General features: G+C 47.3%; 3 protein-coding genes and 1 pseudogene across 6 annotated transcripts; 2 read left to right on the top strand and 2 right to left on the bottom strand.

Moving 5' to 3' along the window:
- Window positions 1-14,251: 14,251 nt before the first annotated feature.
- LOC123050205 (BTB/POZ and MATH domain-containing protein 2-like) lies at window positions 14,252-15,470 on the bottom strand. The gene has a single exon (XM_044473030.1). The coding sequence runs from the start codon at window positions 15,465-15,467 to the stop codon at window positions 14,319-14,321; it is 1,149 nt and encodes a 382-aa protein (XP_044328965.1). The 5' UTR covers window positions 15,468-15,470; the 3' UTR covers window positions 14,252-14,318.
- Window positions 15,471-23,542: 8,072 nt separating this feature from the next.
- On the top strand, window positions 23,543-28,891 carry LOC123050204 (G-type lectin S-receptor-like serine/threonine-protein kinase At4g27290). The gene is made up of 8 exons (XM_044473029.1): window positions 23,543-24,869; window positions 26,698-26,829; window positions 26,987-27,111; window positions 27,373-27,589; window positions 27,811-27,914; window positions 27,975-28,048; window positions 28,134-28,266; window positions 28,481-28,891. The coding sequence occupies exons 1-8, from the start codon at window positions 23,543-23,545 to the stop codon at window positions 28,889-28,891; spliced, it is 2,523 nt and encodes an 840-aa protein (XP_044328964.1).
- Window positions 28,892-29,816: 925 nt separating this feature from the next.
- On the top strand, window positions 29,817-34,917 carry LOC123054756 (uncharacterized mitochondrial protein AtMg00810). Of its 4 annotated transcripts, none has more exons than XM_044478598.1 (2): window positions 29,817-31,338; window positions 31,695-34,917. In XM_044478598.1, the coding sequence occupies exon 2, from the start codon at window positions 33,533-33,535 to the stop codon at window positions 34,802-34,804; it is 1,272 nt and encodes a 423-aa protein (XP_044334533.1). In that variant the 5' UTR covers window positions 29,817-31,338; window positions 31,695-33,532; the 3' UTR covers window positions 34,805-34,917. The 4 variants fall into 4 exon arrangements, with proteins under 4 accessions (XP_044334533.1, XP_044334532.1, XP_044334535.1 ...); XM_044478597.1 differs by having other exon boundaries at window positions 29,817-31,371; XM_044478600.1 differs by having other exon boundaries at window positions 31,695-32,007.
- Window positions 34,918-38,954: 4,037 nt separating this feature from the next.
- On the bottom strand, window positions 38,955-39,416 carry LOC123050203 (60S ribosomal protein L28-1-like; annotated as a pseudogene).
- Between the last annotated feature and the right edge of the window lie 24,441 nt (window positions 39,417-63,857).

The raw sequence follows: 63,857 nt of genomic DNA, 5'->3' as shown, positions 1-63,857 counted from the left end.
TTTCTTGATCATATTTGAATCATAGCTCAACCCCCTTTGGGAACCGACGTGGATCGTATTCGAATCAGCGTCGTTAAACAACTCTCAAGGTCATTTGGGGGCTTCCTGTTCAAACATAGGTCGTATTCGAACCAAAGAGAACATAGTTGTCGATACCCTCTTGATCGGCAACGCCAAAGCCACTAGGGGCTATGATCGCATTCGAATCTTAGCGTAACCCCTTTGGGACGGTTCTCTGGTCGTATCCGAATCAGAAGCCCCTAAATTTTTGAGATCTCTTGGTTTGCAAACAAATTCTCTTGATCGTATCAAAGATGTTCAAGGGTGGTTCTTATTCCACCGACTTAACCTTGATTAATAATGTTGGTAGCACATAATAAGCATTATATGTGTTGGTGAACCGGATTTGAGTTCTCACCCTCATTATTCAGGTTACATAAACCGGAAGTGTACTTGAAGGTTTGCAGGTATACTGTTATGGTTATCTCAAAGGTATAATTGAGAGCCGGTTTATTATGACTTTGGTTCATATTCCGGGTTATATGTAAAATATATGACTCTCCATGCGGTAAGCCGCCTAGGGACTTGTGATTTGTTTTCTATGCAGGACAATTAAAGACAACTCTTTAAACTTAAGGAAAGCAGAGGATCTAACATAACCCGGAAGAATATAAAAGGGCGGTTTAAACAAGAGTTAAGCACTACACACGTGCACGATGGCACGACAAAATTAAGTGTTTGTCCTACTCTATTACAGGACTCCCCGAGTCCAAAAGGTGAGGCATTATTTTTAAGACATCGCCATGAGCCGCCTAAGAAATCAAAGGTGATGTCGGGCTGAAGCTTCCGGCTCATCCCTCTCCGCTCCTCCGGCTGTTTCCATGTCCTAGAAGGTTGATGATTTCCAGTCAATGCCACTCAAGGCTTCAAATTGAGCTTCATCATCAATTAACCCGGCTGGGTCAACTTCAGGGGCAAAGGTATGCTTACGAGTCGGAGGAATCAGGCTGACTGCTTCATAACGCGGTGTTGGGATCCTCTGATTCTTCGCATCATAGCCCGGTTGATATTTGGTAAGGTCTGTGTCATTACCAATCAAAGTGGCCACAGGGCGTACGCTCTTCACACAAGCGGCGAAGTCTTTCTGGTCGAAGGGAGTGCCATCTTCCTTCAAGCTAGGATACCCAAGGGCGATGTCGGCCGGGTCTAGCTCCGGTAGAAATGCCTTGGCCCGGCTTAGAGCGGCTATGGCTCTGGCTCTTGCAGAAGCTCGTCTTAGCTCTTGGAAGCGTTGAGGAAGCACGGCAAGCCGCCTGAGTACATCCGCCAGATGAGTCGGAACTTCGTTTAACAGAGCCACAACGGCTAAGGCACGTTGTGACCCGGTGTATAGTTGCTCTACCAAGGTATAAACCGCCTTCAGTTTGGTCAGCACGTTCTGGTTAAGATTGGCACTCCTGGGACCTGCATTACAAAGTCAAGTGCGCTGACAGTAATTAAGATACTTATGGGAAATAAATGATGTAAACTAGCAAGAAGCTTACAGAGTAACTTACCAAAGATTGCGGAGACCATCCGCGATACATGGCGTTTTAAGCCGGATAGCTCGGCGGTTCTTTCAGTAAGAGTGGCCTCTGCTTGTTCGGCCCGGCTGAGCAAGGCAGTTTTTTCATCCGCCCAGGCTTTTCTTTCTGCTTCAAACTTCTTCTTCAGTTTCTCTTGTGCAGATACACTGAATTCAAATTTGGAGTTGGCCTTTTGGGTTTCACTTTCCTGAGTCTTCAGGCGGTTCTTTAAGTCAGAGATTTCCGATTCAAATTTCTTACAGGCGGCCTGTACAAATTCCGGGTTACAGTTAGGGTGGTTATAATGCAACATTAAGTCCCAAGCACTTTGCAAGTAAAGACACTTGGCACTTGGGGGCTAATGTATGTTGAAGAGCTCTGTTTACAGTGCCGGGTCATGAAAATAAGTCCCAAGCACTTTGCAGGCAAAGGTACTTGGCACTTGGGGGCTAATGCGTAAAGTTGCTCAACTACTTGATTAACGTAAGTAATTATTAAGCCGGAATTAAGTCTACAACATATTTCATCATAAGTAATAGACTTGGGGGCTGGTATGATAAGGATAACTATGGAGTAAGCAAGAGAGTCATACCTCAGATTTTGGCTGTATTTGCTTCACCATATCAATTTCCAGGTCCCGGCTATTGTGCACTTGATTAAGATAGCCAGAGACAATATCTTCAATGCTTAGATGAGCATAATCAGCGGTGACCAGCTTGGCCTTGCGGCGTTCCAAAAGTTCTTCCTTGGCAGAGCATTTGGCCAATACGGTAGGTCTTCCCGGCTCGACAAACTCGGTCCGGGTGATTACCACGTCCGGATCATCTGGATGAGCCGGGCTGGGGATCTCCGGGTTATCAGAGCCTTCCATAATTTGCTCATCAGATGGAGCAGTGGTGGCATCAGGAGCTGGTGCAAACGACGGCTCATGAGCAGAAGCATCAGGCTCAGTCAGGACCGGCTCTTCGGCCGGCTTATTTTTCTTCGCCCTCTTGCTGGGCTTTACTTGAACGCTGAAAGTTAAAGGGTTAGTGCAGAAACATGAGTAAGATAAGTACAAGAAATAAGCTGATCATTATTACCCGGGTGCGGTTTTGAAAACCGGCAGGCTGGACTGCATGGAGTCGCCGGAGGAAGGTGAAGTTCCCTGGTAGTTTGAGTCAGAAGAATTGAGTGGTTGACGAGTGACACCCGCCAAAGGATGAAAAGGATATAAGTCGGAGATAACCTCAGTCCGGCGCTTCCTTGATGCTTCAGGTAAGCCGGAGGAGAGGTCTGCATCCTTGCTGGTCCGGGTCTGCCTCCGACTCTCATAAATCTATCGCTTCAAAAGAAATTGAGGATCTTGATAAGCTAAAGGATGTGAAAATCTTACTTTCCGGGTTACTCTTCGGACTTTTTGTCTCGGCAAAGCCTCGGAGTCGGAGGAAATTATAGTTACCTCTTCAACTGGTTCATGACTCGCTCCGGTGTCCTCGTGCTGATAATCTATGTCAATAAGATGGTTAAAAAGGAGCCTAAAGAGTCAAGGGCTACCTCTGGCTCAGAGGTGTCTTCCAGGTGAAGCAGGTCCGAGGCGCTAGGTTTACTCCCCTTCTTACGAGGAGCGGCTTTCCTGGCGGCTTTCTTAGCCTTTCTGGCTTTTTTGGCAGCTTCATGGTCATACCTGACCTTCCAGAATTTATCATTAGCCTGTAAAATACAAAAAAGATTTTTGAAGTTAAGACGAAATCGTTAAAATGGAAGGTAAGGGGTTCAGGTCAATGATTTACCGCTGGTGCCGGGTTAGCCTTGCAGAAAGGACTTAAGCCTGTTCTCCCGCAATTTGCCAGGCTCTCATTCAGAAGAGACTTGGTCATTTCATCAATGACGTCCTCAGGTAAGTCGTCGGGGCTGTGCCAAAGAGGATCATCCTTCCGGCCCGTGTAATCTCACATCAAGCCGGGGCAGCAGCTTAACGGAATCACCCGCCAGGCAATCCAGACCCGGACCAGATCAATGCCATTCAGGCCGTTCCCCAGAAGAGCTCTGATCTTGTTAATGGTGGGAGTAAGAGGTTGACGTTCAGCCTGAGATAGTTTATCTGGCAAGGGGTGATTTGATTCCAGACGCCGGGCGCGAAAGCCGGGCAGAGGATTCTCATCAGCCGGAGAAGTGTCTTGGCAGTAGAACCATGTCTGGTTCCAGTCTTTCGGGTGGCTTGGCGGCTCAGCGTAAGGAAAGAGACAATCCCTCCGCCGTTGGATGGAGATTCCACCGAGCTCCAGGCTGGGCCCATTGGCACACTCATTTTGGCGGTTCAGATAGAATAGCTCTCTAAAGAGCAGCAAGCTGGGTTCTTCTCCAAGGTACACCTCACAGAACACTTGGAAGTTGCAAATGTTTGACACGGAATTGGGTCCAATGTCTTGAGGTCGCAGGTCGAAAAAGTGCAAGACATCCCTGAAGAATTTTGAGCCGGGAGGAGCAAAGCCCCGGCTCATGTGATCAGCAAAAATGACAACCTCTCCGTCCTTAGGTTGAGGTCTCTCTTCAGACGGGTCAGGAGCACGATAGGACATGACTTCCTTCTTGGGCGGATAGCCCGTTTTCACGAAGTCAGCTAAGGTGCTATCAGTGACGTTGGATCTAACCCAGTTGCATGTAATGGGCGCCTTGGGAGCTTTGGGCGGCATGGTGAAGAATGGAAGCCTATGACAAAATAAAATTTCCGGTTCAAATTTAAGCCGGAGGAAAATTTCGGTTCATTATTTAAGGTGGCGGCTTATGAAGGGGCCTAATGACATATGGCTAATTGTGTCAGGTTATTTAAGCCGTTATGGATATCATGAGCAATTAAGTTATTTGAATCTATTATGAATGAGCCGGAATATTCATGAAGCATTGCCTCTTTGAGCCGGAGATATGAGCCGCTATGGCTAACAGATGCAGTTTTCTGTTTAAGTGTCGCACAAACAAGTTTCACAGATTGTGGGGATTATTTTGGATCAAACGGTCGTCCAGAAAAGAAAAATGTCTAGACCTAAAAACTGATACAGAGAAGTTCGTGAGCTCTAAGGAGGTCTTTGTACAAAGAGAAGGGATCCGCTAGCATAAAAAATGGATGCGAAACAACTACCGCAGGAGCTCTACTTTTGGATCAAACATAACCGCAGTGGAAGAACTACAAGGAAATCGTGATGAACTGCGAAGAACAGGGAAGAACTTGGAAACCCTAATGCAGATCTGACGTTGGAGAAGGATGAGACTTACGGATGCAGGTTCGCTGCGGAGAGTCGCCGCCGTTCTCTGGACTAGCTCAGGTTGATGCAGCGGCCGAGGTTGAGGAAGACGAGATGCGCGGCGGCGGCGGAGCTCGAGCGGCAGTACAGTAGCGAGAGGAGGAAGATGACGAAGACATAAGGGTCGGGCCTAGTTATAAGGGAAGATTGATGAGTGGGCGCGGAAAATGAGGAGGCCGAAAACATGATTATCCCGCTGCAAAGACGCCTCGATTCTCGGGACGGTCATTAAGATAAAGATCCGTTGGGATATGACAGAATAAAAAATGAATTTAATGTAAGATGACGTCATGGCAGGTTACCAAGAATCCAGAAGATGACGTCACGGCGGGTTATAGCCTTTACACAAACAGAAGCCAGAAGTTTTTTCCTTAAGGTATTGAAGATTGACATGAACCGGTTCAAATCAATCTGGGGCCTAATGTTGAGGATATAGCTACTGGTGTAACCCGCCCAGGATGGGCCGAGTTACGTTGCGACAGCTCTTCATCAGAAGCCCAAGGACAGATTAAAGATGGCAGCTTAGTAATGAGCCCAAGGCCCAGAGACGACTTAAGGCCTGTAGTGTTAAACCGCCGTTATGGCGTGACTTGTAGTGTAAGGCAAGAATAGTTAAGAGTCTGAGCCGGACATTGTTTATGAGCCGGCCAGGACTCTGAGAGCCGCTGGGCGTTAACCTCTCTATATAAAGGGACGACCAGGCGGCGGTTCAGAACAGGCAACATCAGATCGATAACCAGGCATAGCGGTTTAGCTCCCTGGTCATCGAAACCCTAAGTAATTCCACCTCAACTGGAGTAGGTTTTTACCTTCACCATAAGGGGCCGAACCAGTATAACCCTCGTGTCCTTTTTGTCCCGTTTAACCCCTTTAAGCTTCCTAGCTGCGATGGCTCCACGACTAAGTCCTTGCACAAGGACATCTGCCGTGACAATTCCACGACACTAGCAATTTGTTCATCAAGAAATTCACCAAGTGGCACAGTAGTATCAAGCATAGAAGTAGTTTCATCATAAGTATCATGCAAAGCAGAAGTGGCATCATCAATAACAAGCGACATATCAGAACGAATAGCAGAAGCAGGTTTAGGTGTCGCAAGCTTACTCAAAACAGAAGGTGAATCAAGTGCAGAGCTAGATGGCAGTTCCTTACCTCCCCTCGTAGTTGAGGGATAAATTGTTGTCTTAGCGTCTTTCAAGTTCTTCATAGTGACCAGCAGATATAAATCCCAAGTGACTCAAAGAATAGAGCTATGCTCCCCGGCAACGGCGCCAGAAAATAGTCTTGATAACCCACAAGTATAGGGATCGCAACAGTTTTCGAGGATAGAGTATTCAACCCAAATTTATTGATTCGACACAAGGGGAGCCAAAGAATATTCTCAAGTATTAGCAGTTGAGTTGTCAATTCAACCACACCTGGATAACTTAGTATCTGCAGCAAAGTAATATGATAGTAGTGGTAACGGAAAAGTAAATAAGCGAAGAACAATATGTGAAAGCTCGTAGGCATTGGATCGATGATGGAGAATTATGCCGGATGCGGTTCATCATGTAACAATCATAACATAGGGTGACACAGAACTAGCTCCAATTCATCAATGTAATGTAGGCATGTATTCCGAATATAGTCATACGTGCTTATGGAAAAGAACTTGCATGACATCTTTTGTCCTACCCTCCCGTGGCAGCGGGGTCCTAATGGAAACTAAGGGATATTAAGGCCTCCTTTTAATAGAGTACCGGAACAAAGCATTAACACATAGTGAATACATGAACTCCTCAAACTATGGTCATCACCCGGAGTGGTCCCGATTATTGTCACTTCGGGGTTGCCGGATCATAACACATAGTAGGTGACTATAGACTTGCAAGATAGGATCAAGAACTCACATATATTCATGAAAACATAATAGGTTCAGATCTGAAATCATGGCACTCGGGCCCTAGTGACAAGCATTAAGCATAGCAAAGTCACAGCAACATCAATCTCAGAACATAGTGGATACTAGGGATCAAACCCTAACAAACCTAACTCGATTACATGATAGATCTCATCCAACCCATCACCGTCCAGCAAGACTATGATGGAATTACTCACGCACGGCGGTGAGCATCATGAAATTGGCGATGGAGGATGGTTGATGATGACGACGGCGACGGATTCCCCTCTCCGGAGCCCCGAACGGACTCCAGATCAGCCCTCCCGAGAGGTTTTAGGGCTTGGCGGCGGCTCCGTATCGTAAAACGCGATGAATCCTTCTCCCTTATTTTTTTTCTCCCCGAAAGTGAATATATGGAGTTGGAGTTGAGGTTGGTGGAGCGTCAGGGGGCCCACGAGGTAGGGGGCGTACCCTAGGGGGGCAGGCGCGCCCTCCACCCTCGTGGACAGGGTGTGGGCCCCCTGACGTGAATTTTTCTTCCGGTATTTTTCTTATTTTCCAAATAGATGTTCCGTGGAGTTTCAGGTCATTCCGAGAACTTTTGTTTCTGCACATAAATAACACCATGGAAAGTCTGCTGAAAACAGCGTCAGTCCGGGTTAGTTCCATTCAAATCATGCAAGTTAGAGTCCAAAACTAGGGCAAAAGTGTTTGGAAAAGTAGATACGACAGAGACGTATCATCAACCATTGAATCTATCTTACTAATGACCACATTTGTTCTTTATTCGTACCTAGTCGCCGCCTCCACTTTGTAAGTACTTCACATGGATAGATCAAGATGTGCCAGAAGATGTTAAGAAAGATCAACATCGAGATTGTCTAAGGAGGCAGCGGTTGTTTGAAGAAGCATTTCAGAGAGGCTTGGATGAAGAGCGTCGTGAAAAGGAGAGAATGGAGCGCAAGAAGCGTGAAGAGGAGAGGGCACGCAAGGAGAAGATTGCTCGTCAAGAGGAGAGAGCAAGAAAGCTTGCAAGGGCTCGTGAAGCCCAAGAGGAGGACGAGGCACGCGACAAAAAAGGAAAATGGCCTCGTGTGACCCAATAAGGCCTTCGTTTCGAAAAACTAGTCATGAACTATGCCTTCGATTCGAGAAACATGTGATGAACTATGTCTTTGATTTGTGATACCTATCATGAACTATGTACTTTATTTGTGAAACCTGTCATGAACTACATCTTCGATTTGTGAAACTTGTGATGAACTACGTCTTCGATTTGATGAAACTATGTCATGAACTATGTTTGTTTTGCTGTTGCTGTGACTTGATTTGTCTTGAAGTGATGAAGAAGAAAAACAGAGCAAACTCTGCTCTGCTTTGCACCCTACCGTCAGACCTCATGGCGGTAGGATATGAAACCTTACTGCCAGAGGGTATGGCGGTAGGTTGGCGAAATGTTCTGTGACCAAAACAATCCCCTGTTCTGCGGTAGGGTTGGCCACCCTACCGCCAGCCTGCTCGGCGGTAAGCTCCTACCGCCAGGGATCATGGAGGTAGGGTTGGCCATCCTAACAGCCATTTTTCTGTGACCAAGTCGGCCACTGATTTTACGGTAGGGTTGGGCACCCTACCGCCGGAGCCTATGGCGGTAGGTTGGCCATTTGTCTGTGACCAAGCCGGCCACTAATTTTCTGGTAGGGTTGGTCAACCTACCGCCGGTGCCTATGGCGGTAGGGTTGGTCAACCTACCGCCGGTGCCTATGGCGGTAGGGTTGGCCATTTTTCTGTGACCAAGTCTGCCATTATTTTGCCGGTAGGGTTGGTCACCCTACCGCCGGAGCCTATGGCGGTAGGTGCTGATCTATGTCCCCCTGCCTTTATTTTTTAGCCCTTTGCCTTTCCATTTCTTACAAATTTCTATGAACTAAGCATCCACAAATGATCGAGTAGCAAAGACATCAATAACTGAGCATAGTTCATTACATCTACAAATGACACTTTTCTAACGATTCATGTCCCCCTTCTAATGATTCAAATGACATAAGTTCAAACCACAAATGATCAAGTAGCAAAGACATACATAACTGATCCATGTCCATGTCCCCCTTCTAGCGATTCGAATGACATAACTTCAAACTACAAAGCTCAAGCTCGGAGCATACCTTTTCTACTTCGGAAAGAAAGATCTAAAACGCATAAGACGTTCAATTTGTGCGTCACGATCAGGATTAGGCTTCAGTTGATAATCCGACGATCCCGCCCAATTCTCCAACAACCTTTCGTTTCGCCGAACCAGGCCCATCGAGCACGGCGTTCCAGAATCTTTGACTTGCCTTGTGTGATTGCCCATCCAATGACCTGTCCGGGTTTTCTCAAGTCCAGCTCGCGGAATTCTTCTATGTTCACAGAGAAAAAGATCTCTGTTGCCACAGAATGTCTGCAAGCATATGCCTTCTCATGCAGCTCATTAAGTATCTTCTGTTTTTCTTTCACAAGCCTACGGAAAACTTTTCTCTCCTTAAGATCAGAAGGTTCCTCCATGAATGGATACTTGTTGAAATCCATCATCGCAGCAAACTCCTCATCATTGCTCTTGAACCATGCTTCAAGCTCCCTCTTGATATCAAGTTGTCGCTCCGGTATAATCTTCTCAGACGCTGCCGCCAAACTCTTAGATGCAATGCCACAACACTTCTCATATACTTTCTTCAACTGCTCCGGGGTCATGTTTTCCATGCTACATGAAATGGAACAAACCATAACTCAAATCAAATGATACAATACAAACACAAAGCATAACTTATTTATAAAGTTCTCACTGGTTCAAATGACATAGGTTGCATAAATGATAAGGGTACATGCCATTACAGTCCAAATGACACTACAACATCATTTGTTTCAACCCCCTCTACTACTCCATCAACAAGACATATTTGTCGTACGGCCCGGGGTTGCAACAAATGACATCATTTCTTTCACGGACCCAAGCCCAACGAGTTGCCCGACTAAGTATCGCCGATGATGGTTGCCTAACTAGCCAATCAATGATCTGGCCAGGGTTGTTAAAGTCCATCTCATTCACTTCATCCCTTGTTCCACACAATGCAATTTGCCTTGCAAAAGCGCATCTATGATTTTTCTCTTCATTCTTGAGGTTGCTTATGTTTTTCTCTTTAGCTCGTATAACTTAACTCTGGCATCGTCGCACTTCGACACATAATACTTTGAAAAATCTCTAGAAGCCGCATTCGATGCATCAACGGCTTTGACCCACAACTCCATCTTTTCCTCAATGACTGCACGTTCATGCTTCGCCGCCGCCTCCACGGAAGTCTCAACAAAGATGATCGATCCCATCCTACAAGTCGAGGGATTACTATAACGGTCATCCAAGGCAAAAATCCTAACCGTCTCTTGACAAAAACTAGAACCCTAGGAGTAGATCGAGCTATAATTCGAGAGGTAACTACTCTAACAAAACCCTAATTAAACTATAACCATAACATTCGTCATATAGGCATTTACTTAAGAATAACCATAACCACAACCTTAACCCTAACCATGTCATTAACCCTAACAAAACCCTAAATGATATTTCTTACTACCCAAACAATGCTAGTGACACAATACATTGTCAAAGCACAAACATTACCCTAAATGCATCATATACATTGATTTCACCACAACAAAACCATGAACTAGTGATTCCAACAAAATGAGCAAAATGCATGATTTGAACCAACCAAATGAAGGGGGATGGGGAAGGTACCTTGGGTGATGTAAATGGCCTCGATCCACCGGCCAAATCTCAAGCAATGGAGGGGGATCTTGTGGGTGATTTGGTGGGGGAGAAGAGGGGGAGAGAGTGAGAGCTTGAAAGAAGAGTGGGGTGAATGAGTGGGTGGGGGAGTAGCACAGCCCCCTCCTTCAAAACCTTATCCAGGATCCTACCGCCAGAGAGCCTCGCGGTAGGTTGCAACGGCCTACCGCCGTAGCCGGCGGCGGTAGGTCCCTTTGCCACGTGTACACGACCGTTAACGACCAGACGGCGACAGGGAACCTATCGCCATGAGGGGCGGCGGTAGCCTGTACATATCTACCGCCGGGGTCTCCGGCGGTAGCAAAAGGGTCAAGTCTCGAAATTTTTCCATAACGGGGTCAGATCTCGATTTTAGATGTGAAAAGGGTCAAAACACGAAATTTTGCCACCGCATGTTCTGTTTGGAACTGGGCTAATAACGTAGATATGTGATTACCGCGAGTAGGCCACTGCTATGGTGCAGCCCTCCATTTGTTTTTTGTTTTTTTGTTAGGAATTGGTACTACTCGGATATACTTCTATAGAGAATGCATTTCCGGTTTTTCTTTCACTCATGGATCATTTCGTGGTTCACTTCTTGATGGAAGTAGGCATCCCCGCGAGCACTCCAATTATGCCGAGAACGATGTTTCTGATGGGATCAAAGAGGATTCTACATGAGATGCACTTGGACAGGTGGGAGATGTTGGCAAAGGAAAGGTGGCGCGTCGTATCATGGTAGAATCCAAGCAAATATTCGTAGTAATTTGGTGAGAGAGGGGTCATCATAGGAGGGAAGACTATATGTAGTTCCAACATAACAATTATGTAGTCACCAGGTTGTAGTTATCAACATGGTTATTTTTATAGTTACCAAGTTGTATATGTTATAGAAACATGATTATTGTAGACCGACTTCCCATTATTTTGTTACAAAAAATGTTGAAAACATACCTCGGCAACTATTTGTGAAAATAGCATGATAATATAGACTTTTGGACCTGATAATTTAGATGCAAACACCACGATAATTTTGACCCGTAAGAAAAAGTTGTTGAAAACATACCACCGGTAACTTCTAAGTAATAGAATGGTAAGATACTTCCCCTGACCTAATAATTTAGCAACAAACACCACGATAACTTTGACCCATGGAAAAAAGTTGTTGAAATTAAAACATACCACCGATAACTTCTAAGTAATAGCATGATAATATACGCCCTCGGACCTGATAACTCAGGTACAAACACCAAGATAATTTTGACCCGGAGAAAAAGATATTAAAACATACAACCAATAGATTTTTGTGTAAATATCATGATAATATAGTCTCCCGGACCTGATAACTTAGATACAAACACCACAATAACTTTGACCCGTGGAAAAAAGTTGTTGAAAACATACCACTGATAAATTCTATGCAAAAGCATGATAATATACGCTTTCCGGACCTAATAACTTAGGTACAAACACCACGATAACTTTTGACCCATGGAAAAAAGTTATTGAAAACATACTCTATAAATAACATGGTAACACAGGCTCCCAGACCTGATAACTTATGTACAAACACCACGATAACTTTTGACCCATGGAAAAAAGTTATTGAAAACATACTCTATAAATAACATGGTAACACTGGCTCCCGGACCTGATAACTTATGTACAAACACGACGATAATTTTGACCATGAAAAAAGTTGTTGAAAATATACGCACAACTAAGTTGATAACTTACTTAGTCCAGGTGTGATAACTTTTGATCGGGAGGGGGAGGGACTTGTTGAAAAACACCCTTCGATAATTCGTGTGTGAATATCATGGTAATATACACACAACAGAGTTGATAAACTTAGTTAGTTTAGGCTTGATAACCTTTTGACCGAAAGAAATTGTCGAAACATACGAACATTAGATCTAGTTTCGAAGGCCCTGTCGCAACAATTTTATGTGAAAATGGTTTTTGTACCAGAGCAGCTATTTGAGTTACAAAATTATTTAATTTTTTAAATTTTTGGTGGAATCCTCCTTGATATTAGCATTTTTTCGTTCTCTAGGGCGCGTGCATGTGCATGTGAGGAGAAGGTCAAAGAAACCATTTTTTATGCCTCGGTAATTTCTGTGTAAACAACACGATAACTTACGCTCAACTAACATGATAACTTGCGTAGCACATGCGTGGTAATTTTTTATCTGAAAAAAGTCGTCGGAACATACTAACATGGAATCTAATTTTGAAGATCTCGTCTTGATGAATCTTTTATGTGAAAACAGTTTTTCGATCAAAGCGACAGTTTGAGCTATAAAACATTTTGAAGTTTCGAAATAGGAAGAACCTATGATGACATCATAGTTTTGTCATCTAGTACATATATGCATGTGCACATGAGAAGAAAAGTTGGAAGACCATCTTTTTATGCTCGGTATTTCCTATGAAAACATCTTGGTAACTGTGTGTCACAGTCGTGATAACTTACGCAGCACATGCGTGGTAACTTTTTACCTGAAAAAAGTCATCAAAACATACCAACATGGGATCTAGTTTCGGAGGCTTCGTCGCGGCGAATCTTTTATGTGAAGACAGGTTTTTAATACGGCCGATGGTTTGAGCTACAAAACATTTTAAATTTTCAGTCTCCAAAAAGAATTTGCTAACAACATCAGTTTCTTTCTTTCTGCATCCATGTAATTAGGAGATTCCAATTAAATAAGGATTGGTGGAAACACATATAGAAAAGCATGCATGCATGCATGGGAGGTCGCCGGAGGAAGATAAAAATGATCTTTGAAATCGTGCGGATACGTTGCTTAACGTCCAGTCGACTGGACATTAGCACAATCCTAAAACAAAACTAGCTATATCGATCAGATCAGCACTATACAGTCGCTACTAAGTACTGTACTGTATATATACGTACCATAATGTATGTAGTCTGACCGGTTACCCTAATAAGTATACGTACGTACCATATGCATGCATGCATGTACACATACATCGGTGGTGAGGGGGGTCGCCGGATCCATGCATGTGGATTGTTTTAGGCATTAGTTTCTTAGAATTTTGGGTTGTTCATCGTCATGGCTTCGGCGATTGCGATGGCGGCGCCGACTAATAAATCTTCAGATCCTTCCCAACAAGACGATCCGCTTTAGGGGTGGATTTGAAAACCAGACTGTTCAAGCAAGGATGGTGCGGCGGCATCCTCGTGGTGAACCTGTGTCCTCGGGCTTCGCTGTTGCGACGGCGTTTGCTCCAGCGCCGGCGTGGAGCTTGGGAGGTAGTCCAGGAGCGGATGCAGATTGTGGTCTGCGTCGACGGCATCTGGAAGATGGTGGATCTGGGTTCGTGGTTCGTGGCATGCAGGTATGGTTTCCTCCTCCAACGTCTTAGTTGGGCGGGGGTGCCAGATCTGGAGTTCGATGACGTGTCGAGGGTGTTGCCCCGGTCTGATTCATTCAACGGCAATGTCTTCGCCTTTATTGGCGAGCCACCTTGGAGGTCCGCAAAGCTGCATATCAGCGATGGAGCCGCGTCGAGCTCGGGTGTGGAGGTGATCCGTCATTTCCTCCTTTGATGGCTGCTATGGTGTTGCCCGAGGCAGGTGACGGGCGTTGGTGTCAAGCTCAGAGGATTCTTCAGTCTTATTTGTAATTTTACTTCTTGACTGATGTTCCTGTGTGCAAAGGCTAGCGTTCTGCTGTCTTTTCAGTTTTGTTAGGTCGTTATGTACGTGACTTATATTATGGTCGTTATGATATAAATGAGACACGTATTACCATGAAAAAAAAACTTCACTCAGTGTCAGCGCCACTCGTGGACGCCATGTCCATGATCCTCCTCGTCGCCGGAGCAGCGGCGCCGCTGGACGTTAACCTCTTCCTTATCGCGCTCTGTATGTTTCCTAGGTTAGGCAGCAATCTCAACCCCCTGCACGCCGCGAAGTTCCGGCACGCCTCCTGGAGGTCCTTGCACGAGTAGGCCTCCGCGATCTCCATGAGCGTATCCACGGTGGAGTCCTTGATGAAGTCGCCCAGCCTGCACGCGCACATCAGCTTCAGCCTGTCGATCAGGTAGTAGTCGGCGGCCTCGAACAGCCGCAGCGTCACATCGTACGACCCCCGCCCCTTGGTCGCATCGCCGGGGAGCTCGTCGGTGTAGATGAAGTGGAGCACGCCCCTGAACGCCTCCGCGGTGACAATGCCGCCGCCTACTTCGAGCAGTAGATCTTTCCCCGCCTCGCGGCCGTGGCCGTAGAGGAGGCCCTCCAACCACGACGACTGCGCGGCCACCACCATCCGGTGCGCCTCGAACACCTCGCCGTCCACCTCGAACCGCACGTCGAAGGGGGCCTTCCTGCCGGCGAGGAACCGGATGGCGTTCTCCCCGTGGTTCGACGGCGGCGGCGGTGGCATCTTGACGAGGCCCGGGCGGTTGACGGCGAGGCTCCTCCTCCGCGCCTTGTGGATCGTCACGGTGCAGCGCACGGTGATGGAGTCGGCGTGGATGGCGCCCAGCGCCGCGCTCTCGAGGTGCGCCCGGGTGATGTAGCGCCGGATGCCCCAGCTGCTGCACAAGGTGTCGTACTTGCAGGCCCGGTCGGACCGCCGCGTGTGGCGGACGTCGCCGTCGGGGCCGAGGAGCTGGAAGGTGAACTCGGCGCTCACGGGCCGGAACTGCGGCTTGTGGAGCGTCTGCGCGTACAAGGCGATCCACCCGCCATCCGCCGTGCTGTAGCCGTCCGGGTAGAAGCGGATGTGCCACCGGCGGCCATCGACGGAGAAGTGCTGCGACAGGATCGACTTGCCGACGCCCATGCCCTTGGTACGGCTGTACTCGCGAATCGTGAACTCATGCGTGCCCGTCACCATCGGCACCTCGCTCACCGCCCCCGTCACCGCCGTGACATTGCGGCCGTCGGCAACAGAGGGGACGGCTGCCATATCGATCCGGGCTGTTTAGGTACGTCGGTCGTGGTCAGGGTTGAATATATAGTATACCCGCGAACGTCACGATCGCACGTTGATCAAACTCTAATCCCAGCAATCGTCGTCCGGCCGTCGGTCTCCGTTGATTCAGTGTTTCAAACTCCATGTCATAAAAAAAACGCGTTTCAAATTGATCTAATCCTATCTCTTTTTCCTTTGAGGGAAACGTTGCCATTTTATTCAAAGTTCATAGCCTCCTCTGCGGTAATCTCCGAGCTAATACACTCTAGAGCCACATGAAACCAAGTTTTACATAATGACTTACAGCAACCCTTTCTAGCTAGGATATGCGCGACTTTGTTCTTAAATCGACGCACCCAGGAAACTCTAGCATCTTGGAACGTAGACAGCAAAGCCTTAATTTCCTCTACTAATTGCCCACTAACTGATAGATCCCTCTGTTCACTTGGCCACAGCTGCGAACCGCCGACGCCTAGCTGTACCGGCAAAGGCGGTGCTGCAACCAGCAAGATGGCGAGCACGACCCCAGCCGAGTGCAACAACTGCGGCAGCAAGATACTAGGACCATAGCTTAAAAAACCGAACCTGTGATAGAACCGGCAAGGCCGCCGGTACAGGTTTTTACCAGTCGGATTGCCGGTTTCGCCGGTTACATTTCTGTTTTCTTATATCATATTTTTTCCGTGTACTAGTGTCGTACTAAATAGATGTAAAATACAATCATTTACTTAAATTTGATACGAAAGTTGGATAGCCAATATGGTTATAGTGCCAAAGCTACAACTTACACACATATATCTAGCATCTTGGATTCAAATCCACTTTGACACAGGTTACTTTTCTATATTTGTGCATGCCACTGGTTCAACTGCCGGTTTTATACCTCTGGTTCATGCGAAAACCGACCGGTTCACTCGGTTTTTTCTGGTCCAATTGCATGGCGGTCTTTTTAGCTAAAAAAATCGATAGCGGTGCCTGTTCCGGGTTTAGCGGACCATGATTTAGCGTGTTTGCAATCAACAGTAAAGTAGCAATTCTGGTATAGTTTAAGCAGCAACATAAGAAACTGATCATAAACGGTAGAAAAGAAATTATAGTATAATTAATCAGCTTCATAAGAAATCGAGCAGAACTATTGGCTTTGACGACCCATATATTACACAGATCTGATGTGCACACTAGTCGGGCCATGGCGCGCCTGTCGTTCACTACGACGTCGCGGCTTTACAATGATCTTTGAACCACACACGTAGCGAGACACGTAGTCGATGACGTTGCATGGCCGGGCATCGCCAATGTAGGCTCGGTTGTGGTGGCCATATGAGAGACCAGTGGCCCCAATGGCGCTTGATGACCGGGCATCGCCATAAAGGAGGCGGCAGGCCTCAATTCTCGGCGGGTCAGCAATGGTGGCGTTGCACAAGTAAACGGTGTCACCAAGCACATGAGAGAACAGCCCGGCGGGCAACAAAAGAGCACGCCCTGGCCCCAGGTGGCTTGGCGTGCCGACGAACAAGGCACGTCCACCGAACCCTTGTTGCATGGGCAAGGTGATTCCCGCTTCCAAATCCACCCGGTGCACCTCGTAGCCACCCCGAAGAGGGTTTTTACGGTCAAGCGGGATCCGACGCGCCAAAACCAGTTCCCCGTCATTGTCCACTAGTTTCATGGTCCGATCGTACCGCACATTAGTGGAATCAAAATCACCCAGTCCGGCGGCTGCCGCTGGCTGGTGTCCAGCACCATGATGGCCTTCTCGGTGACGCAGTAGAAGCGGCCTGCGAACGGCAAGGTTGCAATGATCATGTTGTCCCATATGTGGTGCAACCGTGTCCACTGCTTATCGCCGGGCTTGGCGGTGGCCAGCCAGGTCCCGCCAAAGTGGAGGGCCACGGTCGAGTCGTCGGCGAGACCAGCTCCAAACACTTGGAGGAACTTCAGTGTGTACCCGCTGGTACGCTGTTGGCTGCTCGCCGTGTACTGCAGCGTGGTCGCGTCTGGGAGGCTGGTGAGCTGCCGGGTGAGCGGGTTGATGAGGCGGATGACGTAGGTACGCCTGTCGCACAGCACCATGAGGCCGTCGGAGCTGGTCCCGAACACGTGCTGGTAGCAGAGCTCCGGGAGGCTCACCTGGAGGCGCTCCCCTGTCGAGACGTTCATGAAGGTGCGGCGCTTCCGAACGTCGCCCATGGTTTGCGGGAGCATGATCCACCGCCGAGGGTGGAACCGGCGGTCTAGGCTGCCGTACGCGTGCGGGGACGCCGTGCACTGCCGCCACGTCCGGCACACCCCGCGGAAGCGGAGGTAGTCGGCAACATCGTCCGCGAGGACACGCTCGGTGATCAGGCCTGCCGGCCCGGCGATCAGGTCCGCCCAATCCCTCCTGCAAGCCGCATGGCGTGATAGAATTCCATCAGGTGAGAAGACATATCCCTGTCATTGATCGGGGTAACAGGAACTACACTTTACCAGTTAGGGTCCATGGTGATCCCGGCGATGCGTGTCTTGCCGGCAATACGTTGCCACGACTTGGTTGGGCAGCCCAGTGCTCGATGCCATGTTGTTCCGGCAAGACTGGATCTCTGCCGCCGTAGTGCGCCTCAGATCGGAAGCCGGTTTGGTAGGCGGTGGAGCAAGATTGCGGTCTTTTATGGGCCACCTATGTGAATGAGTCCGTAAGAACTCTGACTCCCGAACAGGCATACCTATATGTTGGCGTGCGTCCGCCGTCTCTATCGCCCGTTGGATCTGATTTTAATCAGATGGCTAGGAGCAACTATTTACCTAGACTAGGTTTAACAACTAAGTTGTTGATGCAATTTCCTTCAGCACAACATCTGATGTGTTACGGGATCTAGATCTGGATCCCCACAAGAGCAGTGGACACCCATGCTCCTCCCGAGCTCCCCGTCAAGGCCACGCCTCCTCACGCTGCTTCGAACGCCGCCACCGACGCTCGTCGCCGGCAGCACGCTGACGAGGTTGCTGGCGTGGGCGCCGCCGCTCCTGCCCGCCTCTCAACCGCCGCCACATGTCGCGCTCTTGGCGCTCCCTTCGAATTTTTTTACGCGTTTTGGGCTATTAGATTTTTTTTGTTTTCCTGCTTTCCGGTATTTCCTTGGTTTATCTTCGGTTTTGGAACCAAAAATTTTGAATTTCTTTTTGCGTGAAAAGCATGTTTATATTTTTACTTCTCGCGGAGGCACATGTTTACTTCTCGCGGAGGCACGGATTCGCTTCCGTGAGAGGCACGGCCGTGCCTCTTGAGAACATGTTTTTTCCTTCTGCGAGAGGTACAGATTTACTTCTCGTGTAGGAACGGATTCGTGCCTCTCCGGAAAAGGGAAAAAACATCTTTGTTTCGCGAGGGGCATATATTTACTTGCTTTGCTTCCACGAGAGTGCCTCTTCGTAGAGGAATCCGGTTTTTTTTTATGAAATAAAAGGTTTGTCAGAACGTATCAACATGAGATCTAGTATTAAAGATCTCGACGCAAGGAATCGAATAGTGAAAATGGTTCGAGATTTGGACGCACTGTTTAAAAGATAAAACATTTTGAATGAACGAATCTATGGAAAAAAAGAAAAACTTCCAGATTGCGACAAGTAGTGTATATGGAGTGTGTCATTTATCGCAACCTGAAAAGATGTGAATAATCTTTGCAAAAAGTACTCCGTAATTAGCGATTTCGGCTACGGCCAATCGCCATATTATGCCTCAGCCAGCACTCAGCTGCTCGGCCTGCTCCTGGTACACACAACCGTAAAAAAAACCTTCGCTAGCAGCTTTGAACCAATGACTTAATGTCATCTCTAACGTAGACTCTCAAACTAGCCGCAATCATCCGGATCGTGTGGTCCGGACGTATTTTACATCTAACACAGTCCTGTATCGATCCGCTCGGTAGTCCGGTCGCTATTTTTCTCGCAAACCGAAAGCGAATGGGGTTTTGCGGTCGTTCGAACTGCTGCCAAGTAAGCGTCCGACAACCCTGGCGCACCCAAGCCCTCTCCCTCGCCCGTGCCCTTTCCTGCCCGAAGTCATTTTACCACATTCATGCAATTCTAGAGCAGACACTCCATATTGACACTGGCCCAGAGTGGACGTGAGCTCTCACTCGCGTCGAAACGACTCACCGGCCGAGGGCACTGTTGAGTATATTGTGTACGTGTATATTTGTGTGTAGGGCCCACCTTCTGTTTCCTTTGTATAGTTGAGGTTGTGGCCCACCTCTGCACTTATATATATGTGCCTGGTGCACCGACCAATACATCGCGATTGCAGAGCCCGCATCTTGTCCTTCTACATGGTATCTATCGCAGCACGATCCTAAAACCCTAAGCCGCCGCCGCTCCTCCCCGCCGCCACTCCTCCCCGCCGCCGCCATCAGCCGCCGCCGCGGCCACCGTCTTCTCGGTCGCCGCCGCCGCCGCTGGTTTCCGCCGCCCCTTCCCCACCACCCCGCCTTCCGCCGCCGCCGCCTCTCCCGAGGCCGCTGCCGCCGATCGCCCCCGCTTCCGCCACTGCCTCCCTCCCGACACGTTTACTTTGATGAGATGGTGTTTCCGTTTCAGCAGCAGGTACCTCTTGTCGGCTCGTCACCGCCGGCCACCGCGGCCCTCTGGCGACTCCGTCAGGTGGACGGCCCCGTTCGACCCGTGGACCGCCTCCGGGCTTTGGCGGTCCTCGCGCTCCCACGCCGGCGCCTGCATCCTCGGCCTCCTCGGCCGACCCCGACGGCGCGGCTGGCGCCCCTCCTTCACCCGCCGCCCCCGACTCGGGCGCCACTTCGGCTGCCTCGACGATGGCCGCCTCGCCGGCCCCGACGCCGGCCGCCTCGCCGGCCCCGACGCTGGCCCCCTGGCTGGCTACGACGCCGGCCGCCTCGCCCGTGTCGCCGGCCGCCTCGCCGGTGGCTCCGATGGCGCCGACTGGCCCTGTTACACGGGCCCGCACCGGTGTTCATCGTCCGAGCCTCCGGTACTCGCACGATGAGTATGTCCTCGCCGCCTCCACCGTGGAGCCGTCTCCTCTTCCCGCGTCCGCTCGCGCAGCCCTTCGTGATCCACACTGGCTTGCGGCGATGCAGGAAGAGTTCGACACTCTTCAGCGGAACCGTACCTGGACACTGGTTCCCCGGCCTCCTCGCGCCAACGTCATCACCGGCAAGTGGGTTTTCCGCCATAAGACCCGCTCAGATGGTACTCTTGAGCGCTACAAGGCTCGCTGGGTGGTTCGTGGTTTCCGCCAGCGTGCTGGAGTGGACTTCACTGAGACGTTTGCCCCAGTTGTTAAACCGGGCACGATCTGCACCGTCCTCCAGCTTGCGGTGTCCCGAAGCTGGCATGTTCATCAGATGGATGTCTCCAACGCTTTTCTCTACCGCCATCTTGAGGAGCAGGTGTATTGTGAGCAGCCCACCGGTTTTGTCGATGCCTCACTTCCTGGCCATGTGTCTCTGCTGTCCCGATCTCTCTACGGACTCAAGCAAGCACCCCGTGCCTGGTACCAGCGGATTGCCGGGTTTCTTCAGACACTGGGTTTCAGCGTCACTCGTTCGGACGCCTCATTGTTTGTCTATCGCCATGGTGACACGACTGCATATTTGCTCCTTTACGTCGACGACATCATCCTGACGGCCTCCTCCGCAGCTCTTCTTCAGCAAATTACTCTTCGGCTGCGTGACGAGTTTGCCATCAAGGACTTGGGTGCTCTACATTATTTCCTTGGCATTGAGGTCGTTCGGCGCCCGGACGGTTTCTTTCTTCATCAGCAGAAGTATGCGCATGAGCTTCTTGAGCGTGCTGGCATGCTCAACTGTCACCCTGTTGCTACTCCTGTTGACACGAAGGCCAAGGTTTCTGCTCTCGAGGGCTTGCCAGCGTCGGATGCTCCTTTCTACCGGTCTATCGTCGGTGCTCTTCAGTATTTGACTCTCACCAGACCGGATCTTCAGTATGCTGTTCAGCAGGTGTGTCTCCACATGCACGCCCCTCGTGACTCCCATTGGACTCTCGTGAAGCGGATCCTCCGTTACATCCGCGGCACGATGACCCTCGGGCTGACACTCACGGCGTCCACTTCTCTGGAGATGATGGCCTACTCTGATGCGGACTAGGCTGGCTGCCCAGATACTCGTCGGTCCACCTCTGGCTACTGCGTCTACCTCGGTCCTTCCCTCGTCTCGTGGTCATCCAAGCGACAACCCACGGTTTCGCGCTCCAGCGCAGAGGCTGAGTACCGAGCTGTGGCCAACGCTGTTGCTGAGTGCACCTGGCTACGATAGTTACTTCAGGAGCTGCATCACGACGTCTCCCAGGCTACGGTTGTCTACTGCGACAACGTTTCCGCGGTGTACCTCTCCGCCAACCCCGTTCATCATCGCCGGACTAAACACATTGAGCTGGACATTCATTTTGTGCACGAGCAGGTGGCTCTCGGATGCATTCGGGTTCTTCATGTGCCGACTGCACAACAGTTCGCCGATGTGATGACGAAGGGTCTGCCGACTTCCACCTTCGAGGAGTTTCGTTCCAGTCTTTGCGTCACTGGCGCCGCTTCGACTGCAGGGGGGGTGTTGAGTATATTGTGTACGTGTATATTTGTGTGTAGGGCCCACCTCCTGTTTCCTTTGTATAGTTGAGGTTGTGGCCCACCTCTGTACTTATATATACGTGCCTGGTGCACCGATCAATACATCGCGATTGCACAGTCCACATCTTGTCCTTCTACAGGCACCACCCGCATCGCGTCCTTGGTGTCCGCGTATCTTCAATGCTGGAGAGGTGTTTACTGGACGTGACGGTTATCTACTCATTGAATTATGTAAGCATGGCATGACCCTGTCTTCCTAACATAAGTACAAGTCATGAGCACCCCGGTGTTATATCAGGCAATTGCATTATACTTTTTTCACGCGATTCAGCATTTTCAACTTCACTCAGTACATGAGCATGAGTCATGGACTTAGCACTACGGGTGGAATAGAATATGTTGGTAGGAATAAGGGAAGACAATAGTAGAGAAAATCTAGTATTAACTCGGCGGATCGATAGGCAATGGAGATGCCTTTCAATGGATATTGATGCGAGGAGTAGAGATTGCCATGCAATGGATGCACTAGAGCTAAGTGTATGAAAACTTAATACTGAAACTAAGTGTGTGTGCATACAACTTGTTTGCTCATGAAGACCTCGGGCATTTGAGGAAGCCCGTCATCGGAATATACAAGTTAAGTTCTATAATGAAAATTTCCCACTAGTATATGAAAGTGACAAATCAGGAGACTCATACATACGCGTATACACTCTCCCCTATGAAAGCACACGCACACCCTACCTCTATTAGCACCTTCTAGAGACTGAGCCGGCATATCGTCTTGAGATTTACGAAGTCACCGTAGGCACCACATCGTCGACGGAAATGCCTCCTCCCACTTAAAGCACATCGTCGGAAATCCGGAAATAAATTCAGAAATAATGTGAGCACCAGGACTTAAACCCAGATGGGCTGGGGATACCAGTGTCCCTCTAACCATCCAACCACAGGTTGGTTCGCATCGCCCGCTCTAATCTACCGTCCATGATTTCTTAAGATCTAATCGAAAAAGTATTGATTTTTATTAAGTATTGGGTTGACAAAATTACGGCATGGAGGCCTGTAGATCATGGCAAGTTGGCAACACCAGTGTTGATAGTAGCGATGACCAGTTGGCAACACATTGGATAGTCACATCCGACGCGCCTAGCTTTGATCCATTACTCTAATCAGTCTAGCTAGAACCACCTGCTTGAGCTAATACTATTTCTGAAGCGTATGACCTCTCCTCCCCTCACATTGACAATTGAAATCAATTTGGATATACGGTTGCAAGTTCTTGGAAATTTAATTCAGCGATTTAAAAAAATGCCATTTTCAAGTACCGACCAGCTGGTTAGCCGGCGTTGAACTAGCTAGACTAGGATAATTTATCTTCTGTTTCGGATGCCAAGAAACGCCTTCAGTGCATGACCAACATTATTTCTCCGATGTGCAGCAACAGAACAGCACAAGCAAGCAAACATCCGTCATGAGGGCAACCGGCAAGGTTATCCTCCTCCGGCTGCTCTTCTTGGCATTATGCATCTCGCTCCTTCCCATCCAGGCCCCCGCCGCTGACAAGCTCGAGAAAGGCCAGAACCTCACCGACGCCGACGGCGACACGCTCGTCTCGGCCGGCGGCAGCGGCACCTTCACCCTCGGCTTCTTCTCTCCCGGGGCGTCCACCAAGAGGTACCTCGGCATATGGTTCTCCGTGTCCAACCACACCGTCTACTGGGTCGCCAACCGCGACCAGCCTCTGCCCGACAGGTCCGGCATGCTGGTGTTCAACGACGCGGCCACCCTCGTCCTCCTCGACGGCTCCCGCCGGACGGTCTGGTCTTCGTACTTCTCCGGCGGCCCTTCCGCCGCGACGGCTCAGCTTCTCGAGTCCGGCAACCTGGTCGTGCGCAACGGCAGCAGCGACGCCTACCGGTGGCAGTCGTTCGACCACCCGTCGGACACCTTGCTGCCCGGCATGAAGCTGGGCAAGATCTTGTGGGCCAAATCCGAGCTGCAGCTCACGTCGTGGCGATCGGCCGACGACCCGTCTCCGGGTGACTACCGCCGCACGCTGGAAACCAAGGGGCTCCCGGAGCTCGTCCTGTGGTACCGCGACGTCAAGGCGTACCGCACGGGGCCGTGGAACGGGCTCATCTTCAACGGCGTCGAGGAGGCGTCGACGTACGCGGACATGTACCCGCTGCACGTGAGTGGCCTGACGGACAGGTCGACGGAGATAACGTACGGGTACACCGCCGTGCCCGGCGCGCCGCTGACTCGCGTCGTGGTGAACTACACTGGCGTGGCGGAGCGGCTGGTATGGAAGGCGGACACCGGGGAGTGGATCCCCTACTTCACCAGGGCGGCGAGGGATAACACCTGCGAAGCTTACGCCAAGTGCGGGTCGTTCGGCCTCTGCAACCCCGAGGCGGCGTCGTCGTCGTTCTGCGGCTGCGTGCCGGGGTTCAGCCCCGACTCGCCGTCGGCGTGGCGGATGAAGCAGTACGCGGGCGGATGTCGACGAGACGCGGGACTGGAGTGTGGCGGCGGGACGACGACTGACCACTTCAAGGTGGTGCCGAGAGTCAAGCTTCCCGACACGCAGAATGCGACGGTGGACTTGGACGTCGCCACGCTGGACGAGTGCTCGGCGAAGTGCCTCGCCAACTGCTCGTGCTTGGCCTACGCCGCCGCCGATATCCGGGGCGGCGGCAACCGTAGCGGCTGCGTCATGTGGACGGATGCCATCGTTGACCTGCGCCTTATTGACAGCAAGCAGGATCTCTTCCTGAGGTTGTCAAAGTCAGAATTCGGTATGTACACATTATCCATCCACGTAATCCTGCCTTCATGTCATTCTATCATGAAAGAAATTGACTGGGCTTACAAATACATATCTTTTTTATCTAACGGGCGAATGATTTCAGAATTGACTTACATGCAAATGGACATTATAAATCAGCATTGCTAAATCTCAGTCGATTGAGATTTAAACAAAGTCTCGGTCAATGTCATGTTCGTGAAATCTTACATTGAGATTCATGCAAAATTTTCTTTTCAGTTTTTTTGGCATGTTATGTCATTTGACTGAGATTTGGTTAAATCTTAGCTGAGACCTAGCCACACCCATTGTAAATAGAGAAAAGTCGATAATCCACTTTGGAGCCCGGGTTCAGAAAAGCCTGGTGACGCCAAAAATAGAAAAAAAATCTTAAATTTTTTATATAAGTAAGATGCGCATGTGTGTGATGTTCATGCAAATTTTGATGACATTTGGACATTCGGGGCGCGGGCGGCAAAAAAGACAAATCGAGGCATGAATAGTATAGTTTTTCAAATGCTTCTCTTAGACCTGGATTTTTTTTGCCACGAGCTCCTCGAATGTCCAAACCTCACCAAAATTTGCACGAGCATCCCAGGATTAAGCATCTTTCACCACAATTTTCTTTGAATTTGTTTGATAATTTAAACGCATTTACTGTTCAATCCAGGGCTCATCTGAGTCGGGAACCAAAACCCTGCTCTCGAGAAAAGTATACTTTTTGTTCCTTAACTCTTGGCGGAGTCTAGATTTGGTCCCTTGACTCCGAAACCAGACAACTTGCAACCCCAACTACTGAAATCGTGTACATGGTTCATACCTCGACTCAGTTTTGACCAGTTTTATTGATGATTCACCCTGGTTTTGACCATGCTGACTCAAATTAACGTACTTTTTTCGTATGCATCAACTCTTTTGAAATTCACATACTTCTCTAAGGTCGCATAATTTTTTCAAATTCGTGCACTTTTTTAAATCCTTGAACAATTTTGAAATTCTTGTGCTTTTTTCAAATCCGCATACTTTTTTGAAATTCATGTAATTTTTGCAAATCGGCATACCTTCTCCAAGTTTGCAATTTTTCCAAATTCGTGTACTTTTTCCAAATCCGTATTTTTTTAAATGTGCATGCTTTTTTCACATCCGCATATTTTTTCAAAATTACATACTTTATTTGGAAAAAGTTCATGAATTTCTAAAAATCGCAAACTAGAAAAGGTACGCATACTTGAAAAAGGTATGCTGATTTGGGAAAAACACTGGATTTCAAAAAAGTTCATGGATTTGAAAAAATTACAGCAACTTGAAAAGTACGTGAATTTTATAAAGTTATGCGAATCAGGAAAAGAACACGGATTTGAAAAAAAATACACTCTGATTTGGAAAACTTTCACAGATTTGAAAAAAAAAGAACGTGATTTTAAAAGAGTACACGAACTTCCAAAGTGTACGCGGATTTGAGAAAGGTATGCGATTTTCGACAAAGTTACCCAATTTTAAAATAGTATGCGAATTTAAGTCAACACCGGCTAACCCGGGGTGAGTCAGAACCAAAACTAGTCAAAACTGAGACTAGGGACAAACCTTGTCCGGTTTCAGTAGTTGGGGGTGGGATGGGGGTGCAAATTGTCCGATTTCAGAGTTGAGGACCAAATCTAGATTCCGCCAAAAATTGTGAGACAAAAGATATACTTTTTTCTTATAAATATTGCACCAAAAAGATCAGTGTTTAAGGTCACAATCAAACTATTTATGAAGTTTTTGCATATGGATAAGTACTGATTTGCACTCTGATTTTTTCCTTTTGCTGCCATGCATAGCAGTAGCAGATGGCCATGGCCGCAAAAGTAAAGGGTTTCCTACTGCACTTGTTGTGGCACCTGTAGCTTCTATTGTTACTCTTCTTCTGGTCGTCTTTGTGTTTTGGTGGAGATGGAAGTGCAGAATCTTAGGTAAATTCTACTCTGATGGTTCATTCTGCTGTTTATCTTTCATTGAGGAGAAAAGGGAAGCTACCAATATTTGCTACATAAGACAGTTTCAAACTTGTTAATAGCCAATTAATCATACCACTTGTTAATACATAATGACATGATGGTCTCGTTTCAGGCGCTATTCCTCAAAATCCATCCATGGCCGTTCCTTTGCTAAATCTAGCTACTATAAAGCATGGCACTGGAAATTTTTCTGAGAGTAATATTATCGGTCAAGGTGGATTCGGCATTGTTTATAAGGTCAGTGCTTATTGTATGAAAATTTTGTTTTCCTTTTACATATATACATCATGTCAACTGGAATTTTTTGCATAGACTTCGTAAAATTTCGACAATAGCATATGGAAAGTTTAACATTCTAAAACTAATGTTGAAGGGTGAGCGGCGTGACCATAATTCACGGAAAAAATTCATCAGTTTTGATACTGGCATACAGAGAACTGTCATTGCCAAGCTCTGAATTCAAAATCCTGACTAACATCTACAACTTCAAAATCACAGGGGCAGCTGCCTCAAGGAAAAATGATTGCTGTTAAGAGGCTTAAGCAGGCGGCTCTCACTAGGAAAGGCAAGAAAGATTTCGCGAGAGAAGTAGAAGTGATGGCCGGCCTCCGGCATGGCAGTCTCGTTCGCCTCCTTGCTTACTGTAACGAAGGCAAGGAGAGGATACTCGTCTATGAATACATGGAGAACAAGAGCTTGAACGTCTACATATTCGGTACTACCTACTTTCTGAAACTCATAATATTTTTCCACTTATTATGAAAAATCAAACTACGCACCTCTCGGAAACTTCATGCGTTTGGAACGCATTCATGCCTCCTAGCTCACTTGGTCACTTTGTTTGAAATTTCTATGTGTCAATTCTAGGTGTTGTTGTACTATAATACTAGATGGAAGTATGTAATGAAATTATTTTTATATATTTGGTGTGGATAGGCACACCTAGCCTTCGTGCTTCACTGAACTGGGCAAAGAGACTGGAAATAATCCACGGCATCGCGCATGGTGTTGCATACCTTCACGGTGGATCGGGCAAGAGTGTAATCCACAGGGACCTCAAGCCGGGCAACATTCTTCTGGACGACGAATGGAATGCCAAGGTTGCGGACTTTGGCACCGCGAAGCTGTTCGCCGTTGATCAGATGGCGCCTGATCAGACAGTTGTTGTTTCACCGTAAGTAAAAATATATATCTTCACTAGAAGAAATTGAGACGACATGATTACTCGATATATACCTCACATTGTTGGTTTCATGAAGGGGATATGCAGCCCCGGAGTACGAGAGACAAGGAGAGATGACACTGAAATGCGACGTCTACAGCTTTGGAGTTATCCTCTTGGAGACGCTCAGCGGGCAAAGGAACGGCAGCATGCAGAGGCTACTTTTGCATGTAAGTCCTGCTTTAGTTAGCGGTTGCTTAACCATTGTATGCTAAATTTATTTTCTAATATGTTGTTCGAAAATAGCCAGATCGAAATAAGAAAAACTTGAAAAAAATGGTTCAGATGCGTTTTACACGAAGGGGCGATACCTCAATTTGGTTTATTGCAATGCCAGCGTTGAATACATTGAAATTTAAATTTCAAGTCAATGCATCTGCACAGTTTTTCAAAGTAAATAAAGACAATTCACCATTTTTCATTTTGAGATGCAAGACCATTATACACGATTCTACATGCTCGAATAAAAAGTCAGCAAATCTCCTTTGGCAGGCTTGGGGACTCTGGGAACAGAGCAAGACCGTGGAACTTCTTGACACATCAATAGCATTGCCACTTCCTGAATCTGAGCCTGAGCTCTTGTCCGGGCTGAAACGATGCATCCAGATTGGACTCCTCTGTGTCCAAGAAATGCCCAGCGACAGGCCAACCATGTCTGCAATAGTTGCCCTGCTGACAAGCACAACTTCTCAGATCGATCGACCAGGAAGGCCGGCGATGGATAGCACGGCCGTGCATTCATCACATGAGCTTGAATCCGGCCTCTCGAGTCCGTCTACAGATGATCTGACATAAATTGCCTTCTTCGAGTGATCAAGTTGGACAAACTATTGTTTCTTAACAATTAATCAGTTCAAGTTGCATGTGGGAATTGTCTTTGTCACTTGGTCTTTTTGGGTATGGGTGATACCTCTCTATAGTGCTGTACTTCCCTTTTTGTTTGCGTTATTATTTCAGTTTTCCTAATTCTCTGTTGATTATCACCTAAAGTTGTACATTATTCGCGGTAAAACTGAAGTATAAAAGGAATGCAATTTAGCAACATGTAATTGCAATAAATCTTAGTGTGTAGGTTATTATATATGAATGAGTCGTGCATGGGAATGGTTGGATGTTGATCGTACACAATGTTCACTAGGTGACTTGGATATAGAAGGAAAAATAAAAAAAAATATGAATTGATAATCCTACTTTTTCCCTATGAGATGGCTTGTGTTATTGTGTCATGATGCTTTTTTGCAGGTGATTGTGTCATGATGCTTGTATAGACTAACATGGTGTCATAATACACCTTCTTGTATGCACTAGCTCCAGGCCGTGTATTCCCACCGTCCCACAATATAAGACGTTTCACAAGCTACATTAGCTTGCAAAAAAGTCTTATATTATGGACAGAGTGAGTATTTTAGATATAACTAACAAACTTGCCCTCGAAAATGTGAGGGATTCATCTTTTGTTCTATCGGAGGTGTCATACCACGTTCCGTGGGAACTTAGTCTTGACACACGCAGGGCTGGGCCAAACACAAACGGGAAACATCACCTTGGAGGTCTTTTTTTCTTTTAGAACACCATTATATATATGTTGGGGTGTGTGTGTGTGTGTGTGTGTGTGTGTGTGTGTGTGTGTGTGTAATACTCTGGTTGTACAGGGTCTAAACTGAAAAGAGTTAATAAAAGGGAGAGGGTGTCCAGGGGGAGAGACACGACAGATATTTTCCCCCAAATCCAATATGGTATTAGAGCTAGGTTTCCAAGGGGTGGTGGTGGCGGCGGCGACTATGGAGGAGTGCTGCTCCATGGTGGCCGGAGGTGAGGGGGGGAATTGACCGTGCGTGGAGGTGGAGAGCTGCTCGCTGGCGTGCAGCTGGTGAGGCTAGCCAGACGGCTGGCTGTGCAGGATTCGAAGGCTGGGAAGAAGGGGATCTGCAGCTGGAAGATTGCTCACAGGGGTGAGTAAGGGGAGGAAGAAGACAGCTGCTGGGTAGGAAAGGAAAGGGAGTGAAGAAAGGAGGCTTGTTTCTACTCCCTGTTGTTTTCTTATGTGAGGAAGTGCAGCAGTTGGGGAGCTCTGTTCTTGCGTTCAACGGAGATGAATCCTGAGGAGGTTGAAGCTGCAAAGAAAGCAGCACAAGATAAGCTGGAGAAGGAGGCTCAGGGAGAATCCACACTCGTTACGAAAGGTGATATGAGAAGTTTGCTGCAGGATCTTATGGCAATGGGGATAATGGGATCAAAAGCTCCCGTGGGAACACCCGAGTTGAAGCTAGAGCTGACGCCGAATGAATTGAAGTTAGACGGGAGCAAGAACTATCTGAGCTGGTCAAGGAGGGCGAAGTTGATCTTGAGGACAAAGGGTGTAGAGCACTGTGTGCAGGAAACATTCATAGAACCTGCAGATAGAACAAGTGTTGATTGGCGAGTGTGGAACACCACCAACTCTGTGGTTGCAGCATGGTTGATGAATTCCATCTCTCCATCGATTTCTAGGATGATAGAAGCAATTGCAAGTGCACCGACGATTTGGAAGACGTTGAGCAATATGTACTCTGGGGCTGGCAATGTGATGATGATGGTGGAGGTCCAGAGTAAGGTGGGTGAACTCAAGCAAGGGGAGAAAACTGTCCAAGAGTAAGCCAGTGAGCTGCAGCAACTATGGTCTGATTTGGACCACTATGATCCATTGCAATTGACATGTTCTTGTGATATTGAGGCTGGTGAAGCTTGGCAGCAACGTAGAAGGGTTACACACTTCTTAAAGGGGTTGAATACATAGTTTGAGCCAAGGAGGGCTGCCATGTTTCACCAGACAACATTGCCTACTATGGAAGAGGCGATTTCAGCAATGGTCCAGGAGGAGGTTCGCCTGCGGGTGATGGTGGGTAGCAGCAATCCTGTTCGGTCAGTGTATGTGGCTGACAATAGAGAATGCTACAATTGTGGAAGGACAGGACATCTGAGCTATGAGTGTTATGCTCCACCATCTGGAGGACGCGGACGCGCGACCCGTGGTGGTGGCCGTGGAGGCCGGGGTGAGGGCCATGGAGGACGAGGTGGTGATCATGGGGGTCGTGGTGGACGTGGCAGAGGTCGTGTCAGCACTAGAGCCTATGCTGTTGCAGGGGAAACATCACACATCATGCTTACGGGTGAGCAAGCAGCACAATGGGAGAAATGGCAGAAGAGCCATACATCAGAAAGTTCACAGGGATCTGACACGATACCTCAGGCGGATCACTTTGGTAATTATGCCAACTATGCCCAAGTGGGCAAAGGTACTCCGGCTCAGGCTCTTGCATCTACATATATACATCCTCATGTTGACTCGATTATAGATTCAGGGGCATCTAGACATGTTACTGGTTCCCTTGATGCATTTGCATCTTATACTCCACATGATTATTCAGAGACCATTCAGATAGCAGATGGAACCTTTCAACCAATCAAGGGTGTAGGTTCTGTAGAATGCACACCGTCACTAGCATTAGCTTCAGTTCTGCATGTCCCTTCATTCCCAGTCAATCTCCTTTCAGTGAGTTCTGCTATTAAACAGTTCAAGTGCAGAGTTATATTTGATGAGGATGATTGTTTTTTCCAGGAGAATAGGACCGGGAAGATGATTGGAACTGGAACGTGGCGTAATGGACTGTGGTATATTGATCAAGGAGAAATCACGCTCGTTGTGGCTGTAGGAGGTGTTGAGGCTGAGATTTTGTTGCATCATTGTCGCCTAGGACATCTTTCTTTTGGGAGTTTGAGTCTCTTGTATCCTGAGTTATTTAAGAAAGCAAATTGAAGCAAATTAGTGTGTGATGCTTGTGAGTTTAGCAAACATACCCGAGCAACTTATCCTAGTACTGGTCTCCGAAGTAATGAACCGTTCTTATTAATACATTCAGATGTTTGGGGTCCTTGTTTTGTTACATCTATGAGTGGTTTTAGATGGTTTGCCACATTCATTGATTGTCACACTTGTATGACGTGGATCTACTTGATGAAGCAGAAGAGTGAAGTTCTCACATGCTTCCAGGACTTCCACAAAATGGTGGCCACTCAATTTGACAAGAAGGTTCGAATTCTTCGCTCGGATAATGGGACAGAGTATATTAATTATGTTTTTGATGCTTATCTCTCAGATCAGGGAATGATTCATCAAACCAATTGTGTTGGGACCCCAACACAAAATGGAGTTGCCGAACGAAAGAATAGACACCTCTTGGAGGTTACCAGATCATTGATGTTTCAAATGAATATACCGAAGAATTTATGGAGTGAAGCTGTGATGACAGCAGCCTATCTGATAAACCGTATGCCATCCAGAGTTTTGGGTATGAAGTCTCCATGTGAAATTCTACTGGGTGAAAGAGAATTTTAAATTACCTCCGAAGGTGTTTGGATGTGTGTGCTTTGTCCATGATCACCATCCAGGTATAGACAAGCTGGATCCCAGGGCAAAAAAGTGTATTTTTGTTGGCTATGCATCAAAAAAGAAGGGATATATGTGCTGGAATCCGATTGAGAAGAAGTTGTTCGTGAGTTGGATGTGACTTTTCGGGAGTCTGAGCCATACTACAAGAATGCAGGGGACCTGGAGCAGTTTTTGGGTGAGTTCTCCCCTATCATTAAGGGTGATATCATTAAGGGTGATGACAGGAGAGAGGGGGAGAGTGGATGCACTACGGGAGAAGAAGCAGTTGTTGGAGGCACTATGGGAGAGGAAGGAGTTGTTGTGGGAACCATTCCCTACCCTATGGTGATTTCTTCTCCTGAGAGACCGGTTGCAACCAAGGAGTTGCAGGTGTACCAGAGAAGGCATCTTCGCGATCAGGGGGTGCGAACAATAGTTGAAAATGAGCAAGTTGCGCGAGCTGAGGAGGAACTACAACAGACTGAACCCCTAGAGCAGCCACAGTGCCAGGATGACATTCGTGTTCCAGTCATCTCTCCGGGCCTCTCACCATCAAGATCCTCACCGTCATTAGAGATAGGTGATGATGCTTCTCCCTCTCCATTGCATTTAGAATTACCTATTGCCCAACGCAGAGCAATTAGAAGTAATGCTGGAAAGCCCCCAGATTTGTATGGTTTTGAACATGACATTGCTAATTTTGTGTCATACTCATGCATTTCACCTGCATACAAAGCATTCATTTCATCTCTTCAATCTGTATCCGTTCCAAATGATTGGAGAACAGCAAAGCAGGATCCCAGGTGGAAGGAGGCTATGAAGGAAGAGCTTAGTGCTCTCCAAAGAACAAGACATGGGATCTTGTGCTACTCCCACCAGGAAAAAGGATAGTGGGCTGCAAGTGGGTGTTCACAGTGAAGCAAACCCCTGAGGGGAAGGTGTACAGGTACAAGGCAAGATTGGTTGCGAAAGGTTATAGTCAAACTTATGGAATAGACTATGATGAGACCTTTGCACCAGTAGCAAAGATGAGCATTGTGAGGACACTAGTTTCTTGTGCTGTGAATTTTGAATGGGCACTTCATCAATTGGATGTGAAAAATGCATTCCTCCATGGGGACCTACATGAGGAGGTCTATATGGAGATACCACCTGGATTCGGAAATAGTCAAACAGATGGAAAGGTATGCAAGCTTAAGAAATCTTTATATGGTCTGAATCAATCTCCCCGGGCATGGTTTGATAGATTCAAACGCGTGGTTGTTGGGATGGGATACTCCCAGTGCAATGGAGACCATACGGTCTTCTACATGGATAGGCAGAAACACATAACTATTCTAGCAGTGTATGTTGATGATATAGTGATAACTGGTGATGACGCAAAAGAAATCAAGGACCTAAAGGAGAGACTGGGAAATGCATTTGAGGTCAAAGATCTTGGACCACTTCGGTATTTTCTTGGGGTTGAGATTGCTCGCTCATCCAAGGGAGTAATTCTGACCCAAAGGAAATATGTTCTTGATCTGCTGAATGAGACAGGGATGTTGGGATGTCGTCCTATTGCCTCACCTATGGATAGGAACCACAAAATAAGTGCTCTGTCAGGTGATCCTGTCAACAAGGAGAGGTATCAAAGGCTAGTGGGGCGTCTAATCTACCTCTGTCACACAAGACCTGATATATCATATGAAGTGAGTGTGGTGAGCCGGTATATGCATGATCCAAGGGTTGGGCACATGGAAGCCGTTTACCGTATCCTAAGGTACTTGAAAGGAAGTCTAGGAAAGGGACTATGGTTCAAACTAAACCAACACCTTGATGTGGAAGGGTACTGTGATGCTGATTGGGCAAGCAACATAGATGACAGAAGATCCACATCAGGCTATTGCATATTTGTGGGAGGTAATCTTGTGTCATGGAGGAGCAAGAAGCAAGATGTTGTAGCAAGGTCTACCGTAGAGGCTGAATATAGAGCTATGGCTGTAAGCATGAGTGAGATGATTTGGATGCGGAGCCTGCTGTCAGAGCTTCGAGTATTAAGAAACAACACAATGGTGTTGCATTGTGATAACAAGTTTGCAATAAACATTGCTAACAACCCTGTTCAGCATGAACGCACCAAACACATCGAAATTGATAGATTCTTCATGAAGGAGAAGATAGATGGTGGAATGTTAAAGCTAGGTTATGTAAAATCTGATGAGCAGTTAGCAGATTGTCTAACTAAAGGGTTAGGACCTAGTGATGGTGTTGTAATCTGTAGCAAGATGGGCATGGTTGACATCTTTAGCCCATCTTGAGGGGGAGTGTTGGTGTGTGTGTGTGTGTGTGTGTAATACTCTGGTTGTACAGGGTCTAAACTGAAAAGAGTTAATAAAAGGGAGAGGGTGTCCAGGGGAGACACACGACAAATATTTCCCCCCAAATCCAATAATATCCTTACTGAGCATGGTTAATTATATAGCCAGCGGTTGTCTATAGCATGTTACCATGCATGTCAGTGGATAACCTTTTTTAAGAGAAATATATAGTAGTTAGCTATAAAGAATCATTTTTGGCACTGTCATAGTTTCAAAAATGATCTTACATTTTGGGACGGAGGTTGTAATACTTTATTAACCTATTTCCCACCTTTCAATCTCACAAAAAAATTTGGAGCCCGTGCTACTGCCGGCCGCAAATCTATAGCCCGCTTCTCATCTATATCATCTTTTATCTCTTCCAACTCAGCAAAACCATAATATCTAAATTCTTATAGCCCGCTTACACCACCTTATTATACTTGCTCTTAGTACGTGACATACACTTCTTGTACCAATCAATTCTTTAAATATATAAAAAAGACTCCTAGTGACATACTATATTTTATTAGAAAACAATAATCTTTCCACCTTAGTAGGTGACATGGACTTCTATCGATTGACATATTTTAGCCAAAAAAATTAGAAAGTGTTGGTGAACTTGTAGTTGTATGTACGTTTTGTTTACTTAACAGGATAACTATTACGTGGCTCCACATCCATTTCTTTAGGATCTATAGCTAAATCTGGCCATAAATATATAATTCTAACTGCTAAAATGTTTCTGATGATGTGGATTATGTGGTGCTTAGAAGAAGAAGAAAATTGTATTATGATTTTAATATATAACTAGTAGAGTGGCCTGCACAAATGGGTAGGCTATGTCCTAAAAGTACTCCATAACTGGCTCTTGTTCATTTTAATAGGTTCATGAGATGAACACACAAGCTCTCTATGTTGGATATGACCTTTTCAGTAGACTTCCATGACCTTTGTACATTTGCTGCAGGGGAGAGGGAGAGGGAGAGAGGAAGAGAGAGATGCAGTAGTGACACTAGTGGCAACAAAAGAATTAATCATGAAAAATATAGAACTTTTGATAGACACCTTCGACCCTGTTGCTTGCTCCTCCCCCTCGCCACCGCCGGAGGCCGGCGCGCAAAGCCTGTGTGATGGCGGCGGTGGCGGGACATCTTTCTGTTCGGCTGCGAGACGATGGTTGGTAGCTCCATGTGCAGCGTTTGATGGCGCATTTAGTAGCGGGAGGCGGAGCCCCGGTGGCGACAGTCGGATCTTCGCGTGGCGGTGGCGGTGGCTGTGGCGTACTCTACCTCGGTCAAAAGACCCGGCGATAACACCCATCGCAGATTGAATCTAAGCTGGGTTGTTTGCATATCCAACATGCACTCAAATGGATGCGGTTTTAGGTTATTGGTCAAAACTTTCTTGTGCTATACTTGGACGTGATCTAGCCGCCAGCTCTTAGTTGTTACGTCTGCCGGCGGCCTGCACAAGGATGCAGCCACAGAGCTAGACGCCAGGATGTGCTGGCTCCTTGCCTGGATCAGGCATGACCGTGTCGGCATCGGCGGATCTGTGTCGAGCTGCGGATTGTGTTGACCAAGTAGGTTCTTCACGACCCGATGATGGTGATAGCCTTTCGTGCTTCAGTTCAGGCTATGTCGCCTCCTGAGTCGACTGGCATGGGCAGCGTTCTCTTGGGCGAGGTGGTAGTCGGCGATGGTGTGCTCCGCCGTCCGTGTTGGTCCTTGTGGTGACCACACCGACATGCGACGACAGACTCGCTCTGGAGTGCGGTGACCACCAAGGGTCTTCGTTAGGTTTCCCCTCTTCAGATCCGGTGGTTGACATCGGCGGGCAGATGCAAATTATGTACGGACTTGACGCAAAGGCATTGTTGTGTAGTAGTTGCGGTCGCACAACGCATGCAGTTGCTGGGATCACGGAAAAGAGGCGACGACAACACATAAGTGACATCGATGATGGTGCTTCTCGAGCACCTAATCTTCAGTTTCAGGGTGAAAGCCTAGGTGTGACCAAGTTGGTTATACCTGGCAATGAAGATGCTCTTACATCGTTACCTTCTTGAAGGCATTGTTCGGATATGCTCGGTCTGGTTCTTCAGGGTGAAAACTTAGATTCTAGCCTTGGACACTACAAGAAATATGTCAACTTGGGACCTTGACTATTGGTCACTGAAAGGTCAATGATTTTCATTTGCGACCTTTTTGTGACCAAAAACAAAAGGTCAAAAGCTGGAGGTCGTAAACTGAAATTAACGACCTTCTCTGTGAGAAGGTCGTAGACGTTTACGACCAAAACAGAAGGTCGTTGAACCCATGACCTTTTGTTTTGGTCACTGGCTGTCTGCCCAGGCCACGTCGGATCCGACATGGCAATCTGACGTGGTAAAATTGCGACCAATTCAAAAGGTCGTTACTTAGAATCAGCCCAGTCCATTTCGGTGCTTTAGATGGGCCGAGCCCATTAATTCAGTCTTTTTAATATATTTTTTCTATTAATTTTCGCTAGCTACATGGGCCTGGCCCAGTAATTCGGCCTTTTAAATTTCTTTGCCTATCCCTTTTGACAAATTTTTTTTGGTCTTGTTTTTTCTGGGCCATTTCTTTGCTAGGCCTCTCAAGTTTTCGCCTCAGAAATAATTGTTCAATATATCTTGGGCTGGGCCGAAATAATTGATCCAATCCAACTTCTTTTATTATGCCATTGACATTACAACACATCACATTACAAGTTATCTTGGGCCTAGCCCAGTTCCGATACATTTTCAAAGCAACATGGAATATTATAGGAGCCCAAAATATCTTTACATGCTTTATGTCCAAGGAACCAGTAAGTGCCAAACAAAACTATTCTATAGCAAAGAAAAGAAAATAGATGACAAGATATCACAGAAGTTCCTATTGTCCTCCTCCTTCAACATTTGAAAACCTTCACCTGGCAGTAGATCAATCATGAGTGAGAAACAATACAGCAGCAAAACAATGTTCAGACGATGCAAAAAATAACAGTTATTACACATGGTATTCGCGTACAGATTGTAAGTCATGGATCCATTACACATAGTTTTTGTGTTGTGGACTATCTTCATGCAATTGCTACTTGGTAAGGCATTACAATGCTCCAGGAAGTGTACCACACTACAGTCAATAGTCTACAGCATGCACAGCTAGGAATTGTAAGTCACATTGCATAGTCAGCAGAAGCATACTAACATCACAAAGGTAAGAGAGTATAAAGTGATGATCTAGATTGAGTTACCATCGGTGAGGAGGTCTATTATCTCCGTGGTGTGCTTGATGATGCGCACAGCCATGATCTTCTTGCCATTGCATCCATGCGCTCGATTATGGGGGTACCAATGCATCCAAGTAGAACAAAATCACCACATTAACCCACAACTTCAAGTACAAGCTAAGTATATATCAAGTGTCAATGAAAATAAGTTGAGAAAAACACTGTAAATAATTATATCATGTCATGCAAAGTTCAAACCGAACAAACATATGCATGCCAAGGTGAAATATTACAAAGAAAGCACTCATCAGGTAGTAGTGCATACATAATCGTTGTTTTAGTAGTAGCAAATACTCTCTGTGTAAGCAGTAGTAAAAACTCATGCAGTACCAAATTCAAAGATTTTTGTTGTAGCTAACAGAAGTATGGAACAATAGTTAACAACTCAAGTCAGAAAAGGTAGGAGTGTCTCTCTAAGAGACACAACTGATACTAATCAAAGATAATAACAGAGCACAAAAATAGGTAGGTACATTGACTTCTTTAAAGACAATAAGCAGGACCAACAGATTCACATGTTACATCAGCATGAAGTTACAATGGCAGATGCCAGGCTGTAGGAGGAATCAACAGTGGCAAGTAGCAGCATCTACGAGCAGTTCTTAGGAGCAGCATCAATGACTAACTAGCAGGAGCAGTAGCAAAACAATGAGCGGCGGCAGCGGAGTAGCAAGCAGGAGCAGCTACTGCATCTGATGGTTGGCAGTGCAACAACGGTGCATCATCAGGGACACAAGTCCACCAAAAAATCAAGCATGCCATGCCACAACTCTGAACTCAAGGAGGAAGCATAGACAAGCCGTGACTTACAGTTGTAGCATAGAAGCCAAGCATAAGGGCAATTCAAGTACAAAACTCTAGAGTTAATACCTGGTTCTTGACAGACTTGGCCATCTTGCGGAACTCCTTGCGCATCAGAGTCTTGTGCTGGAGCTTGGCAGGGGTGTTCTGCTTCTTGGTCTTGGTCGTGGACAGGACAACAGCCTTGTCCTCTCCCGCTGATGGCTGGACCGCCACGGTCTTGCTGTTCGCCAAGCCTGAAACCACATCAGCCCCACAGCAAGTTAGCTCCTTGTAGAGACACTTGCAAACAAAAGGGTTAAAAATAGTGCAAAGAGCTACGGACCCGAGAACTTGTAGGAGTGGACATTGTAGAGGTTGTTGGGCTCCTTGCTGAACTGCACCTTGGTGTTGCTGTTGCCGAACTGCTTGATCAAGAAGTAGTTGTTCTTCTTCACGAGCTCCCAGACCGGAGACCTGGAACGGTAGTCATTTCCCTTGGCCTACATCACCAAAACAACAACCAAAAGTCAGATCCTACAGCTAGCAACAAGCAACAGGACGCACTAATCCTGCAGAATGTGGAAACATTTAACCATTTGATGCAAAATTGTATGCTGATTGCAAGTAGAAACATGGGTTACAAAAAATATACAGCAGAAGCAGCAGTGAAGCTTGAGCGTCCCATCGACTACTGACAAGTACGAACAGATCTCACTGGCAGGAGGAAATCATAGTGTGCAGCTCTAACGTGGGTTGGGACCTAGCCTAGGACGAACCGCATACGTTTTACATGGGCACACAAATATCATAAACAAGTATGCACAGATTATGATTGAAATCTTGCTAGCGAGCAGTCAAGTATTACTTCTTTGCATGGTAGGATACAAATATTATAAACGTTGCTTCACGGCCATTGATTACTTGCTCGTTGCGCGGAGATTTTAATCAGTGTGACAACTAGTCACTAGATACAAAATAATTCATATAAACAGGGCATGTTGACCTATGTGTGGAACCGGCGACACAGCTGATCTGGATATGGATCGGCGGTGGGATACCTACATCAAGATTCAAAAATCAAGGTTTCATCAGTAAATCATAAGAAAGAAAATCTCAAGTCAAGTTTTCCTGAATCAAATAGACTTCACTGTGTAGGTACTACCAAGTACCAACAACTTAAATAGCTAAGTACCACGCTTTAGTTCTACATATCTACAGTTCTATATTTACCAAACCAATATGCCCAATTTCCCACAGACCGATTCAAAGTTATTATAGCTTACATGTTAGGCCTAGGGAAAGCAACTCAATTTGGCAAGCAGTGCAATACCAAGTGAATTTAGTCAAACATGCAAGTGAATTTAGAGCAGTAGCACTAGGGACTAGGGACTGACAGCGGTAGCACTAGATTCAGTCAAGTGAAAGTGAATTTAGAGCAGCAGCAAAACCAGGGAACGTGAGAGAGGTAGAGGGAGGCTCAACCATGACTTGCTGCTGCCCCATGGTTGGGTATGTAATTGTCGCCGCTCCTCCTTGTGGATGCCAAGGTCGGAGACGCCGGATCCATGCGGGCATCCACCTCCTATCCACACGAGCTGACGCAAACCGTAACAGGTAGTCCACCAGAACCTTCTTCCTCTTTGGTTGCACCAGCGGCGTCTGCAGATCCGCCATGGCCGGAGGCTGACTTCTGAAATGAAAAAGAGCACAATGAGATGTTAGCTTTGCCATGATGATATAGTAGTAACAGGGAAGCATACCAGGGATAAACTGTACACAGGAAAGGCGATAAATAACAAAAGTAGCAGTAACATATTCTCATGACAACTAGGACATAACCATTGTATTTGTGCGACAAATAACAAGAACAAGTTAGTTGTTTGCATGGCATTCACTTAATAAAACTGCATGTATATTCATCTACATTACTTCTTCAGTACATTATAGTACAGAGGATGGATGGGTTTGAGTTTAAATGTTTGCTTGCACGTGTACCACCTGGAAAATCAACTACGAGAAGGAACACGATGAGCCAGAACAAGCTAGTAAGACACTAGCAGTAGAGCAACCATAATATGAAGCAAACAGAGGAACCACAAGGTAATTCTACTAATTTTATTGAAACAACAGTTGCAATTTTAGGCAGGGTGATCTCTTTATTTGATTGCTTTATTAGAACACGCCTTGCTGTTCTTTGAATCTCTGAATCATTTGATTGCTTAGTCTCTTTATTGTTGTAGACAAAAAATTGCAGGCAATGCTTCCTCAATATTAATAGCAGGAGCAACCCATTTCAAAGAGAAGGGTTTCAGAGTAGCTTTGTTAGAGGCTGACCAACTGGCCCTGATATGTCTAAACTGATGTTTATCAGAATCAAACTGTGCAGTGTAAATCATTGTGAGCACCATGCGTGCCATTCAGAACATGATGGGCAGTGGCAAATTGCCAACAATCAAACATTAGGGGTAAATCACAGATTGAGTTTCAGGTAGAAATACTACTATGAAGAACTGCACGTGCTTTCTGAAAGTAAATGCATGAAGAATTCAGGATTAACCTAAAGCGAGAGCTCCATTCCAGATACACGTAGCAGTTCACTCCTTCTGCCCCGCGTGGATGTGGTCGAGGAGGACGTTGCTGCAGTTGTGGTGGAACTGCAGACATACTGCACACCCCAGGACATAAATCTAGTCCATTTGAGAACTGTGAAGACAGAGGCCGGATCAGGCCGGCGGCAAGAAGAGGGGTGCGAGACAAGATCGGGATGGGAGGCAAGGAAGTATCATGACGAGGTCGTCGCTGAGCGCGAGCAGGGAGTCGAGCGTGCCGGGGCGGAGATCCGGGACGGTGAACTGCGCGCGGAGGGGGAGTGAGCCCCCCGGCCCCGACGGCGTAGAAGAGGTCGGCGCCCTGCCAGACGGCGTCGCCGACCGCGTTGGCCTCGGCCACAAGGACGCACGCGGCGGCCGTGACCAGCCTGGCCCGGTACAGCAGCACCTCGCGCACGTCCGCGTCGTCCACGGACCATGGCCATGAGCAGCCGAGCAGGAGCTCCCAAAGCTCTGTCTGTGTGTGCGTCTATATCGGGATGCGGAGCGAGGTGGGAGGGAGGGAGTTCCTGCCGGATCTGGCCACGACATGAGTAGCCCGAGTGGATCTAGGAGGAGCGGGGAGGGGCTGCCGGCGATGAGGTTGGAGGTCGCCGGTGCGACTGGAGAAGAGGACGGCGGCGGATTGGGTTGGGCTACGTGGGGGTAGGGATTGGGTTGGGGCGGCGGCGGATTGAGATCTGAGGGAGGGAGAGGGCTAGGGTTGGCAGCCGTGGGTGCGTGGGAGAGAAGGGGTCGTGGGTGCGTGGGTGATTGGGCTACGTGGGGTGAGAGGGTGAGGCCGTGAGGGGGTGAGGGCTGTCGTCGGATCGGGGAGTATCCGATGGTGTTGGATGCGTGATCCGCGTGACATGCCTATGGACCAATCAAAACGCGGTAAACGCTTTGACAATCTTATGACCATCTAAATTGGTCTTAATTGATTCAAATAAGTATTTTTTGCACGAAAAAAGCATTTTCCATTTTGATTTTGTTGTGAAGAACCAACCGACTCTTTGTTGCAAAATTGAACCACCTTAATTTTTAGAAATATTAGACCATATTTAATGCCCAATTGACCAGACGGTTTTTGTGTCAAAAGTTTTGATCCACCAAATAATTGAGGAGGTTTGAGGAGGTTTTCAAGTGCCCATTTTCCATTTTTCAAGTGCCCAAAAGGAGGTTTTTTGTGAAGGACCTCCCAAATAATTGTTGCAAAATTGGACCAAATCATTTTTCTAAAATACTAGGCCGTATTTAATGTACAATTGACCAAATGGTTGGGTGTAAAAAGTTTTGATCCACCTCTCGTGAAAAAGACAAATTTCTACCGATTCAGTTGGAAGCGGGTCAAATTTGAACTGTAGTTGCCTTGTAGTTTGCTCTTTATTTTTTCCAAAAATTATTTCTAGGTACATAAGTATCTATTTAATCAGAGAAACACCAAAAAAATTCAAGATTCAACCACTAGCTAGGAACGGTCATTCCCGCCGTTTTGACCGCATTTTGAAACAGGCATAAAAAATTCGAAAAAAATCAAATAATTGGGAAACCTTTGCGTTGTGTCATTATATGTTGCCAAGTTCCCAGGAAAAATAACAAACTTGTAATATGGCAATTATTTTTAAAAAGTGTTCTCAGAAACAAGCTATCACGTGTGGAGATAAATGGATTTCAAGCCAAATGATCAATCTTATGGCTACATTCATGGCATAGTTTGTTCAAATGATCTCATATTGTGCACAAGGGTGCATATTGGAATGGCAAACAATGTTGCCTAAGGAAGTTTTCATTTTCTTTGGACGAAAAAACCATTTTCCATTTTTCGAGTGCCCAGAAGGAGGTTTTTTTTTGTGAAGGACCTCCCAAATAATTGTTGCAAAATTGGACCAAATCATTTTTCTAAAATACTAGGCCATATTTAATGTACAATTGACCAAATGGTTGGGTGTAAAAAGTTTTGATCCAACTCTCATGAAAAAGACAAATTTCTGCCGATTCAGCTGGAAGCGGGTCAAATTTGAACTGTAGCTGGCTTGTAGTTTGCTATTTATTTTTTCCAAAAATTATTTCTAGGTACATAAGTATCTATTTAATGAGAGAAACACCAAAAAAATTCCAAGATTCAACCACCAGCTAGGAACGGTCATTCCCACCGTTTTGACCGCATTTTGAAACGGGCATAAAAAATTCAAGAAAATCAAAAAATTGGGAAACCTTCGCATTGTGTCATTATATGTGGCCAAGTTCCCAGGAAAAATAAAAAACTTGTAATACGGCAATTATTTTTAAAAAGTGTTCTCAGAAACGAGCTATCACGTGTGGAGATCAATGGCTTTCAAGCCAAATGATCAATCTTATGGCCACATTCATGGCATAGTTTGTTCAAATGATCTCATATTGTGCACAAGGGTGCATATTGGAATGGCAAACAATATTGCCTAAGGAATTTTTCATTTTCTTTGGACGAAAAAACCATTTTCCATTTTTCGAGTGCCCAAAAGGAGGTTTTTTGTGAAGGACCTCCCAAATAATTGTTGCAAAATTGGACCAAATCATTTTTCTAAAATACTAGGCCATATTTAATGCACAATTGACCAAATGGTTGGGTGTAAAAAGTTTTGATCCACCTCTCATGAAAAAGACAAATTTCGGCCGATTCAGCTGGAAGAGGGTCAAATTTGAACTGTAGCTGCCTTTTACTTTGCTATTTATTTTTTCCAAAAATCATTTCTAGGTACATAAGTATCTATTTAATCAGAAAAACACCAAAAAAATTCCAAGATTCAACAACTAGCTAGGAACGGTCATTCCCGCCGATTTGACCGCATTTTGAAACGGGCATAACAAATTAAAAAAAAAATCAAAAAATTGGGAAACCTTGGCATTGTGTCATTATATGTGGCCAAGTTCCCAGGAAAAATAACAAACTTGTAATACGACAATTATTTTTAAAAAGTGTTCTCAGAAACGAGCTATCACGTGTGGAGATCAATGGCTTTCAAGCCAAATGATCAATCTTATGGCCACATTCGTGGCATAGTTTGTTCAAATGATCTCATATTCTGCACAAGGGTGCATATTGTAATGGCAAACAATGTTGCCTAAGGAAGTTTTCATTTTCTTTGGACGAAAAAACCATTTTCCATTTTTTTGAATGCCCAAAAGGAGGTTTTTTTGTGAAGGACCTCCCAAATAATTGTTGCAAAATTGGACCAAATCAATTTTCTAAAATACTAGGACATATTTAATGCACAATTGACAAAATGGTTGGGTGTAAAAAGTTTTGATCCACCTCTCGTGAAAAAGAAAAATTTCCGCCTATTCAGTTTGAAGCGGGTCAAATTTGAACTGCAGCTGCCTCATAGTTTGCTATTTATTTTTTCCAAAAATCATTCCTAGTTACATAAGTACCTATTTAATCATAAATTCATGGTTTGGTGGCGATACGTCGAGGTTTGGGCGGTGGCCGAGGGCCCCAACTCTAGAGCGCGTAAACTCGCATGCCCGCCGCGTGGTCATCGCGTGACCGTGGCGTTGCCATGTGTTCTGGGCGGCCTAGGCATGTCTAGTGGGTTGGGCACTCCCCAGGTAGGTGCTAGGAAGAAAATTACAACATAAGATTCTCACGAGGAGACCGATCGATGCTCAAACATGAATTAGCAGCCAAGTGTTTGATTAGCGGTACGGGAAATGTACATGGCTAATGGGCGTGAGTTTTGGCTGAGGATGATCAGTTACTAAGAAGACCGTCTTCACAAATTTTCAGCTCAAAAGGAGGAGCCTAGGTGGTACTTGCTTTGCAAAGTACCACACTGGACATAAATACGAATGTTGAAGCTGGGCTCAAAATAATGAATGGATTGAGCTGGCATTTGGTGGAGGATGGTTATTTGAGCATGGGAAAGCACTAGAAAATGGATACTATTTGTACATGCCAAAGTGGTACTTCCTTCACAAAGTGTTATTCTGAACAGAATAGGAAAATGAATATTGTTGAATTATTTTGAATTGGGCAAGGAAGGTTTTTTACATATTTGACGAAGATATGACCCAAAGAATTTATGAGATTTTTTGGGAATTTTGGGAATGACAGAAATATAGGTTGCTTCACAACCTGGGGCAAAAATTGCCACATGGACATGACACATAGGCAAAACTGATGAGGTGGCGCCTAGTCATAGCAACCCACCACAATTTACAAGGTTATGACCATTTATATTGGTCGTGATCAGCTAGAAATAAGGCAGCGGACCAGTGCTATCTGCTTTCTGACCATTTCGTGTAAGGAAATTACGACCTTTCTGACCAAAATGGTCGTTATTGTTTAGGGTTTGGAGCCCCCCGAACAGCTTTTGACCAATTGGTCTGAAATGGTCATAGATCTATGACCAATTCTTCCAGGGTCACTGACAGAAGGTCACTAGTTGACATATTTCTTGTACTGGGATTGCTGGATCCTGTGACGGCGGCGCTTGAGCGTCGGTCTCTTCCTGTAGGGGAGTTGCTATTGAAGATTCTTATATGGGTTTTTATCATTTATCGAGATGTCATATGAAAAGCTTATCTAGCTGATCGCTTCCAGCCACCCGGCTAGACACGCAGGCACATGAACATTTATCGCTTGACCCGTTTCGGCAAGAACACACGAGTAGCACACGCACGGATGTCACTAGTTGATGCTCACAAAAAAGTGTCACCCATATTCATGCTGAAGGGAGTGACGGTTGAGCTGCGCGCCAGGAGCGCTCGAAGCACCCGCCACGGCCTGCAGATGGTGGTGCGTTTGCTGGAGGGCCAGAAGGCCCCGTGACTACCAAATCATTGTCAACACAAAGACAAAGGGTCCCACAAACCACGAATTGGATGAACAATACTATACCACTACCTCCATTCATAAATATAAGATGTTTTAACTTTTTCTGAATTGGATGTATATAGACACGTTTTAGTGTGTTTATTCACTCATTTCAGTTTGTCAAAGTTCATATATTATAAAATATCCAAAACATCTTATACTAGTGAACATAGGGAGTAGAAGATAAATTCTTTCGTAGATCTAGATATAAATTTATGTATTTAAAAGACAACAAACTAAAAAAGCAAACTAGGGGGCATGCAGGTTCCCGAGTAGCAATTCCCATTTATTCTAAAAAAGAAGTAGAGTGACACATAGTATTGTGCAACTATTGCATACAAAAATGTGGAAGGGGGATGCCGCAGGAGGTGACGGTGTTGCGGGCGAAGCTGCCCGCGAAGAAGCGCTGGTACCTCGGATTAGCCAGGTACAGGCAAAGGAACTGTTTCTGCACCCAAAGGTTCAAGCAACACAACACCGAGGGCGCAGTACCGTACTTGTTCGCCGTCTTGCAAGGAGTAAGCCTCTCCGGGTGTTGTGGCTTTGCCGCCATCGCACCCGCGACCACAACCATTATGACCAGCACCCACACCGACATCGTCGCTGTCCTGGCCATGATCTTTGATGACTACAACTCCTCCCTAAACACGAAGTCCTCAAGTTTGTATGGCAAGGTAAGCCAAGTGAAGCACACCTCTCGTATTTGTAGGCCAGCAGCGAGGCGTTTTGCAGGCAGTGTGTACTATATGCATGAACGCTACTAAACTAAAGCCTTGGGCATACGCGTCACCAAGCATTCTTAGCCAGAAATCACTAATGGATCCATTAATATGGTACCAATTTTGGCCCTGAGATTCTAGATTCTGCTGTGCCAAATTACATTGCAGTTATGTGGTAGTTGGATATATGGATGACTAGCTTACTACTTCAGTCCTTGTCAAATTTGACCATAGATTTAACTAACAAAATGTTAATGCATGCCATAAAAATTATAGCGTTGGATTAATATTTGAACATAGTTTCTGATAATATTATTTTTTTATATGTATAGCTTATATTTTATTAGCTAAAATCACAGCCAAAATATGACCTTAAATACGAGGGGGCTAACAAACCAAGACGGGGTAGTAGCTCAATACCTATATATATATATAATTAATACCAATTAGCTATTAATTTAGTCCATTTTTTACCATGACATTATAGCATGCCAATTTAGAATGCATTGATATGGATGACTACAATTTTATCATGTAGTTACAAGACGGGGACCTGGACGCCATCATATGCATCTTTACGGGCTAGTATTTATTTGTGGCATCATATGTTTCTTGTATATCATTTTAGAACTTGGTAGATGGCTATTAAAAAGGAATAATTAGATGAAAAGGACAGCTAAAGATTTCTGGAAATAGGAGAGATAGCTCACATTTTTTCTTCTTTTTTGGTTCAGCATGTCAGCAGGACTGCCAATGAATCCTCTCATTTGTGTTCCAGTCGTGCTCAGGCACTAGATGTTACGGAAAGCTGGCTCGGTAGGAGTCCTAATTTTCTTGTAAGCAACATGTTGGCTGAGTGTAATGTTTGATACTTTCATAGTGAAACTCCCATATTTGAGGTCGGCCGTGAATAGCTCTTGATGTTGCAAGGCCCTCTGCTGCAACGGTTTGCTGCAAAGGCTGGGGAGGTTGTCACGGTGTGCTTCTGTAGTGACTGTTGTGCTTCGACAACAATGATGTTGTTGCAATGACGGCGGTGCTGCTTAGGCGCCTTGTTGCAGCGACAGTTGTGTTTCTGCAACAATGTCGGTGCTTCAATGATGGCGGTGGTGTGCTTCTGCAACAACAACATTGTTGCTATTACCCCCGCAACGCTGCTGCAAGCGCCTGCCAGGGCCACTCTAAGTGTGGTGTGTTGCTGGGAGTGTTGTTAGGTCGGGGGATAAGCTTCAGGAGGGTGTTGCATGCAAGTATGCTCTTGCGGCGTGTGTGAAAGAGAAAGCGGGCTGACACGTAGCACATGCCTAATTAGATTGAAAGAAAAAAAATAAGGGAAGATGAAAAATGTAGGATATGTATTGCAAATGTTGCATACGTTAGAAAACTAGCAGTGTTATATGTGCATTTGCACTCTAATATTGTTTTGTTTGTTTCCAGATTGAATAAACCATTATCTTCCCTCTTCCACTCTAGGTTTCCAAGTGTCCATCTTAGTCACTTATAATTTGTGTCTCTCTTCCTGGCAGCAATTAAAAAAGATTCACCAATAATTAAGTCTAAACATTTGTAACTTGTACTCATATTTGAAACTATAGATTCACCCTCTTGTCCACCCAAGTTATTGATGATTTACAACCCTGTAGTCATCTCTTGATTTGTACGATATCATGCCTCGAATTTCTTCCTTGCTAGCTCACCTTACCCTTATTGTCTATGTTGCGTGACCATTGATCTAAGCCATTACATTTGTTGGTATATGTAAACTTGTCAAAACATTATCTTTCTCACTTGTCCACAATCATAATAGTTTTTTTCGTATCTATGTTATTGAATTGATCCATATCTTTATAGGTCAACTAAAATGTGACATGATTTGTCTGTGCGACATTCTTTGAGACATTATCTCTTGCTCACATGTTTTTCAAATTATTTTATGCCAATCATCTATCTATCACTATCACCATAAATTTGTTCTTTCTAATGGTACCCACATTGTTTTGCTACGGCTTATAGTTTAAACATAACTGAAAGTGCTTACTTCATATTTGATATGTGATATGACATGTTGCTCCAATCACCATGGTTGTAGTCACAACATGGTTTTGTTGTTGTATGATATATATTGCCCATATAGGCATCCCGAAAAGATATGTTACGCCCCCGATTTGACCGTACACTAATCATGCACGCAAATGTGTACGATCAAGATCAGGGACTCACGGGAAGATATCACAACACAACTCTAAAACATAAATAAGTCATACAAGCATCATAATACAAGCCAGGGGCCTCGAGGGCTCGAATACAAGTGCTCGATCACAGACGAGTCAGCGGAAGCAACAATATCTGAGTATAGACATAAGTTAAACAAGTTTGCCTTAAGAAGGCTAGCACAAACTGGGGTACAGATCGAACGAGGCGCAGGCCTCCTGCCTGGGATCCTCCTAACTACTCCTGGTCGTCGTCAGCGGCCTGCACGTAGTAGTAGGCACCTCCAGTGCCGTAGGTGTCGTCGTCGACGGTGGCGTCTGGCTCCTGGACTCCAGCATCTGGTTGTGACAACCAGATAGAAGGGAAAGGGGGAAAAGAGGGAGAGAAGCAACCGTGAGTACTCATCCAAAGTACTCGCAAGCAAGGAGCTATACTACATATGCATGGGTATATGTGTAAAGGGGCATATCAGTGGACTGAACTGCAGAATGCCAGAATAAAAGGGGGATAGCTAGTCCTGTCGAAGACTACGCTTCTGGCCATCTCCATCTTGCAGCAAGTAGAAGAGAGTAGATTGAAGTCCTCCGAGTAGCATCGCATAGCATAATCCTACCCGGCGATCCCCTCCTCGTCGCCCTGTTAGAGAGCGATCACCGGGTTGTATCTGGCACTTGGAAGGCTGTATTTTATTCAGTATCCAGTTCTAGTTGTCATAAGGTCAAGGTACAACTCCGGGTCGTCCTTTTACCGAGGGACACGGCTATTCGAATAGATAAACTTCCCTGCAGGGGTGCACCACATAACCCAACACGCTCGATCCCATTTGGCCGGACACACTTTTCTGGGTCATGCCCGGCCTCGTAAGATCAACGCGTCGCAGCCCCACCTAAGCACAACAGAGCGGTCAGCACGCCGGTCTAACCCTATGCGCGCAGGGGTCTGGGCCCATCGCCCTATGCACACCTGCACGTTGCGTACGCGGCCGGAAGCAGACCTAGCCTAGTGGCTTTCCAGTCCAATCCGGCGCGCGCCACTCAGTCGCTGACGTCAAGAAGGCTTCGGCTGATACCACGACGCCGGGATACCCATAACTACTCCCGCGTAGATGGTTAGTGCGTATAGACCAAATGGCCACACTCAGATCAAATACCAAGATCTCGTTAAGCGTGTTAAGTAACCGCGAACGCCGACCAGGGCCAGGCCCACCTCTCACCTGGGTGGTCTCAACCTGCCCTGTCGCTCCGCCACAAAGATCCACTTGCGGGTACTCCTACGAGCCGACCCGACTTTAGTCATCACATGTGTCATGTATGTAGTATATAAGTATATACCCGTGATCACCGCCCAGGTGATCACGGCCCGATAGTATAGCACAGCAGACGGACAAGAATGTAGGGCCACTGATGGAAATCTAGCATCCTATACTAAGCATGTAGGATTGCAGGTAAAGGTAACAACAGTAGTAGCAAGGATAGGCTATGCATCAGGATAGGATATCGGAAAACAGTAACATGCTACACTACTCTAATGCAAGCAGTATAGAGAAGAATAGGCGATATCTGGTGATCAAGGGGGGGGCTTGCCTGGTTGCTCTGGCAAGTAGGAGGGGTCGTCAACTCCGTAGTCGAACTGGGCAGCAGCAGTGTCGGTCTCGTAGTCTACCGGAGAGAAGAGGGGGAAGAAACAGTAAATACAATGCAAACATAAGCATGACGATGCGTGACATGACAATGAACGGTGCTAGGTGTGTCCTAACGCGACAGTTGGTGGTACCGGCGAAGGGGGGGAACATCCGGGGGGTATTCCCGATGTTTCTTGTTTTCGGACAGACGGACCGGAGGGGGAAAGTTGCTAGTTCGATAGGTTAGGGAGGTGTGGTGGACGAACGGACTGCGTATTCGCATTCGTCTCGTCGTTCTGAGCAACTTTCATATAGAAAATATTTTCATCCGAGTTACGGTTTAAAAGATATGAATTTTCAAAGTTTATTTGAATTTCTGGAATTATTTAAATTAAGAAAAAATGAATTATGACGTCAGCATGAGGCAATGATGACGTCAGCAGGTCAACAGGTCGGCTGACCAGTCAAACCAGACAGGTGGGTCCAGTGGGACCCACATGTCAGCCTCTGTTAGTCTAATATTAATTTAAACTAAACTAACAGTCTAATTAGAGGGGGTGGACCCCATATGTCAGTGAGTGATTAGTTAATCTAATTATTTTTATTTATAAAACATTTTTCTTTTTTTTTAATTTTGCGGTGGGGCCCGCATGTCAGTGGCTGGGCCTGCCCAGTCAGCACGTTGACTGGGTGGACCCAGTCAACGGGGCCCACGGGCCCACTGGCAGTGGCACTGGGGGGGCCAGGCCAGCCACGTCGGCGGCCGACCAAATCAGCGGCGGCCCCTCGCCGGAGTTGGCCGGAATCGCGCTACGGGGCTCGGGGAGGAGCGGGGCTAGGCCCATTCGAAAGGGCTCGCAGCGCCGCATCCAGGGGTGGCCGGGGCTTCGCCGGACTTGGCCGAAATCGGCGCCAGCGAGCGGCGGAGGCGGCGGCGCGCACGGGTGCCCGACGGAAACGTGGCTACGGCGGGCTGTCGAACAAGCGGAGGGGCTGGGAAGCTTCTACGTGCGGTGGGGAGTGCTGCGGGCTTGAGCCCGTGACCAAAAGGTCACCGGAGACCCGCCGGCGGCGAGCTCCGCGGCGCAGCGTTCGGGCGCGCGCGGGGAAGAAGCTAGGGGGCGCGCGAGAGAGAAAGGACAGGGGAGGAGGGGGAGAGGCTCACCGCGCGGCACACGGAGGCCGGTGAGAGTTTAGGAGCAGCAGGTCGGCGCCGGGGAAGAAGGGGGTCGCCGGCGTCCGAAGTTGAAGACGAGCCCGGGGAGGCCGTTGCAGTGGCTCCGAGCTTCAATGGAGAGGCAGAGGTGGTGTAGTCGAGGGCGGCGACGGCGTATGACATGGCGAGGTGGCGATTGGGGCACGGTGGCCGTGTGAACGACGGGAACGGCGGCGAGCGCGTCGGGCGTGGGGAAGAAGAGAGCGGCGCGGATCTGGGGGGAAGAGGGAGGCGCAGGGGCCGAGAGGTGAGCGGGGGGGGGCGAGTGGGAGAGAGGCCCGAGGAGGCGGGGGTGCTGGCGCCCTTATCCTCCCCGTCGCCGGCGAGGGGGTGCGGCGGGGACGGCCCCTGTTCCGACCCCGGTCGGGGGAACAGGGAAGGGGGCGAGCGGGAGAGGTGGGCTGGGCCGGGGGTCGGCCCAGTCGGCCAGGGGTCCAGCGGGGGGGGAAGGGCCTTCTCCTTCTTTTTCTTTTTTTCCTTTGCCTGTTCTGTTTCTTTTGCATTTTCTTTTTATTTGTTTATTTTCTTTTCTGTTTTATTTCACTTAAAAGTATTTAGGTATTTTATAAAAATGTGTTTTCTCCACAATAATTATCAGTGCAATTTCTGGCAGTGCCCGAACATTTTTGTTTAAATTTTTGAAAACTTTTATTTTCCACTTTAAATTTAATTGAAGTTTGAATTAGGAGTTTGAAAAGAAATGTGTTCCAAATGTGATCAAGCCCTATTTAGCAACATGATTAGCTTAATCACAGAGGGTTACTGTAGCATGATCCTCGGGGTGTTACAAATCTCCTCCACTACAAGAAATCTCGTCCCGAGATTTAGGAGGTAGAAGGAAACAGTGCGGGGTATTCTTCGCGCAGACGATCCTCTCGTTCCCAAGTGGCCTCATCTTCAGAATGGTGCGACCACTGGACTTTGAGAAACTTGATCGCCTTCTGATGCGTGCGGCGTTCAGCTTGGTCGAGAATACGGACCGGATGCTCCTTATAGGAGAGGTCTTGCTGCAATTCGAGCACTTCATGATCCACAGCTCGGATTGGATCCTTGAAGCAACGGCGGAGCTGTGACACATGGAACACATCGTGAACCTGAGAAAGGTTCGGCGGTAGCTCCAGTTGGTATGCCACTTTTCCACGCCTTTCGAGAATAGTGAATGGGCCAATATAGCGAGGAGCTAGTTTGCCCTTGATCCCGAAGCGGTGAGCACCCTTCATAGGTGTGACTCGAAGATAAGCCTTTTCGCCAGGTTGATAGACCATGTCTTTATGATGACGGTCATACTGACTCTTCTGACGTGACTGAGCACTCTTGAGATTCTCGCGAATAATGCGGACTTGTTCTTCGGCATCTTGGATAATATCCGGACCGAAGAGTGGACGTTCCCCAGTTTCTGACCAGTTTAGAGGGGTTCGGCACTTTCGTCCATATAACACTTCGAAGGGGGCCATCTTCAGACTAGCTTGATAGCTATTATTATAAGAGAACTTAGCATACGGGAGAGATTCCTCCCATTTCTTGCCGAAGGAAATAACGCAAGCTCGAAGCATGTCTTCGAGAACTTGGTTCGATGACGAGGCCGATAAATTGATATTACGCGATCGTTACTGTCCATCTTTTTCAGCTCTGCTCCCGAAAAGAGAATTTGACGCGTTCAACTTGTCCTTGCGATTGAGGATGAAACGCAGTACTGAATGACAGATGAGTTCCCATAGCTTCTTGGAAACTTGCCCAGAATCTTGAAGTGAATAAGCTGCCACGGTCTGAGCTGATAACCAATGGAATACCATGGAGTGAAACAATCCTGGACATATAGAGCGTTGCCAACTGGCTAGCAGTGATCGTTTCTTTGACTGCCAGGAAATGTGCAACTTTGGAAAGCCGGTCAATGACGACAAGAATAGCATCATTACCTTTCTGTGATTTGGGAAATCCAGTGACGAAGTCCATCTCAACATGGTCCCATTTCCATTCAGGAATAGAGATAGGTTGCAGAGTTCCAGCAGGCCTTTGATGTTCTGCTTTGATACGACGGCAAACGTCACACTCAGCAACATAACGAGCAATGGCTTGCTTCATATTAGACCACCAGAATCTCTGACGGATGTCTTGGTACATCTTTGTACTACCAGGATGGATACACAGAGGTGTATCATGAGCTTCTTTCATAACTTCCTGTGTCATATCCAGGTTTTTCTCTGCACATGGCACCACTAGGCGGCCCTTGAAGTATAGGGTGCCATCTCCAGCAATGGTGAAGAATGAGGGCTTTCCTTCTGCGAGGTAGCGCTTAATCTTGTGGGCTTCAGAGTCATACTTCTGTAGCCTTTTGATGCTATCCACGAGATCTGGTTTAGCAACTAGGGTATTGAGGGAACCCTGGGTAACAACGTGGAGGTTCACCTTGCCAAACTCCTTAGGAGGGGGAGTGAGTGCACCTGGAGGAACAATATGGAGGTTCAGCTTCCTGAATTCTTCAACAAGCGAGGGCTGAACTTTATGAACCTGGAGGTGGTTGCAGTAAGACTTGCGGCTCAAGGCATCAGCCATTACATTAGCCTTGCCTGGCGTATAGGAGATACCCAAGTCAAAGTCTGCAACAAGCTCCATCCATCTCTGCTGACGGAGGTTCAGATCTGGCTGAGTAAACAGATACTTCAGACTTTGGTGGTCAGTGAAGATCTCGCAACGATTACCGAGAAGGTAATGTCGCCACTGCTTCAGCGCATGAATGACAGCAGCAAGTTCGAGGTCGTGAACTGGGTAGTTCTCTTCGTGAGGGCGCAATTGTCGAGAGGCATAAGCAATCACTTTGCGGTCTTGCATTAGGACACAGCCTAATCCTTGACGGGAAGCGTCGCAGTAAATGACGAAGTCCTTCTTAGTATCAGGTGGAGCTAGAACTGGAGCAGAAGTCAACTTGTCTTTGAGTGCCTAGAAACTTTCCTGACATTTGTCTGTCCATTGGAACTTGACACCCTTATGCAACAGGTTAGTCAGAGGCCTGGCGATCTTAGAGAAGTTCTCGACGAATCGACAGCAATAGCTGGCGAGACCGAGAAAACTTTTGACTTGCTTAACGTTCTTGGGAGGAGTCCAGTCAAGAATAGCCTGAACTCGCTCGGGGTTGACGGCAATACCATCCTTAGAGATGACATGCCCAAGATAGGTTACTTCCGGTAGCCAGAATTCACATTTGGAGAACTTGGCATATAGTTGATGCTCTCGTAGCTTTTCCAGCACAAGTCAAAGATGTTCAGCATGTTCTTCTTCGTTCTTGGAAAATACCAGGATATCATCCAGATAAACCACGACGAACTTGTCGAGGTAATCCATGAATATATAGTTCATCAGACGAGAGAAGGTGGCTGGAGCATTGGTTAAACCGAAAGACATGACGGTGTACTCGTATGAACCATAGCGAGTCACGAAGGCGGTCTTTGGGATATCCTCTTCGCGAACACGGATCTGATGGTAGCCCAACCTCAAGTCGAGCTTAGAGAACACTGACGAACCCGCCAGTTGATCATACAGATCATTGATCCGAGGAAGAGGGTATTTATTCTGAATGGTAGCTTGGTTTATAGGACGGTAGTCTTGAACTAACCGGTTTGTCCCATCCTTCTTCTTGACAAAGAGGGAAGGTGCTCCCCAAGGAGAGCAACTTGGGCGAATGAGTCCTTTGCGAAGAGATTTGTCGATTTCCTCCTTAAGCTCAAGGAGTTCATGCGGCGGCATTTTGTAGGGTCGCTTGGCTATAGGAGTGGTGCCTGGTTTCAAGTCGATGATGAATTCGACAGCTCTAGCAGGGGGAATCCCTGGAAGTTCTTCAGGGAAGACGTCGAGGAATTCATGCACGACGGGAATGTTTTCAATGCCCTCGAGTGGTGCAGCGTTCAATGCATTCAATGCATAGAGCCTTGCCTCGGCATTTTGCACCAGATGAGCTTGGTAATCAACTATTTCATCTGAAGGGTGTAGCAGATGGACGGTCTTAGTGGCGCAAACTATAGAAGCAGTATGCGCTTTGAACCAATCCATACCCAAAATGAGGTCGATGTTAGACGTCTTCAGGATAATGGGAGAGGCATAGAATTCCAGCCCTTCGATTTCCACGGGGACATCGATGCCAATCAAGGAGGTTTGACACTGTCCCACGGGGGTTTTGACCAATACAGAGGTGTTCATCTCCTCACATTTAACGTCGTGCTTGTATGCAAAATCTTCTGACATGAATGAATGCGATGCACCTGTATCAAATAAAACGGATGCTGGTACTGAATTTACGAGGAGTGTACCCATCACAGTAGCAGGCTGGTCTTGAGCTTCGTTGAGATCAACGTGGTTGGCATGAGCACGACCATAAGACTTAGCATTGTTGTTGCGAGGCTGATTGTTACCACGGCCAGTTGCTGGAAGGGCCAGTTGATTCTGGTTCTGGTTGCATTCTCTAGCACGGTGTCCTGGTTGACCACACCTGAAGCACAAGCCATTACTCGGAGTGGGAACAGGAGCTTGGGATGGTGGAGCTGGAAGTCTTGACTGCCTAGATGGTGGTGGAGGCAGACGAGGTGCAGCATAGGTCTGCCTTGGGGCAGATGCATTTGGACGGTACATGCTGTTCGGGATCCATATCTTACGCTTCTGTGCGGGCGAGCCCAAAGATGAGCCCGTGTCACGGTTGCGCCTGTGAGAGCTCTGGTATTCCTGCAGACCAGTTTCGACATTGATGGCCTTGTTCACCAAGGTGGAGAAATCAGCAAAGTCATGCACTAGAAGTGCGAGCTTGATGTCAGCCTGAAGGCCATCATGGAACTTCTCCTGTCTGCGTGCATCAGTTGCAATGTCTTCTTCAGCATAGCGGGACAAGTCCAGAAACTCCCGCTGATAAGCTTCGACAGTTTTGTTGCCTTGGGTGAGGTTGCGGAACTCACGCTTCTTCCGGTCCATGACTCCCTGAGGAATGAAGCGGGCACGGAAAGCAGCTTGGAAGTCTGGCCATGTGATGATTGTTCCAGCTGGCAGAGTACGCCTGTGGCTGTCCCACCATTGAGCTGCGGGTCCCTTCAAGAAGAAGGAAGCAAATGTGACATAGCTGGCAGGGGCTACATCAGCAGACTCCATCTCATAGGTGATGTCACGGAGCCAGTCATCAGCATCCAGAGGCTGAGTTGAGCTGCGGTAGATGGTTGGGTTGAGGCGTATGAAATCTTGAAGAGTCACTTGAGCTGGCTGCTGGTTCATATTGGGGTGAGGAAACTGGGCCATCATATTTTCCATGAATTGGCGGTTCAGTTCAAACTGTTGGATCATACCAGCCATGTACTCAGGTGGTGGTGGGGCATCGCCACCACGACCACGACCACCTGGTCTAACCATCCTGCTAATATATAACAGGGGTAGTTCAGCATTGAGAAATTTGCAATGACAAGAATCATTCATGATGAAACATGCATAATGAAAGGAGCACGATAGCTACTACATAGTAGTCGGCATAACTTTACAAAAGGGGTCATGCATAGAGTTCAGTACATAGAGTTCAGTACATAGACTAAAACATCATAGGCGGCACACAGGCTCGCGGTGACTGCAACTAATACTACAAGCAAGCCTACATCAGTCCCAAGAGGTACTGTGGAGGTAATCGTAGCCCGACAGCTGGTAGTGAGGCAACGGATAGCCCTCGACGTCAGCAGACTGGGGGCCGCGGATACTCAGGTGTAGAGCCCGACGCTCAGGTGGCAGAAGAGGGCCAAGTGCGGGAGAGTAGCCTCCCACCTCTGGCCAACCGACACCGTGGGGCATCACGGTCCTGGCTGGGTAGATCGCAGTACGCGGTACCTGTCCAGATCGGACAAAGGGGTGCAGCAGCGTCAGAGCACGGTAAAGGTGCTGACGGGTGGTGTACATCTCGTGGCGAAGAGCTCGGTTAGCTCGATCCAGCCCATCAGCATGCAGAACAAGGTGCTGATGGTAGAAGGGCTCTCGGGTGACAGTGGAGTAGGCAGCAGTATAGTATCCCTCCGCACCAACATCAGATGCGATAGCAATGTGCCTGAAAGGGGAGGTGTCCAACTCCCGATACTCTCCACGAAGACGTGTCAGAGCAGCATAGGCAGCATCGTGGACAGCCATATCGATGGTCACACCAACACCATGTGCGGTGTGCAGCACAGTAGTGGAGTCATACTCCCGAGAGTAGAGGTGGACGATGGCACGGTACTGCTCCTGGTTAAAGTCCTGGTACTCCTCGTAGACGGTGTACTCAGGGTGCCAGCGATAACCCAGATAGGTCATCATCTCAGCTAGCACCGCAGGTGATCCCGAGGCACCAATGGCCGTCGTGTGACGAACGACCTGCCTCGTGGGTTCCATCTGAAAGCAAAGACGTTTCAAAGGAGTCAAATGACAGTGTGTGAATTGTTCAATATACTATTCTAGGAAACAACTATGGCTTATCCAACTTTGGGGTGAATGCGGTCACGGGATCCTAGTGTTAGAGTTAGTAAATTCGTTTAACCCGAGTAGAAGAGAGTTCAGAGTCCCAGAGTAAGGGTCGGGGAGTAAAAGATCCTAGTACCACCCAATGGCGACGTGGGCCCGTAAGACACACAGCCATGTTAGTAAAAGTTTTGTAATGTCTAGACTCGACTTCGGCCAAGGAGTGTGGAAAGGGGGATTCCTACAGGCAGTCGGCTCTGATACCAACTTGTTACGCCCCCGATTTGACCGTACACTAATCATGCACGCAAATGTGTACGATCAAGATCAGGGACTCACGGGAAGATATCACAACACAACTCTAAAACATAAATAAGTCATACAAGCATCATAATACAAGCCAGGGGCCTCGAGGGCTCGAATACAAGTGCTCGATCACAGACGAGTCAGCGGAAGCAACAATATCTGAGTATAGACATAAGTTAAACAAGTTTGCCTTAAGAAGGCTAGCACAAACTGGGGTACAGATCGAACGAGGCACAGGCCTCCTGCCTGGGATCCTCCTAACTACTCCTGGTCGTCGTCAGCGGCCTGCACGTAGTAGTAGGCACCTCCAGTGCCGTAGGTGTCGTCGTCGACGGTGGCGTCTGGCTCCTGGACTCCAGCATCTGGTTGTGACAACCAGATAGAAGGGAAAGGGGGGAAAGAGGGAGAGAAGCAACCGTGAGTACTCATCCAAAGTACTCGCAAGCAAGGAGCTATACTACATATGCCTGGGTATATGTGTAAAGGGGCATATCAGTGGACTGAACTGCAGAATGCCAGAATAAAAGGGGGATAGCTAGTCCTGTCGAAGACTACGCTTCTGGCCATCTCCATCTTGCAGCAAGTAGAAGAGAGTAGATTGAAGTCCTCCGAGTAGCATCGCATAGCATAATCCTACCCGGCGATCCCCTCCTCGTCGCCCTGTTAGAGAGCGATCACCGGGTTGTATCTGGCACTTGGAAGGGTGTATTTTATTCAGTATCCAGTTCTAGTTGTCATAAGGTCAAGGTACAACTCCGGGTCATCCTTTTACCGAGGGACACGGCTATTCGAATAGATAAACTTCCCTGCAGGGGTGCACCACATAACCCAACACGCTCGATCCCATTTGGCCGGACACACTTTTCTGGGTCATGCCCGGCCTCGTAAGATCAACGCGTCGCAGCCCCACCTAAGCACAACAGAGCGGTCAGCACGCCGGTCTAACCCTATGCGCGCAGGGGTCTGGGCCCATCGCCCTATGCACACCTGCACGTTGCGTACGCGGCCGGAAGCAGACCTAGCCTAGTGGCTTTCCAGTCCAATCCGGCGCGCGCCACTCAGTCGCTGACGTCAAGAAGGCTTCGGCTGATACCACGACGCCGGGATACCCATAACTACTCCCGCGTAGATGGTTAGTGCGTATAGACCAAATGGCCACACTCAGATCAAATACCAAGATCTCGTTAAGCGTGTTAAGTAACCGCGAACGCCGACCAGGGCCAGGCCCACCTCTCACCTGGGTGGTCTCAACCTGCCCTGTCGCTCCGCCACAAAGATCCACTTGCGGGTACTCCTACGAGCCGACCCGACTTTAGTCATCACATGTGTCATGTATGTAGTATATAAGTATATACCCGTGATCACCGCCCAGGTGATCACGGCCCGATAGTATAGCACAGCAGACGGACAAGAATGTAGGGCCACTGATGGAAATCTAGCATCCTATACTAAGCATGTAGGATTGCAGGTAAAGGTAACAACAGTAGTAGCAAGGATAGGCTATGCATCAGGATAGGATATCGGAAAACAGTAACATGCTACACTACTCTAATGGAAGCAGTATAGAGAAGAATAGGCGATATCTGGTGATCAAGGGGGGGGCTTGCCTGGTTGCTCTGGCAAGTAGGAGGGGTCGTCAACTCCGTAGTCGAACTGGGCAGCAGCAGTGTCGGTCTCGTAGTCTACCGGAGAGAAGAAGGGGGAAGAAACAGTAAATACAATGCAAACATAAGCATGACGATGCGTGACATGACAATGAACGGTGCTAGGTGTGTCCTAACGCGACAGTTGGTGGTACCGGCGAAGGGGGGGAACATCCGGGGGGTATTCCCGATGTTTCTCGTTTTCGGACAGACGGACTGGAGGGGGAAAGTTGCTAGTTCGATAGGTTAGGGAGGTGTGGTGGACGAACGGACTGCGTAATCGGATTCGTCTCGTCGTTCTGAGCAACTTTCATATAGAAAACATTTTCATCCGAGTTACGGTTTAAAAGATATGAATTTTCAAAGTTTATTTGAATTTCTGGAATTATTTAAATTAAGCAAAAATGAATTATGACGTCAGCATGAGGCAATGATGACGTCACCAGGTCAACAGGTCGGCTGACCAGTCAAACCAGACAGGTGGGTCCAGTGGGACCCACATGTCAGCCTCTGTTAGTCTAATATTAATTTAAACGAAACTAACAGTCTAATTAGAGGGGGTGGACCCCATATGTCAGTGAGTGATTAGTTAATCTAATTATTTTTATTTATAAAACATTTTTCTTTTTCTTTTCTTTTTTTTTAATTTTGCGGCGGGGCCCGCATGTCAGTGGCTGGGCCTGCCCAGTCAGCACGTTGACTGGGTGGACCCAGTCAACGGGGCCCACGGGCCCACTGGCAGTGGCACTGGGGGGGGCCAGGCCAGCCACGTCGGCGGCCGGCGCCGGAGCAACTCCGGCGACCAAATCAGCGGCGGCCCCTCGCCGGAGTTGGCCGGAATCGCGCTACGGGGCTCGGGGAGGAGCGGGGCTAGGCCCATTCGAAAGGGCTCGCAGCGCCGCATCCAGGGGTGGCCGGGGTTTCGCCGGACTTGGCCGGAATCGGCGCCGGCGAGCGGCGGAGGCGGCGGCGCGCACGGGTGCCCGACGGAAACGTGGCTACGGCGGGCTGTCGAGCAAGCGGAGGGGCTGGGAAGCTTCTACGTGCGGTGGGGAGTGCTGCGGGCTTGAGCCCGTGACCAAAAGGTCACCGGAGACCCGCCGGCGGCGAGCTCCGCGGCGCGGCGTTCGGGCGCGCGCGGGGAAGAAGCTAGGGGGCCCGCGAGAGAGAAAGGACAGGGGAGGAGGGGGGAGAGGCTCACCGCGCGACACACGGAGGCCGGTGAGAGTTTAGGAGCAGCAGGTCGGCGCCGGGGAAGAAGGGGGTCGCCGGCGTCCGAAGTTGAAGACGAGCTCGGGGAGGCCGTTGCAGTGGCTCCGAGCTTCAACGGAGAGGCAGAGGTGGTGTAGTCGAGGGCGGCGACGGCGTATGACACGGCGAGGTGGCGATTGGGGCACGGTGGCCGTGTGAACGACGGGAACGGCGGCGAGCGCGTCGGGCGTGGGGAAGAAGAGAGCGGCGCGGATCGGGGGGGAAGAGGGAGGCGCAGGGGCCGAGAGGTGAGCGGGGGGGGCGAGTGGGAGAGAGGCCCGAGGAGGCGGGGGTGCTGGCGCCCTTATCCTCCCCGTCGCCGGCGAGGGGGTGCGGCGGGGACGGCCCCTGTTCCGACCCCGGTCGGGGGAACAGGGAAGGGGGCGAGCGGGAGAGGTGGGCTGGGCCGGGGGTCGGCCCAGTCGGCCAGGGGTCCAGCGGGGGGGGGGGGAGGGCCTTCTCCTTTTTTTTCTTTTTTTCCTTTGCCTGTTCTGTTTCTTTTGCATTTTCTTTTTATTTGTTTATTTTCTTTTCTGTTTTATTTCACTTAAAAGTATTTAGGTATTTTATAAAAATGTGTTTTCTCCACAATAATTATCAGTGCAATTTCTGGCAGTGCCCGAACATTTTTGTTTAAATTTTTGAAAACTTTTATTTTCCACTTTAAATTTAATTGAAGTTTGAATTAGGAGTTTGAAAAGAAATGTGTTCCAAATGTGATCAAGCCCTATTTAGCAACATGATTAGCTTAATCACAGAGGGTTACTGTAGCATAATCCTCAGGGTGTTACAAGATATGTCTGTTTTTCTTACCCGTTGTCTTGCATGCATTGGATTTGGTTCATGTATGCATAAATATTGATTCCTCCAGGTCTACCATACCTTTCAATGGCCACAAATTCAAGCATACCTCAGCTTGTTTTTTTAACACAATACAGATGAAGACGCTCATACATATGCGCATACACTCATCCCTGTGAATGCATATGCACGCATACTCTACTCATATGAGCACCTCTGAGAGACTGAGCCGGCACATCATTTTGAGATTCACGAAGTCGCCATAGACACTTTCTTAGTCGACGGGAACGTCTCCTCCCACTGAACGCACATTCCCGGAATGTCTGAAATAAATCCAGGAAAATGTGACCACCAATGCCAAGTCTAGGACTTGAACCCTCGTGGGTTGGTTCCATCACAAAATCTAACCATCTAAGTTACGCTCAATTCGGACCTCAGCTTGTTTTTGTCCAACTCATATGGACTTCCTTTTCTATACAACTAAACCCATGCATGTTGATAGTCTTAGGCATGCTAGGTTGACAATACTCACTAGTAGCATGTGTTGCATGATATGGAATGAAAGCAAATTTGTATTACTTCTAAAATAATTTATTCTACACATTCTTCTAGATTTAATTCACATATAAATACTAATTTTGATTTTAAAGAGAAATTCTAAACTGCTATCAAATTTGTGACGTAGTTATTAAGATATCCTCTATCCTTAGTTTTGAGTTATACATAAGAATGAACGTTTGCTCTTTATCTTCCTCATATTACCTTCGTCCTAGATTACTTGTTTTATATTTGTCTAGATACGGATGAAGGGAGTATAAGTTAGTTGCATGTAGTATACTCATCTAATTTCTGAGTGTGGGCTTAGGAACAAATTAGGATGTTGAGGGGGGTTATTGTTCATGTGCTTATTCTGAGCAAATCCATGCTATTGGGGGGGGGGGGGGGGGGGGGGCAATGGCCCCATGGCTGCGGGACATGGATTTTTAGAACAGCTGCACCCCGGCCCTGGTATCCTGGCTGTCCAATATTGCTTTAAGATCTGTGCAACACAACTAACTTTCCATATAAAAATTTCTCTTTTTTGTTTCTCTCACATAAAAGATGTCTTGAAGTTCAAACCTTTGCAGCGTGGCAAACCTTTCCATCTAGAAGCTAGGATAAATCTTTCAGATTTTTTTGTCAAATATAAATATACAAAAAATGATTTTTTAATCTAAAAAATCATTTTTTGTATATTTATGTTTGACAAAAAATTCTGAAAGATTTATCCTAG

The sequence above is a fragment of the Triticum aestivum genome, chromosome 2D (assembly GCF_018294505.1).
Source record: "Triticum aestivum cultivar Chinese Spring chromosome 2D, IWGSC CS RefSeq v2.1, whole genome shotgun sequence".
NCBI lineage: Eukaryota > Viridiplantae > Streptophyta > Magnoliopsida > Poales > Poaceae > Triticum > Triticum aestivum.
This window is presented reverse-complemented; position numbering and strand designations above follow the sequence as displayed.

Excerpts from the sequence above, each read along its gene's own strand:
- LOC123050204 (XM_044473029.1), top strand. The coding sequence starts at position 23,543 with ATGAGGGCAACCGGCAAGGTTATCCTCCTCCGGCTGCTCTTCTTGGCA. Across the intron at positions 24,870-26,697 it reads GTTGTCAAAGTCAGAATTCG|CAGTAGCAGATGGCCATGGC; the intron begins GTATGTACACAT and ends TGCCATGCATAG. Across the intron at positions 27,915-27,974 it reads ACGGTGGATCGGGCAAGAGT|GTTGCGGACTTTGGCACCGC; the intron begins GTAATCCACAGG and ends TGGAATGCCAAG.
- LOC123050205 (XM_044473030.1), bottom strand. The coding sequence starts at position 15,467 with ATGGCAGCCGTCCCCTCTGTTGCCGACGGCCGCAATGTCACGGCGGTG.
- LOC123054756 (XM_044478598.1), top strand. The coding sequence starts at position 33,533 with ATGAGCATTGTGAGGACACTAGTTTCTTGTGCTGTGAATTTTGAATGG.